The sequence below is a fragment of the Pituophis catenifer genome, unplaced genomic scaffold (genome assembly GCF_029215685.1).
Source record: "Pituophis catenifer annectens isolate HBS135680 unplaced genomic scaffold, rPitCat1.0.hap2 SCAF_2, whole genome shotgun sequence".
Taxonomy (NCBI): Eukaryota; Metazoa; Chordata; class Lepidosauria; order Squamata; family Colubridae; genus Pituophis; species Pituophis catenifer.
The window spans coordinates 78,260,169-78,316,194 of NW_027256882.1; the positions used below are offsets into that span (position 1 = coordinate 78,260,169).

The 56,026-nt window shown below is 37.3% G+C and overlaps 2 protein-coding genes across 2 annotated transcripts; one reads left to right on the top strand and one right to left on the bottom strand.

Moving 5' to 3' along the window:
- The first annotated feature begins 14,406 nt into the window (after positions 1-14,406).
- On the top strand, positions 14,407-21,389 carry RAB43 (RAB43, member RAS oncogene family). Its single transcript, XM_070933662.1, has 3 exons — positions 14,407-14,634; positions 20,227-20,410; positions 21,139-21,389. The coding sequence occupies exons 1-3, from the start codon at positions 14,425-14,427 to the stop codon at positions 21,387-21,389; spliced, it is 645 nt and encodes a 214-aa protein (XP_070789763.1). The 5' UTR covers positions 14,407-14,424.
- Positions 21,390-36,969: 15,580 nt separating this feature from the next.
- On the bottom strand, positions 36,970-53,269 carry LOC139309563 (haloacid dehalogenase-like hydrolase domain-containing 5). The gene is made up of 8 exons (XM_070933663.1): positions 53,056-53,269; positions 48,077-48,286; positions 47,592-47,704; positions 46,820-46,913; positions 43,787-43,820; positions 42,728-42,899; positions 40,976-41,164; positions 36,970-38,446 (listed from the first exon to the last, which is right to left on the bottom strand). The coding sequence occupies exons 1-8, from the start codon at positions 53,185-53,187 to the stop codon at positions 38,032-38,034; spliced, it is 1,359 nt and encodes a 452-aa protein (XP_070789764.1). The 5' UTR covers positions 53,188-53,269; the 3' UTR covers positions 36,970-38,031.
- Between the last annotated feature and the right edge of the window lie 2,757 nt (positions 53,270-56,026).

Sequence of the window (56,026 nt, forward strand, 5' to 3'; positions counted from 1 at the left end):
TGTGGCTAACTAAGTCTATTGCAATGCAATGCAATGCAATGCAATACAATACAATACACTCTTAACTAACAATTCAAATACTCATTAAGATTAATTTGAGGCACAGGTCATCATCTGACGGATTCTAAACACTGATGAACAGAACCTGACAACATTGTATGTTGTGGTATAATTACAAACAGAAGAGAAATATAAAATAGTTCTGTACAACCAGGATATTTATACAGTAATGATGAAATGAGGCTAGCACAAATGTTTCTGTAACACAAGCACTGAAAAAAACACATGCTCTGTTGTTTCTGTGTGTCCAGATTCACACTATCTCTCCAGGAAGGGAATTTTCCTGTATCGCCCTTAGGACAGCTGTGGAGAGAGCATGACATCATGCCAGTGTAAAGGTCCTCTGGTAGTTAGGTATTTGGAATTTGGTTAAGTATGTGATAGGAAAAGAAGAGTGCCTGTTGGATTCAGTGGCAATAAAGGTTGGGGACCTGGGGCTCAGTGTCTGCCATATGATGTTTAATAAAAGCTTTGGCTTCATCATATCCCATGCCGAATGTAAGACCCAGAGAGAGGCCAAGGATGAGAGAATATCACACTGTATTCCATGAAATTTGGTCGTCAGTAAATATGAATAGTTCTTCAGGGGTTTTTTTTTCATCCATTCAGTTGTGTTCAGTTCTCAGAGACTGCCTAGACAACTCCCTCCAGTTTTCTTGGCAAAGTTTTTCAGAAATGGTTTGCCCTTGCAAAGATAAACTGACTGGCCCACAGTGACCTAGCTGGATTTATGCTTACAGTTTCCCAGTTTCTAGCCCAATGCCATAACCACTATTTTTATTTATTTATTTATTTATTTTTAATTTGATTTATATGCCGCCCTTCTCCGGAGACTCAGGGCGGCTTACAATGCGTTAAGCAATAGCCTTCATACTTTTGTATATTTATACAAAGTCAGCTTATTGCCCCCACAAATTGGGTCCTCAATTTACCTACCTTAGAAAGGATGGAAGGTTGAGTCAACCTTGAGCCTGGTGAGATTCGAACTTACAGTAATTGCAGACAGCTGGTGTTAATCACAATGCTATCAGTCTGCTGAGCCACCAGGCTCTTGACTACACCAGACTGACTCTCCTATCATATTGATATTTAAGAAAAAAACATAATGTTTTTTTTCTTAAAAGTAGACTGTACAAAGTAGACTGAATATCATTCATGGACTTCTCCAGTCCATTGCTAGTTCCTGTTATGGTATCCATAGCTATAATCTACAACTGGTTCATATGTTATAAAATAAACAGGTTAGCAAGGCTTTACTGTAGCATTGAGTATACCACTAATGCTGTTCCCTAGACAGTTCTACTTTTTCATTCTAAGTGTGGGCTGTAGTTTTTAAAAAATATTAGGTAAAGTTAAGCTGTTTGTAAAACCAGCCGACTTTAATTGATCTCAGAAAAGCTAAATAAGGTTCATAAGACTCAGTTAGTATTTGATGGGAAACAACCAGTGGTGGGATTCAATTTTTTTAACAACAGGTTCTGTGGGCGTGGCTTAGTTGGGGGTGTGGCTTGGCAATCATGTGACTGGGTGGGCGTGGTTAGCTGGTCACGTGACTGTGTAGGCGTGGCTAGCTCATCATGTGACCGGGTGGGCGTGGCTATGTGCATAGGGACTACTCAGAGGGCTGAAAAAAGTCATTTCTGACTGGGCCTCGCACTTTTGACCGGTCCTCACACTTATGACCATCCTCACATTTATGCCCGTGCAGCTTTTTTAACAACCATGTCACTCATTTCACAACTGCTTCTCTTCACCATGGTGACAAGATAGGGCAAAAACATAAAATGTGAGGACAGTCGTAAGTTCGAGGACTGGTCAAAAGTGCGAGGACCAGTCAAAAATAACTTTTTCAGCTCTCTGAGCAGTCCATATGCACAAAAGGACTACCCAGAGGGCTGAAAAAAGTGATTTCTGACAGGTCCTCGCACTTTTGACCGGTCTTCGCACTTATGACTGGTCATCATTTATGCCCATTGTAGCATTCTTAACAACCATGTCACTCATTTTACAACTGCTTCTCTTCACCATGGTGACAAGATAGGGCAAAAACGTAAAATGTGAGGACAGTCGTAAGTTCGAGGACTGGTCAAAAGTGTGAGGACCAGTCAAAAATAACTTTTTCAGCCCTCTGAGTAGTCCTTATGCATAAAAAGATACAGCAATAGAGAGGGATGAAGGAAGGGAAGGGAAATTAGAGTAGGAGTGAGGGTAAGAGAGGGAGGAAGAGAGGAGGAGAAGGAGAAAGGAAGAGGAAGTAGGGAGGAGAAGAAGAGGGGGAGGAAGAGAAAGTAAGAAGGAAAGAAAAGAGAGAGGTGGTAGGTTTGAGGAGAAAGATTGCTGTACAATAAAAAAGATGAAAGGGAAGAAAGCCAACCCCAAACAAATATAAAGATATTAAGATAAAGAATGAATTGTTAAACTTTAAAGAATAAAAGAGAACAAATAGGAATAAATAGCAATAATTAGAAACACGCATACAAACATACAATGTATTTTCTTTGAACAGAGTATTTGGCTGGTTCACAAATTTAAACAGTGTTTAGTCATTTCAATTAAATTTACAATTTCTATATTTCCTTTTTGCCATATTTATTCCTCATCTATTTTTGTAAAAAACCAATATTACCCTTCATCCTCATCTCTAATCTTAATCAAATTCAATTTTTCCCTTCTATTCTATATTATACCCCTTCTCATTGTCATCTATTTTTATATCCATCCTCACATTGGTTAATTATGTAATATTAGTTGTTTAATTTAAATTCAACATTTTAATATAAATCAATTAGTTATATAACTACCTTTTTTGTATATTAATCAATATGAACATGAATATTCCAATTATTTCCATGCAATCCAATTTCTTACAAATCAATTAATTATATTTACCAATAATAATAAACCAAATAATTTCCCCCATATATTCCTCCAAACCACAACTTAACCATTTCTGCTTTCAGAAATATACAATTAATAGTATCTCAATTATTACAATTCCCTAGTTAAATAGAGCTTTTTTTCTTTTGTGTTTTAAAATCTTTCCCTAAATTTCCCATTGTTTGCATCTACCTTTTTTGGTGAGGAAAAAGAAAAGAATTCTGCCTGCCTAATTTTCCAACGTTGCAGCAACAGCAAAGCAGTTTCAGTTTCGTGTTTCAGCAGAGCTAAGGGAAAAAAAAAACTGCTCCAGGTCTCTTTGCAAGGAAGCAGCAGAGCCCTGAGCAAAACAGCTGAGACAAATCAGCTGAGAGCCGGGAGGCCGATAGAATCAAGGGGCTAATTAGCCTATGCTGAAGCTCCGTGGGCCAATAAAATTACAAAAAAAACCACCGAACCGTTTGTTAAATTGCTGGCTCGCCCGCCCCTCGCCCACCACTATTTATTGGCAATAAATAGTGGTGCGGAGGGGCGGGGCAAGCCAGCAATTTAACAAATGGTTTGGCTGCACCACTGGCTATAGGGCAGCCCTTTTAAGCCCCGCGGCAAGAATTTGAAGTTTTTTTTCCTCTAGCCATCAGCTGGGACTCCGGAGGCAGCAATAGATTGGGAGTGGGCGGGGTAAGCGAACGGCCGGCAATCCAACAGAGCAGAGAGTGAGGGTGAGTGAAGGCGTGGAAGCTGCTTTCTCCATCCTACTCTCTTGCGTCCGGAGCCGGTGGGGAACCACGTGGCAGCCCATGTGGATCCCAGGCAGCGGAACTCAGGCTAGGGAAGGGGTAGGCAATTGTGGCTTTTTTACAACCTGTGGCCTTCAACTCCCAGAATTCCTGAGACAGCCAAGCTGTCTCAGGAATTCTGGAAGTTGAAGTCCACAGGTTGTAAAAGAGCCACAATTGCCTACCCCTGGCTACGGTAGTCTGGTACCGCGCGGGTGGGAGGCGGGGCAGGGCGAGGGGTGGGCAAGCCAGCAATTTAACAAACGGTTCGGTGTGCTGCGGGGCCAATAAATTACAAAAAAACACCGAATCATTTGTTAAATTGCTGGCTCACTCGCCCCATTTATTGGGAATAAATAGTAGTGTGGAGGGGCGGGGCAAGGGGCGGGGCAAGCCAGCAATTTAACAAAGGGTTCAGCCGAAACCCCTAGAACCCCCAGAATCCCACCACTGGAAACAACCAAGTCTAGGCTAAACAAGGTAGTTGAAAAAACACCCCCAAAGAAGCCAGCATCAAACAACTGATCATGAAGTCAGCAGGAATCAAACTCAAGTTTCTACCTTTAATATCATTGTAGGCATACAAAGCAATTTTGGTGCATTTCCTCAAAATGGTAAGAAATAAATGTTCAGCTACAGGGTGTTTGGAAGGTACAATACAGCTTGGAGATCACATATATCTTTTGGGCTATGAGTTGGATTGATAGTAAGTAATATTTATCAATGGGGGGAAGGATCCACCAGTAATGTCTTTCATATTATCAAGAAATCTAAAAGCATTTTTTAAATAATAATAATAATAATAATAATAATAATAATAATAATAATAGTAGTAGTAGTAGTAGTAGTAGTAGTAGTAGTAGTAATGTAACAACTTTATTGTCATTGTACGTGTATACACAGTATACCCATACAACAAAATTCACTTAACACCCAAAGACCAGGTCCAACACACATAACAATCCCCAAATACACACATACCACAAATAAATAACTTAGAACTACCTAAAACATTTTATTTTATTTTATTTTATAAGGTAGATAATAGAGCATGTGTTACCAATGAAAAGTAGCTTTGAAGATGTTGCTTCCTTTATTGTTAATAGGATTCCAAGTGGCCAACAAATGAAATTAAGTATTTCATTTCATCTCTTTAGAAGATATATCTCCTGTGAATCACTAAAGAATTGATACTCATGAATAAAATCTGAATCAAAATTCCTATGATGGACTCAGAAAAAAGGTAACAGAAAATAACAGAATAACAGAGTTGGAAGGGACTTTGGAGGTCTTCTAGTCCAACCCTCTGCTCAGACAAGACAAATTTTGATTGATTGTTAGAAAAATATCTTCCTAACAGTAAGATCAGTTCAACAATGACAAAGACCATCCATTGTATTGGTAATAGGCTGTCTTTACACAGAGTAGGTTCAAGAGAAGCTAGTTGGAAGGGTGCTTTCATTCGCATTCCGGCAGTGAGCAGAATATTGGATTCAATGGCCACATTACCCCTTCTTAGTTTGTGATTCTATGTAATATGGCACAATAAAAAAAACCCCACTGAGTCCAACTTTCATTGTTTGGCTACTATTCATTGCTAGGGTATTTTTCTTCAAGCTGTTCTTGAAAAGGAAGCGCCTAGCAGGATCACATCAAGAATTCTTTCCGAAGGCGGGAAATAACAATAGCTGTTCAAGCTAAAGTCCTCCTTAAAAAGAGAAAAGGGAAGGCATTGTCATCTTTAACCCCTTGCCTTGCATTATCATCTCCATAGCAATTTCCTTTGCCATTTCCTATTGCTGTCCCTGCACTCCAAAAATTTGATATTTTGTCTGTGGTGGGAAAACTGTATAAAAAGAGTCTTTTGACTCCTTTCCAACTGCAACACTATCTTCCCTTGGGCGTTTTACCCTTCTGAAAACGTTTGTAACAAATTCTCTGCAATTGTAAATGTACAAAATGCTGATTAACAAGAGAGAAATAGCACTCTTTAAAAACAAACGGGAAAGGACAGCTGGAATTTCTCAAGAAAGACAAAATATTGATAATTAAATATGGAGACCTTAAACACATTTGCTTAACTTTTGCTCAAATTCTGTCAAGGAATAACGGTCCTTAAACTAGATCAACACTGTCATCTAGTGGCCATTTAAGTACTCTGATCAGGAGGAAAATGAGCAGAGTTGCTGCTTTTCCCCCTAAAATATAAATAGCAGAAGATCACAGGGATTTTTCCTTTTAACTGTGAACAGCTCATTTCAAAATTTTGATTAGTTATTTATTTAGCCAGCATCCATGTTACATAGCTGTGCCATGGATAAAAGATAAAGCTAGGCAGTTAACATTTAGACATGGGTTCACAAGACTGGGAGAAACTGGAAAGGTGATTAACAAGCATTTTTTTGATCTGATCAGGGGATGTCTTTTTACTTTCATCCAGCACTTGAAGGACAAAAGGAGGCAAACATCTCCTCTCCTTGGAATGTATATACGATAAAAAGAAATGTTTTACCCTTTTGGAGAGACAACAGTTTTAATTACATAAACAGGGGTGGAACAAAGAGGATTTTGAACAGCTACCTTTATCAGTTAAATGCCTCAAATCTTCCTTTTCCTTAATAATGATTTTATTAAGGGTTATAATTGAAAAAGATTAAAAACTAATACATACATAAAAAATACAAGAGTAAAAAAGAAAAATTAGAAAGTACAGAAAAAATAGAAAGAAAAATAGAAAAGAAAAAAAATTAAGAAATAACTTTTTTCTTCATCACAAATGTAAACAATTTTAGTTAACTTATCACCTTCTTACCTTCTCTTATAATGCAACAAATGCTGTCTTCTTCCCATATCTCATCTCTTAACTATAAAATATAAACAGAATCTTAAAACTGCTTATAGTCACTCAGGCCCTAGTCCCATGATGGCAAACTTATGGCACACGTGCCAGAAGTGGCACACAGAAACATCCCTCTGGGCACGTCAGCCGTCGCCCATTGCTCTTCTGTGTTTTGGCGTGCGCATGCGCGCTGGCCAGCTGTTCTTTACCTGCACGGGAGAACCAGAAACCAGAAGAGCAGCTCCCCGGGTGCCAAAAAGGTTCACCAACACTGCCCTAGTCACTTCTAGATTGAACTGCTTTTACATGGGGCTACCTTTCAAGACTATGCATGCACTGGGAAGCTGAACATCTAGTTTCTGTCACGCGCATGTGTACCAGCCAAGTGGTCTTCGTGCACACATGAAACCAGAAACCAGAAGACCAGGTGGCGCAGCGGAAACCCAGCTTCCCAGCTTCCCAGCTTTCCAGCGCGCGCATAGTCTTGACTGGTAGCCCCATGTAACAGCAGTCCAATCTGGAAGTGATAGGGCAGTGTTGGTGAACCCTTTCAGCATCGAATGCCTAAACGGGAGCACGCACATGCACAGGAGTGCCGGAAACTGGAAGAGCAGCTCCCTGGTGCATCTGTGCTCCCATTTCAGCACTCAGTGCCAAAAAGATTCACCAACACCGCCGTAGTCACTTCCAGTTTGGACTGCTGTTACATGGGGCTACCTTTTAAGACTATCAGGAAGTTTCAGCTTATACAGAATGCAACAGCTCAGACAATTATTTGTACTCATAAGCCGACTGCAAAACCCTTGGTTTCTACAATTTTTTCATGATGATCTTCTCTCTGGAGTACATGTAAACAATCTCACCATCTCTCCTTTCTCCAGAGAGATTTTGCCAGCCACAATCTAGCATCCAGCAGCCAATCTCCTGCTCCTTCATGAACATCCAGCTCACATATCCTCACCAAGAGTTGAATATCTCAAATTTTTCCATACAGCTTCCCATATATCTGGCCAGTTTAATTCTCATTCTCTGTCTCTGTGTCTGTCTCTCTCTTTGTCTCCCTCCCTCTCTTTCTCTCTCTTGATGATCTCAAGTAATTTAATTTTAATAGAGAAAAGATTATTTGACTTAAATTCCTGTCTGAAGTTTCTGACTCTATGGTGAGTGAGCTCAGTCTTGGGAAGTAAATAAAATCCAAATTGTGACAGTGATAATTTGAACCCCAACAAGCATGGCCAATTGTGAAGATGTATGCTACCATTCAGCAATTATTAGTACAGTAGTCCATAAGTTGGCAAAATATGCAAATGTTGAATTAGGCACTGGAAATGAGCCTGGTGGCGCAGCAGACTAAGCATTGTTATTAACAGTGCTGTTATTAACATCAGCTGCCTGCAATTACTGCAAGTTCAAATCTCACCAGGCTCAAGGTTGACTCAGCCTTCCATCCTTTCTAAGGCAGGTAAAATGAGGACCCAGATTGTGGGGGCAATAAGATGACTTTGTATAAAATATACAAAAGTATGAAGGCTATTGCTTAACGCATTGTAAGCCGCCCTGAGTCTCCGGAGAAGGGCAGCATATAAATCAAATTAAAAAAAAAAAGAGTCTTCCAAATTAATCTACATTAGTTTTGTATTTCTCCATGCAGAAAAAAGTGGTGCCACCCATTCACAAAGTCTGAGGTAGAATCTCATATATTTCTATTCTGTAGCTTCAAAATATCTGAAATATCGTACTTTAATGGATCTCTTTTTAAAATCCACCAATAGAAATTTTTCTCTATCTTCCAAATGTCTGTAGGGATTGCCCCAACTTGTAGCATCAACTATTCCAGTTATAGGCTTAAAAGTCTTAAAAGTTATTAACTTATATTTTCAGAATTAGCAAACATGCATGCTTTATTTCCTTGTCTTCTCATATACTCAGAACAAATGTCACAACATTACCGGTATGTTATGAGTGATTTTGCAAACTTCAATAACCCATGGTTTGTTTTAATGATTGTTTAATTGACTATTTGGCTTCCAACAGTGCATTAATCACAAATGGAAGATTTCACATTGCAATGTCTAGAATTCACAATATTCCATGCAATATGTTAACTGAATCATATTTTAGTATCTATCACTTGCTGGTATCCTGTATCTGTTAGTGCAAGCATATACCTTCTAGCTGGTAGGTTGTGGGTAACGATATGTTTCTTTCTTCACAGGAAATACTAAAAAAATGTGGCCTGATTGTGTTGTGATTGGACATTAAACCATGTTTAAATTATGTTCTTTTTATTAATTATTTTAAAAATCCACCAAAGTTAGTCTAAAAGAAACCTTTAAAATGCCACAATGGATACTGTTAACATATACAGTAACACAGGGCAACTACTAATGACTTAGAGAAGGCAGCATTTGGGTTATTTTTTTGTTTTTTTGTTTTTGCTTCAGCTCTATTTTATTATACATGCAAATTGTAGTATTGTGCTCAAATTATATAGCTTCTTATATAGTTACTCATGTAGCTTTTTGCACCTGCAAAGGAGAGAGAGATATTAACCCAGAGAACTATATATATGCAAAAACAGATAAACAAATCCACAGCAGTGCTTACTTGTCAAAAGTTTTGTTTCTGTCTCCCAGCTGGCAACATCACTTTACATAAAAATATGAAAACTTTTTAGTGCTCATACATTTTATAACAGCTGCTCACAAAATGTATATTATAGAAATACACTGTATACTTTTAGAACTAAAAGGATCTCATTACCTCATTTTGTGAAACAGAACAAATGGGAGAAAGCATAAAAAATAACTGAGAACATCATTTTCAGGAAATCTGTTATTAGTAGCTGACATTTATTTTATTGAAAAACTGTAGCAACAATGCAAAATGTTAGGGTAAGAACTTTGATGAACACTATATTCCAAAATAGGAGATACATGTTATTATTTATGGTATTCTTTCATAACAAATCAATGATGGATCACTTCTTTGTACTAAAACTCAACTTTTTCATTAGATGCTTCTACACAATTAGGTTGACAATCACTCAGTCCTGCAATAGAAAGTCAATTTTTTTGTTTTTGTTTTTGCTTCAGAATCTAACAGTCCTACTAATACCTTTGCCTACTCATTACAGTAAAATACAATGATATTAAATTAATTGCTTACTAGTTCAATGTTTTTCCTAAAATAGATTCCTTAGTTTACCAAATTATAGCACCAGGCCAAATGGAGAGTTTAATTTGTGCCAAGAATAAATTTTGGAATGTACTGTCAAAACCAGGACTTAATCCTGGAGTATGTGAAATACAACAAAGCTGGATTAACATATGCAAAACAGAACTCCCTAATCAAGTAACCAAAACAGCTCCAGGTCTTCTTTGATTATAATTATAAGTTAAATTTATTGGCTGCCCAATTCCTTCTTGACTCTGGGCAGCATACAATATAAAGCTCACAATATAATGCAAATTAAAACAATGCCATATGGCAATGCATCTGGAAAAATAATACATGCCAATCATATTTAGAAAATACAATTCAGAAAACAGTGACTTAAATCACTAAGACTGAAAAATATTTAAAGCTTTAAGTAAGTGCTGTTGCCCTTCTCACTTAACTACATCTTCAATGCTGTCAGACTTCAGCTGTGCTCTTGACAGAGGCTATGCAATATAAGGTAAAGGAGAAGGAATGTATTATTTCCTTTCACTGGGTGAAAATAACTGAAGTTGAGAAAGATGAAAAATGCCTCTTTCCCCTGACAGATGTCTTTATTAAAGGATATAACTCTATCAGAATATAGAATGTATATAGGGAAATTATTTACTATGTTTAACTGAAGCTACAGATAAAATATTTCATAAAAAGAAAAGCAGGGGGAAAATAAAAAATGTTTTAAATAGGAAACGATCCAGTGACTTTCAAAAATGTTGTGAAAGAAGAAGAAAGACGAAATTAATCATAAGGAAGTGGGCAACGATCAATTTAGACAGAGTTTAAATGGAATGGCATTTCTTCCAAAAGAAAGGAAGAAGAATTAAAACAATGGACTTTCCAGTTAAAGCAATGACTGCAAAACTTGGATACTGAGTAAGGGTGAGAGATAAAAGATAGATGCTTTCAAATTATAAATTTGGAGGTGGCCATTAGGAATGCTATAGATAGAAAGGAAAAAAATCTATCAGCCCTAAACTAAATAAAACTGAAGCTCTCTTGAGACAATAATCAGCAAACAGAAACTCACATCTTTGGGGGTATGAGATACAGGCAGATAATGGATGAGAAAAAATTAATATGCTTGGCAAGGCTTTGGGAAATAAAGTAGGGCAACAGACTGCACTGCTTGGGAGGAAGATCTTGTTAAATTATATAATACTTCACTTATTAGTACAATACAACCTCATCAAATGTAATGATGAGGTCACAAAAAAGCGTATAGGTTTGCTTTACTCAAAAAGATAAAACTAATGATATACTTGTTTTCAGTAGATTTTTCAATCCAACTAAAAACCATTTAAATGTGCTACATTTTCTTTTGTATTTTAAACTCTTTTTAAAGTATAGGCTCAAAGCACTTAATATTTGAAAATGAAATACTTAAGGAAATATGGGCATTTTTCTGCATATTCTCCAGAGAGTGACAAATTCTGTGTATATGAAATATAAAGTCTAAAAGGCAACATTTATCAGCACTGTGAACTGTAGCTACAGTACAAATGTCACATTATTTTGTCAGATACAGGTATGTCTTCAGTAATGAAATATTACCTTAAAATCCCAGTAAAAATATATGTACTGTACCCATTTCTATTTTCATTCAATACTTAATATTTTAGAATGTTAAATAGCCCACAATTCATATTTTAATTATTTTAATAATTAAAATTTATTTAATTTTAAATATGCAGAGCAGATCTAGCTTTTACACCCACCCACACACCCACCACCATTTCTGACTTTCCTTCGAAGATGTTCATCTATTAATATCACAATTCCTTGGAGGGTTTTCATTACATTCAGCTACAGTATATGATCACATTCTTATTACAAATCATGCTAACCAAACTCTCAAGGATTGAGAAGGCAGGCCAAAGGACATTTTCTTATGTCCATTTTACGAAGCTTGAAGAGAGTTTATATATTTGTAATCACTAACCTTATATAACATACAAGTCAACAGTTTATTGACACTATGCATAAATTGAACGCTGTGCATGGAACTGTCATAATTATATGACCAGATCAATTGTACGTATCCTGATATGTGAATGTATTTATTAATATCTACAGCTATACTTCATGCTTACTTTTAAAGTTAACTGCAAAACATTTGTCATAATCAATAGTGGCAAATGTTCACATCAGGGAAAACTGCAGATTTCTTTTGATTAATAATGATTAATTTGAAGAATACTTCTATAAAAACTGACTAGAAAGAATACATTTAACTTTCCACTCAAGAAAGATTGACAGCCATAGATATATTTCTTGCTGAGTTATCTATTGTGGCTTAGAGATTTGGATATCGTCATTTTATGAAGTAAAAAGTAAGATAATTTACAGCACAATTTACTGCATAGCAGAATCAGTATTTTTCCCTTTCATTGCCAAATTTGCTTTCTTGGTTAGGCACTGTTTCTGAAATTAGAGTTTTAATCAAATTTGAAGCTCATGGATACTGTATTTGAGCTCAAAATCCAAACATTTGCTAGAGCTATGCAAGAGATACAGAAAAGTCCTGGCTGCTTTCTAGTGGTGGTCCAGAGTTTTGTAGTCCAAATATAGCCACACACATATATGTAAACACAGATACACAGACACACATATCTGGTTTTCATACTGAAGAAGGATGCTCTCCAATAAACAATAGCAGCATACAAGTAAAGCACAGATCTTGTGAGCCTGGCAAAGGTCCTCTCCATGACAGAAAGAACAGCTAAGCAACCTGAAGCAACACAGGCATCTCCTGTGATATGCTGGATGGAAGAAAAAATAACCACTAGACCAAGGGTGTCCAACCTTAGCAACTTTAAGACTTGTGGACCAATTCCCAGAATGCTGATTGGGGAATTATGGGAGTTGAACTCCACAAGTCTTCAAGTTTAAAAGGTTAGACACCCCTGCACTACAGTAGACTTTTACAAAGGTAGATCCTAAACTCAGATCCTAAACTTACAGCCCTTCATAGTGTCAACAAGCATACAGAGGACAAGCTCTGAACTCCTTTTATTAAAGCTTTGGAAACAAACATACTTGTAAAATTATTTAACTATCAGCCTTACTGAGGGAGAGGCATATAGAGAAACACAAATATTATTACCATGTAACATTTTTCCATTGTGTGAAATTTATGGCTCTGGTACAAATTTTGGTTCAGGACTCAACTGACTCTGAGAAAATGTTCTACATTTTAACTCAACCACCTGTTCCTCTTTTCTGTCTTGTGGGATGCCTGGTATCCTTTGTATTGTTGGAAGAAATATCCTTCTGGGTTCAGCTCCAAGTGGGGAAAAAGACACAGGAAACATGGAGACTGCTTGGAAAGATGGTTTAATGGTGGACAGGATCACATGGCTTGAGTTCCTGAACAGAAAAAAGGGCGAGATACAGCGAGTCCCCAGGTTTTATGCTCTCTGGCTTTGAACTTCCTGGGGCCCCGAAAGAGTATCCTGATTGGTTGTCAGACTCCCAGGGTGTGGGGGTTTTAGCTAGCCTTGCTGGCTGATGTAATCTTCCCAGGTGCCATGTGGTGAGTTTCTGTCCTAGATGGGTCCTATTGTGTTACAGATTTGTCCATTGACAAAGATGGGAGGGAATTGAGTTTCTGCCTCTGGCCCATTAACAAAGGTGTGGTGGTGGGGAGACAGGAAGCTGCTTTGTCTTTAAAACATGTTTCTCCATTTCTCATCCAGGGAAATATAATATTCTGCCTTTTTAATATTTCCTAAAATATTTCATTCTTCCAGGAAAGGGGTGGGTGCTAACTTCCTACAGTATCAAAGAGCTTTGGTAAAAATTACTGGAAAACTAATAAGCAAATGCATTCAGTATCCCTGTATTTCCTGCAGAGTGATATTCAGGTTGCATAAAGCATGTGCTCGTTTATTCCAAAATTACAAATAAAGATCAATTATAAATGACTAAGTGAATCTAACAATTAATTGTAGGGTTGTGCGTTTCCTGCCAACGTTTCCTGCTGCAGGGAGCTCATCCAGAACTTATTTGAGCACTAATTTTTACACACGTTGGACTGGCCACCCTCACTGTGATTGATTCCATAGCTTTGCCGCACCCCAAAGACCAATACATTTTATGTTTGCCTCCAAGGAGCTCAGTTTTTGTTTATTTCGGGCATTCTTCTGGGAACCGTTCCCGTTCAAAGTGCAGTATGTCAACCGTTGCATGTAAAACAGAAATTGCGTCTAATTCTAGGGAATTTAGCCATCAAAGGTTCAAGGTGCAGAGTATACACGGGGGGAAGGGAGTTTCTCTAGGCGCGCTTCCTGCTCAGGGCAACCACAGAGATAACGTCACACGGAAATCCGGCCATCTTAATGGGCGACCTCGCCCTCCAAGCCAGGGAGGGGGGGAGGGGTTAAAGCCGCTAAGCGCGCCCACTAAGCACGAAGGGAATCCTGCCCTGCACTTTTGCCCCACCCTCGACGCCTGGCGCGTGGGAACGTGGTGGGGGGGGCGTGGAAGGAGGAAGAACGCAAGCTCCCGCCGCGCATGCCCACTGCTTCGGCTTGGCAGAGGAAGGAAGGCGGCCGGGCGGGCGGGGAAGGATGCTGAGGCCGGCGCTGCGGCTGCCAAACGGGAGCGAGGGGACCTGCGTCGGGCAGCCGCGGGGAGAGCAGCGCCGCGGTCATGCCCAGCTCCCCGTCGGCGCCTCCCGGGCCGGACCCGGAGGAGCACTACGACTTCCTCTTCAAGCTGGTGCTGATCGGCGATGCCAGCGTGGGCAAGACGTGCCTGGTGCAGCGCTTCAAGACCGGGGCCTTCTCTGAGCGCCAGGGAAACACCATCGGCGTGGACTTCACCATGAAGAGCCTGGAGATCCAGGGCAAGCGGGTCAAGGTGGGCAGCGGGACGGGGGACGAGGGAGGGAGGGAAAGAAAGAGGGAGGGAGGGAGGGAGGGAAGCGGCCCCGCGGCCATCCCCCCCCCGCGTCTTATCTCCCTTCGAGGCGCTGGCCGGGCAGGTAACAGGTGTGCGGACAGAACAACAGCTGCGGTCGGGGGAGAAGAAGCTGGCATGGCAACGTCCCTTTCCCGGGAGACCCAAAGGCGCCCACACGTCTTCACCAGCCGATCTGCTGACATCCCTGGCTGTCAACGCCAAGGCAGAATTTGCCTAAGAGTTTGTGCTGGCAGTTCGGATACCTTTTAAAACCAATAAAAAGAACTAGAATTTGACTCCCACTCTCCCTCCCCCACCCACCCACCCTTTGCTAAATTCAGATTTACAGAGGTCTCCAGTCTTGGCAACTTTAAGACTTGTGGACTTCAACTCCCAGAGTTCCTCAGCTGACAAAGCTAAAGAGTTAAAAGTCCACACGTATTAAAAGTTGCCAAGGTTGGAGATCCCTGGTTCAGAAAGTTAAAACAACAACAACAACATTTAGGTACTGCCCATCAGAGGTGGGTTTCAGCAGGTTCTGACCAGTTCTGGAGAACCGGTAGCTGAAATTTTGAGTAGTTCGGAGAACCGGTAGTAAAAATTCTGACTGAATAGATCAGAGATCTATTCTCTGCCTCCCAAGTCCCAGCTGATCGGGAGGAAATGGGCATTTTGCAGTAACTTTCCCCTGGATTGGGGACGGAATGGAGATTTTATAGTATCCTTCCCCTGGAGTGGGGTGGGAATGGAGATTTTACAGTATCCTTCCCATGCCATGCCCACCAAGCCATGCCACGCCCACCAAGCTACACCCACAGAACCGGCAGTAAAAAAATTTTGAAACCCACCACTGCTGCACATCCCCTGTAAAAATGCCTCAACGGATATTCTTTGCCTTTCTGGAGGTGCTTAAGAAACAAGCCTCTTAAGCTTCTGGGAGAACCTCAGTGGTGATAATTCCAGGCCTATTCAAATAAAACTCCCCATAGGAGCTTTTAGGTAATGTTTGAAAATAAGATAACATTAGGAGTTCTTTTGTAATTGAGTTGTAACCGTGTTGATAACACAGTTCCATGAACTTGAGTTTGGAGCCTGTTTGAGTATGAAAGAGTCCACTTTGCTTTTGATAAGAGTCCACTTTGCTTATCTGATGAGTAATATTAAGTGTAAAATCTTGGGACAAATTTTGAGACAAACTTCTTTACTTAACTTAGAAGATGGCTCCGCATCTCCTAACTTCTAAGATTCGGTTGGTATTGTTTAGAAATTAGGTTGTAATCCCCGTATAAGTAATTTTGTCATGACAGGGCCCGTAACTCATGCGAATATTCTGCTTGTGTGCTAAAGCATAGATGGGTAGTCTGGTTTAAGTATCATTCTAGAACAGAATAACAGAGTTGGAAGGGACTTTAGAGGTCTTCTAGTCAAACCCCCTGCTCAGGCAGGAAACACTATACCATTCCAGCTCTGTGGAACATTGTAAAATTAACTGGGAGGCTTTTTGTAATGCTTTAAATCAGGCTAATTTGAATTTTTAATTTCTCCCCTTTTTTCATATCTATATGTATGTATGTATTGTAGACATCTAGATCTGAATACATTAAATATACCCCCTTTGCTATTAAGGGTAGATTTTTTTAAAAATGCCCACATTTCAGGAAAGTATTAGTATTTGCCCTCAGTACAATAAACATATTTTATTATAGAGAACATGAATGCCTCTAATGTACACTTTAAAAAAAATAATTGTCATGCTTTGTAATCTGGATCAGCAAGATTTCATGTACGTAAATAAAAGGGGAGGGACTTCGATATCCCGGTAGGATTTAGTAATTTGACCTGGAAAAGTTATTGGCATTGTGTCAAAGAGTTTTAGGATTTTAATTGACTTTAACAGACATGTTGTGTAACTCCTTTATTATATGACACAGCACACCAAAGAGGGCTATAAACCTGTTCAGTTTGGGAAAGTAAATAGAATGCTTTTCCAGACCTTGTTTTGAAAGTAATCAAGAGATTTTCCAAAGACAATGTGTGCAATACTTTACAATGAGTTATTGCTAAAGTATAGGTTATTCTTGGTAGGTTAAAATTTCCAAATGGAAGTTGCTTAATTCTCTTTTATTCCAATCCTAATGTAATAAGATATATAGGTATTAGTATATATTTAAAAGAAAGCCTTTAAATATATTTTAATAATAATGAACTATTGAAAGAATCAGTGTTGAAAAGGTTCACTTAAACAATTGAATCCAATCCCTACTCTGCACAGGAATCCAAACTGAAATATCTATGACATCTGCTTGAATACATATTTTGAAGGAAAGTTCGTTTTGGAATTCTGCTTTTGAACTATTTCCAATAGGATTTTTTTCCGTACTATTCAACCAGTCTGATTTTGTGTAATTTAAAACCATAATTTTTCTACATGTGGGTGACTAGAATTCAGAAGATAACCCAAAAGTTATGCCCAGAAGGTACACCAAAAACATTCTAGCAGGTTCAGCTGTTGATTATTATGAATTGTCTAAAAACAGAGCTTTCTAAGCAAGAAGGGGTTACAAATAGACCTTATTTAGTGACCACAATTGCTTCTCCATTGACTCAACCTAAAGTCGGGTATGAGGCATTTCAACTGCAATCATAAAATGCCTACCAGTTGTCCCCAAGTGCCCAAATGTCAGTTACGTGACTAGAGGGGCATTTTGACAATCATAAATACAAGGACTGGTAGTAAAGTTACCTTTTAAGTATCTTTGGAGCCTAAAATGGTCATTAAATGCAAGATGTGCCTGAATACAGACTTGGAAATACTTTATTCCTCCACATCTAAAATAAGTATTCAATGTTATTTGATACAAACATCTTTATTTGGACCTCAATAGTAATCTTGGGTCTTTATCTGGAAGCTGCGGAAATGTGGCAAGGGCCCCTCCAGAATATTCAACAACTGCTCTAGAAACTTTTAGTTTAGGAACTTAATGCCATAGGGAGAGCTGTTTGTGTCTTCTATAGAGACAGCTTTTTAGAAGAAAATAAATCAGATTGCCCTGCTGTATGGAGCTTACATAAATAAATAAATAAATATTTAATTAATTAATTAATTAATTAATTAATTAATTATACTTATATGCTGCCCTTCTCCCAAAGGACTCGGGGCGGCTCACAAAATTAGATGATAAGAACAATAAAAATAAACTACTAAAAACAAATCAGTTTAAAATCTCCCAATTAAAATCACCCATCAGATCAGCAAATTTGTTGGAAAAGCCATGTCTTCAGGTCACGGCGGAAAGAGTGGAGGTCGGGGGCCGTCCGGAGCCCCGTGGGTAATCCATTCCAGAGGGTCGGTGCACCCACAGAGAATGCCCTCATCTTGGCGCCACCAGCCAACATTGGCCGATGGCACCCGGAGGAGGGCTGTCCTATGTGAGTGCACAGGGCGGTGGGAGGCCGGTAGAAGGTGGTCCTGCAAATACCTCGGGCCCATGCCATGTAGAGCTTTATAGGTAAGTACCAGCACCTTGAAGCAGATCCGAAGGACCACTGGTAACCAGTGCAGCTCGTGCAGGAGAGGTGTAGCACAGGAGTAATGGGAATACCTCTTGAACTACACCACTTTTAATGCTGATTTTGACAATTGGTTGGTTTCAAAGCAAAATATTCAGCCACAACACTTGCATGTCAACATTTGCACACAAAGTTGACAAAATTTCTTTTACTAATGTTATATATCAAAAGAGAAAATTCCATTTTCTAAACTCACATTGTTTCATCACATTGTGTGCTTGCTTTTAGCTAAGTTAATAGGCATTATAATATTAGGATAGTTAGCAAGGAGATGGAACTAATTAATATTTCCATATTTGCTATTGCAGCATAAAATAGAGCAGATTTAAAAAGTATTTTGCATAGCATATTAAGAAATAGTCTTAGAGCAACTCTATAATGTTTCAAAGATACATAATTTCAAATATGATATGTGCACCTGGTTTCATATGTAAGTAATACAGGTTTGCAGTGTGATTTTTGCAAAAACCATTAAATATTTTATATTTTACTGTTTTGAAGTCTATGAGTACAGAAAGAGCTGTTCACATGTTCGTTTGTAAGGCTTGGAACAAGCTGGAGTCTTACATTTTTCAAAAGCAGAGGGCAGAACTTTATTTTTGCCTCAATAATATATTATGATTTAAGTGGAAAAATGTGATTAAAATGTATTCCTTGAAAGAAGATATCAGGAATAAATATCTATATACGCTATCTATGTACAGGTAGTCCTCACTTACCAACTACTTCATTCAGAGACTGTTCAAAGTTACAACAATGCTAAAAGAGTAGCCTTAAGATTGGTTCTCAAACAGGAAGCTGCCACAGCATCCCACGGTCTCTTAATTGCCATTTGTGATCTTTACAGTTGGCTTCCAACAAACAGAGTCAATGGGGAAGTCAGCAGGAAGTTGCAAGTTACGGTCACATATGTCACGCTTAATAATCATAGTAGAACTGACATAAGCTTGGCATTGTCCCAGTTGCAGTCAGCAAGTGAAGACTACCTGTACTTTTTCATAATTACATGGATTGTTGTTAATAAGAAATGTTGTTAAGCAAGACTTTAAATGTAACTAGTTATCAATGGGTACAGTCACCATTTATTGTTTATAATTTTTATAAATCATTCCAGAGGTTCTAGATCACGTTGCTATCACATGATGTTTCGCGATATTTTCCCCCTTTGTGGAGCTGGGTTGGGCGTGGCCCGTGCGTGACACATTCGGCCTGCAGGTCGCCACCCCTGCTCCAGATTGATAAATCAATAATACAATACGAGTAGTAATAATCCAATAAAATACAAATAAACCTATAACAAATGCAGTATCTCTAGTGGCAAAGACATTACTGCTAATCTTGATTCCTATTCTACAGTATTTCAATACAATCTGCATTTTCAAAATATTTCACTCAGTTCATACAAACACAAGACAGTGTTTTTTAATGCCAGTCCTAAAGTAAACCATACAAAAATCTAAAGCAATACTTTTGTTTAAGTGATGCCCTTTTGTTGAACTTGAATTTAAGTTTATTTCAGAGGTGTGCGGTGCTTCAGAGCTTGTGGGGGTGCACACATAACATGGCCAACTTTGAAAACAAATGTGTTTTTATAATACTGTAGCAGTGAAGAGCAGCTTTGTGATATAAAAAGAAATAAAACTGCACTTGTGGTCAGAGGTCAGCTCTCTGTACATCACAGTTATAATTGCCTTAACCTTCCTGCCTTTGTGGGAACCAGTAATGTTGAAGAGTCATGGCTGCTTATCCACCATTGCTCTCTTAAACTTGCTGCTCCACTTTCCCTTGCCAAATAGATTGGGCATGTTGGCTGTGGCAACCCAGCGATAATATATTGTAATCCAACTGGATGTGAAATTATTTTGTGCTCTGTTTAGATATTTTTCAGTCAGTATGCATAAGAAAGGGTCATCTGATAAGTACAACCAACAACTTATGATTGAAGAACTTACAGGCTTACTTCTTTTTTACTTCCTTTAGTTACAGATCTGGGACACGGCTGGTCAAGAAAGGTTTCGGACTATAACCCAGAGTTATTATCGAAGCGCCAATGGAGCTATTTTAGCCTATGACATTAGTAAGAGAGGCTCTTTCCAGTCCATTCCTCGCTGGATCGAGGATGTGAGGAAATATGCAGGCTCCAATATAGTACAGTTGCTAATTGGTGAGTGTGGAATGATCTACTTGGTAAACCAGAAATAAAAAACAATTATGCCTATGCATTAGGAGACAATAGCAACTTGTACAAAGGCATTTCCTCCTTTCCAAAAATAAAAAATTTCTTCCTTATTTTGGATTGGATTGAATTACTGCATAATAATTGATGAAGCAGGAAAAAAAATTACTTTCAAGCTCTTCTACAGTTTACTTTGTTTACTTCAGCCTGTTATGGTTGTCTCAGTATTCCGTGCTTTAAGGATCTTTATTTGACAGTATATTTTGACCAAGTCAAGCCACTTTGTGAGTCTGTGCTTTCCTATCTGTTGGGACATGTTCCATGCTTATGCCATGATGGCCCACAGAGTATTAAGATTGAAGTATTATGTTGAAATGCAGGGTTTGTCAACATCAAAGTGGGATAGAATTATAAATCCAGGATCCAAAAAATTAATGCTATACTTTCCAGTGGCTCAGATTTATCTATTTATCTATTTTTTATATTTTTATCTCTTTATCTTGATATTTCATTAGCTGTTTTTTTCTCATCTCCGAGGTAACTGTAGTATCTGATTTCTAGGTTGGTTATTTGTATCACTTTTAAGGTCCTTCAGCACAATTTTATCTATCCCTGCCATTGTCTTTTTCCCTAGGCTTCCTCAACTGAACAGTTCCCCTAATCTTCAGAATCCACATTTAAAAATTAATCTTATCAACAATTCTGTTTTCTGCTAGGAAACAAGTCTGACCTAAGTGACCTTCGGGAGGTTCAACTAGCAGAGGCTCAGAGTCTGGCTGAACACTATGATATCATCTGTGCCATAGAGACTTCTGCAAAGGACTCCAGCAATGTAGAGGAAGCTTTTGTGAAGATGGCCACAGAGCTGATGATGAGACACGGAGGCCCTGTGTTCAGTGAGAAAAACACAGACAGCATCAAACTTGACAGCAAGGATGTGGTAGAAGGGTGGGGGTGTGGCTGCTGATCATACAATTTCTCTAATTGTTACTGGAATTTAGAGGATACATTCCCTTCTCTCTCCTTCGCTCTGGGTCTCTTCTATACATAAACACTTTGCACAAGCTTTGTGTTTTGTAAATTAAGGGATTAACATTTGCAGCATGTTTTTAATATGAAGGAACTTTCTTGTGTAGATCTGAAACTGTAGCAGTCATTCCGTAGCAATTTCTATTAGATTTTCTTTTTTAGAGGAATTAGTGCAATTTGGCAGTAAGTTGCATAGAATGAAGCTACTAAAATATCTTCATACAAAATGGTCTGAGTGCAAAACTGCTATTCACTGACATCTATGTAAGGGACTTAGCAACTTGGATGACATTTAATGTTTTTATGGCAGCGAGTTTTCAGGCTGCCTGTTTCAACTCTTCACATTCCAGGAAAAAAAAAGTATTTAAACTTACACATAGTGACGTAAATTTTGTAGGGATATTTCAAGTACGAACTACTCAATTTTCTGCATAGGATATAGTAGCTGAACCTCCTAAATTATGGAATTGTGCTTTCCTGGATACTAATACTGCTGATACAAGACGTGCAAAACGAGCATTTTTCTCTCTTGGTTTTTTTGTTTTTGTTTTTTTTCAAATAGAGAAAGCAGTAGCAGTTGTATATTACATAGAGCAGGGGTCTCCAATCTTGGCAACTTTAAGACTTGTGGACTTCAACTCCCAGAATTCCTCAGCCAGCTTTGCTTTGCTGGCTGAGGAATTCTGGAAATTCTGGAAATTGAAGTCCACAAGTCTTAAAGTTGCCAAGAATGGAGACCCCTGTTTTGTTTCATTTCATATTCACCTCAGAAGACTTGATCCTGAACACATTTCACTGGATAGTAGTTCCATGAGTTTCAGTGGAGCTTTCTTGGAAGTAAAATGCCTTTGAAACTGTACAGGGCTTTATTTTAAACAGGCTAAAAATTATAAGTTAAGATAGATGTAATAGTTTATTTTGCACAATTGATATAGATTCCTCAATACTATAGATTGGTGATTCTCGTCTTCATTAATTTCAATATGGTTAGCATACTTCAGAGAAGCAGTTTATTTGAATACCTTTCCCTTCAATCCTAACCTCTTCTTTCATTACTATTGAGCACATTATAAATTATTCCAGCTAGAGGATTTCCCCCCCATTTTTCGGTACTTTCAACAATTATTGAGTTGGCTCTTTTTGAACTTTTTCTGGTCAGTGGTATTAAGTTGTTAATAAGTATATGGTAAATGTTGAATTATGTGTAGGAGATAATTGGTAATTTTCCTAAACTGATGGCTCATAGTATAGAGCTCTAAAAATCATCAAATAGTTGCTTTGTTTTGTAAGACAATGGCTCAGGAATTACCATGATAAGGCATATTTGCTAATTTTATAAGATACTTCTTTTATATCATAGGGCCTGGGTTTCCTACTGTTTGCTCCTTACCCATTCCTTCTGCCCCTAATTTCTTCCATTATGCTACAACATAATCTTCAAATTAGCTGCACGCTATTTTTTTCATGACAAATCAATAGCATATACTGTAGAAAAAGTCTGCAAACTATTAGTCAAAAACTGCTGAACTATTTCTACTTTGTTAATTTAAGATAAATATCCTTGTTTACGTTGGCCAGTGGTTTAGAAGTACAGATATTAATAACAATTGCCTTTTTAGAGCACCTTAAACTGGGAAATGAAGAATAGTTATAATGACTGCAAATCTTCCAAGCAACTTTTCAGTGTCCAACATTATTTCTAACGGGTCCTATGCACCTCTCTGAGAATCAAAGATTTTGAATGAAATTCTTGCAGTCAGTTATATTAAAACGGGTTTGATACAATGGTACTATTATGGCCATGAATACCTCCCTGAGTACCCATAGGCTTTCTAACCCATCTGGTGTTTTTTTTTTAAAGATTTCTTACTTTTAAAAGATCAAATGTGAAACTAACATAATATGCTTTCAAACTTGTGAATATGCCCAATGCATTTGTCTAACCTATTTTAGGAAAATGCTTAGCGTTTTATGATTGGAAACAAAGTTTCAGTTCAGTTACCAGAGATTAGGATAACACTAGTTTGAGAGATTGCTTTTGTAGAAGATCAATATAGAAAGTTAAAACATTTGAACCTGTTTTAATTTTTGCAGTATAAAGTTGTCTGGCTGTGTTATTTACCTTACTACTCGAATTTTGATTCCAGTGATTATCCTGAGGAATGTTTTTATTGTAATTTCAGAATAGTAGCTTTAAAGTTGAATGTTTTGTAAGGTGTAGAAGAAAGGGGCCTTAATTTCAGTTAGATGTAGTTTTATAATTATGTTTCCATAGAAAAGAGATAACGCCTGAGAGATGCTGCTTCTAAATTCTATTTTATACCAGATTTCTTCAGGTATATTGTATTCAGCCTTTGATTCCTAAGCAGTAACTAACAATGACTACTAACAGAACATTGGCATTAAACAGAAATGGTTGATTTTGTACTTTGAATCCAATACTTAAGAATTAATATTATATAATTTCAGTTTCTTCAGCTGAGTCCATGAAAATGAAAGAAAAAAAAATGAAACTGAATAGTCTTAGTATGCATGATTGATTGAACCAAGCACAGATCCTAAATTCATCTCCTTATAAAGTAGCTTTTATATCAGGCATCTGTACACTTTTCAAGCCATAGGTAACCCCTTTCCAAAAGGCTGAGGTTTTGGCAAAATCCTGCACAAGGAATTTGATGGGTGCTACGTTTTAATCATTTCTGTATGATTTTTTTTTTTTTTTTTTTTTTTTAATTTGATTTATATGCAGCCCTTCTCCGGAGACTCAGGGCGGCTTACAATGTGCTCAGCAATAGCCTTCATACTTTTGTATATTTTATACAAAGTCAGCTTATTGCCCCCACAAACTGGGTCCTCATTTAACCTACCTTAGAAAGGATGGAAGGCTGAGTCAACCTTGAGCCTTGGAGAGATTCGAACCAGCAGTAAATTGCAGGCAGCTGTGTTAATAACAGGGTGCTTTAAACCACTGTAGTACCAAGGCTCTGATTAAATAGAACAGTTAGAGAATACTCCCTGCATCTTTTATGTATATGTAGAAGGACAAGTTTGATTTTCCAAGAGTTAAATGAGAGAGTATACCGAAGTCGGTAAATAAAAAAAAGATGAAAGAACTATATCAGCTCTATTTCCAGTGATTAAAACATCAAAACAAATTTAAATCAGTTTCTTTTAAAATAAAATGCAGCATAAAATTTGACATCATTCATCATTCTTAAGAATATTTATTTCCCGGAAGGGGGAGGCCTGTGGGGTTTCAGCATAGCAAGATCATCAGAAAGTATAAAAAAGAATCCACAAAACTAATATATATTTTGACAAAAACTGAGCGATTAACCAAAGAGGGAAATGCAAACTGACCAATATTTGTGATGATATAACCATATGTTCATTTGGTGAATCCTACACTTAGTAGTTTAGTATCAGTCTGACTCCAGGTGGGAAGGAATTCAGCCTTAGGTGGACAATTTAATGGAAATGTTGGTTTAGAAATGGCGAGTTTTTTCTTCACTGTGGAGAAAGGGAGAAAAGCTTTGCTTGCCAAGGGCTGCAAAGATCTCGGCCTAGCAGTGATCTAAGGAATTGATGCTACTGTATTTCAGGCCAATCTGATATAACGGTGTGCCAATAATGTTTTTTTTAAAAAAAGGATTCTGTGAATAGACATCTTTTTGGGGGGTTGTTACATTATTTATATAAAAATGTTCAAGTGTTATGTGAGCAGACACCTTTCATACTGGTTTTGTAGGGCTATAGTTCGGTATACATTCCCAAAAGTAATTGAGAGCACACAGTTGCTTCAGAATTAACTTGCTGCTTCATATTGCTAATACACATTTTAGCATCTAAGATTCTTTAGTGTTTTATAATGTGATGTAAACTGCTTATTTATTTATTCCCAGATTGGAAAGCAACAGCTTTGCTCAAATTGATTTTTATGAGCTGTTACGATGGGGTTGCATAGTATTGATATGGTTACCGGTTTCTTTCTCCATACATACTGCACTTCAGTAATTATTGTACAAAGACTAGCTCTTGCTTCAATTATTCATTGCAAGGACAAGAAAATTAAAGACCAGATTTTAGAGAACGTTACAAATCTCTCTTGTATTACTTCTGTTGAATTTCTGGTAAACTTACAAATTGAAAACAGAATAGTGCAAGATTGTCTGGGCCCCTGCAAACTTTTCTGTATTTTGCAGATTTTTGGGAGAAAGGTGGCAATGATATTGCTGTTGCAAATTCCAATTAAAAATTAATCTTCTGGGCCCTTCTTTGTATGAGGAGTTGAATAGGATGCCTTTCCAAGTAGTAAGGCAATACATATGGATTCATTACAATCTTCTCCTGGGAAAGGTAGAAGAAAAAAGACAACCATCCTTATGCAATGACAAATAAGAACTTAAGTAGTGTACTGTGCAACAGCTTTGTGGGTATGTTCAGTGGAAATACTGAAGAATGAACCTATCTGAGCTAGTGGTTTGAACCTAAATTTTAAAAGACGAAATTGTCAAAATATTTAGTGACCCCATTATCAGAGGAAGAATTCAGTCAACAGCATTGTTTTTCTTTAGTTTTTTGAATAGAATGGAAGTATTGCATGGAGAAACCTTTTTGGAAAAGAGTCATATTTCAAATGGATTTTTTCAGTAAAATATAAAAATAGCTGTATTTCATAAGGAATGGGAAACATTTATTTACTTGCAGCAAAAATATGAATTTAAACTCCATGCCTGTTTCTTTAAAGACTCAGGGCTCTTCACAGCACCTTTATGGGCTGTTGATCACTTTTTGACTGTTCCAGTAATGCTAAAATTATTGGCCTTTAGCCATAATGTAGATGATCTGTAGAATTAATTATGTTTATAAAAATTCATTATTTTGTCTAAATCTGTTTTTAATGTAATACTATAAAACAATAGCAAATTAAGAGTAACACTGTTACTTTTGTCTGTTCTGATATAAATACTACCTATTTACATTCCAAATACACAGGCACACACAAACACATAGGGGCGCGTATGCGCACACACATAGTCACATTCCATGGATTTATATTTATCTGGCATTCTCTAGCATAAAATAATATGGAGGTTTCAGGTACATAAAATGAAGCACGTGAAACGTGCCAGAGTCAGTTTGAGATATTAAATGCCTAACTGTTTTACTGAAAACCATTTTCAGATTTTTAAACATTTCAGATGAACTACTTTTCTTAAACAAATAGCAAATTTTATGGTCTTTTTTTTTTTTTGCATAAAATGCAGGGGCATATGCTACAGAAATACGATTGTAATTGATAGTATTACATATGTATCATGCAGTTTAGAACAGACTGTTTTTTGTGACAGTTTGAAAAATAAAATACACTAAATTATGTCTAAAATTGATTCCAGCTTTTCCAAAGTAATACTGTTGAAGTCTTATGATAGAAATGTGCAGTCACAATTTATGGCTTTAAAATTTGTAAAAAGTTTCTAACAATCTGAATACTAGGGAAATTCTTTAACACAACTGCTGAGAGAATTGGAAATTATATAGTTTATACTCAGGTTGGTCCAGATTTTAAATGTTATTTATAATTAATGCTTTCATTTTCAATATTCTATGATTGATTGGCAGATTACATGCCCCATTCAATTGGTGTTGACTCTTTGTGACCAAATGGATAGATCTTCTCTAGGTCTCCAATCTGGCCTTTCAGGACTTCCAACTCTGCAACTCTTGCTGAGTCAATTCATCTTGCCATCATCTGTCTTTTTGTTCCTTTCACCTTTACCACCATTATGGATTTTCAAGAGATCTCAGTCTTTTCGTCATGTAAATAAACATGTTTATTTTGTTTTGGTATTTGTTGGATTTCTCAACTTCCAGCTTCGGTATCTTTACCAATATCTTTGTAAAACTACTCTTCATCTCTTTGAATGGTTCTCTGAAATTCTTTGTTAAGTTGTCCCAAAGGTGCTTTTTCAAAAGATAACTTGGCTTCCTTTGTTTTTCCTTGAAGACGTTTCTTTTCTCATCCAAAAAGCTGCTTCAGTTCACTGAATGAGAAGTGAAACATCTTCAAGGACAAACAAAGAAAGCCCAGTTGCAAAAACACCTCTGGGACAACCATGAACCTGGATGACAGAATCTCCATAGACATCTTTGTTGTGTTCCTGAAAATTTGGATTTATTGGCTTTGACTTCTCTTCCCTTTTTGGCAATTTCCAGCGTGCATTCTCACAGTAGCTTTCCTCCGTTGGTGTTTTGAAGAGCATGTAAGCAATAAATAAATCATTGGGTTGACTGATAAGTCATTCTTTTGCTTCATTCAGTTTTCTAGGTCGTATAGAACAACTACATTTTCTGCTTTACTATTTCCAGCTTTGGCATCTTAGTTTCCAGCCACAATTGACACATTTTGCTTGCATATTCTATTGATTGAACAGTTGGACTTGACTATAACATCCATCCACCCCCCTCCTGTTTTGCATTAGTGATTGGAGTATAATTTGGAGGTCATTTTAAAAGGGTTGTCTATAAATCTGACCGATACTATTTGGTCATTAACTACATTGTACCTAAGTAACTGACTGAAAAACTGTCCAGTTGCAGTCCATCTATATATATATATATATATCTTTTTTCTTTTTTGTAGGCTTTTATGTGCATATTCTTTCTAGCCAGGTTTTACCTACGTAAACTTAGTTGTTCTACAGCCCTAGGTTCTGTGAAATTCTGTGAAATGAATGAGATTTCACAGAACCTAGGGCTGTAGAACAACTAAGTTTACGTAGGTAAAACCTGGCTAGAAAGAATATGCATATATATATATATATATATATATATATATATATATATATATATATATATAATTGATTGATTTCATTTTCCGCTATGTTGAGTTTTCCTGTGTTCCTGCTTCTTATTTCCATTATTCCTACTGTTATTCCATTATTCCTATTCTCTTTCTGCACAGAAGCACCTACAAATAGATGCCCCAAAGACTTTAATTTTTTCATAAATACCATTAAACATTAGTACTGCTAAAGAAGCTCTTTCTCAGTAATATGTTGAATGCCATCCAATCTAAGGGGTCCACCATCACTCAGCACTTTACATTGTCTATCCATATGGTTTCCTTGGTAAAGTACAAGATTTGTTTACCATTGCTTTCTCTTGTGCACTGTGAAACTGGTTTTGCTCTTGGCACTAAAGTGATCATCCACCTCCAGTGGATGATATATCTTCCTATATCACTGTTGCTTGATATAGGTGCCTTCTCTAACTAGTTGGACAGTTGGGTGGCCTTCATGCCTTGAATTAGTCTGCTGGGAGTATCTGGTCTTGGCATGCACCCCCAATGTTCTTCGCTCACCCTCTTTGGAATACACCCTTGCTACCACCATCATGAGGTTGGAAGAAAATGTATATTACAGAAAATATGCACTTATCTCTTAATTGAATTGTTTATAGGATGACATTTAGACTTGGCAATGCAGAAAAAAAATACAATTAACTAGTATTGGGTTTTTTGTTTTATGGAAGATAACTCATTTATAAAAATATTAAAATTTCAATTAATTTTTAAAAAACTGCATTTTAAAAAAGATGTCTGCTTTATGTATTTATTTTCAATACTGTACAACGTTTATTTTAATTCATAGTCTATGCAAAAATGTTGAAATTTGAAAAATGTATTTCATTTAGCCCCTTCCCTTTGGGCTTTAGAAAATGTCTGGAATTAGGAAATGTCAGAAGTACATAAGCACATATGTCTAGTTATATCTGCAATATCACTACCGCAACAGATTAAAAGAGAGTATCAGATGGCATAGCATATTATCTAATCTACAAACAACCAATTATACAATCTCAGTTTTTATATTACATATAAGCATGTAGAACAGAAGAGACTTTGCACATCTCTCTTTGCACATCTGTAAAACGTTGAAATTGTATGCTTCTCATGGAGCAAGGAAAAAGAAAGAACTTTGTCCTATTTCCCCTTTCTAATATATAATGTCTTTTCACATCTTTGATAAATATTTAAAAATGTAAATATAGTCAGATTATGCACCTCTTTCTCTGAAGTCTTTTCCTTTTAAAACTAAGCAACAGCAGAATTTATGGCTGCCTCCCGTCAATTTCCCTACTCCACCCTTGGATTCTCTGACCCAGTTATGATAATGGCATTGGTTCTGTGGATTGATTTCTAGCTTACATAATCAGGGAAGTGACATCATCCTTTTTTCTGAGTTTCAGACTTGAAGATCAGTTCCTTTGTAAATCATTTGACTTTTTTGTGAATATAACAAAGTATAAGAATATATCTGCCTGCCTCATGGTACTTGAAAACCTAAATTCCAATTTATCTGTATAGCTAGTATAGACATTTTCAGGGTATCATAAATAGTGAGGCAATCTGAAATATTTATGGTTACATAAAATGCTTATTAGATCGTAACTTACCTCCTTTTCATTCCATTTTGGGAAATAAAGTGCATGTATAATTCACAGGCATGCTTTTGTTATATCAATTATAGCAAATGGCTGCACTAAAAATTTAACATGGGATTTTCAGGTATTTGAATTGTGCTGAATAAAGTATAGAGAAGCTCGTCCTATTTCTTCTCCCCAAAATAATGTTTGAGTCATCTTGGGTTTTTAAGATCTGCCTATTTTCTCAAGTTCTCAAATTATTAGGTTTCTTGTTTCAGTTAATAAACAGTCATCACCTATCCTAAATTCCATCAATTAGATGCATGGGCTAGATCAAACCTCCTTTCACAGATTTATTTGTTGAATCAGGAGCTACATGGAGAATTCCATGATCAAATGTGCATCTTCATAGAGATGAATGTTCAAAGCTGATACTGATGTTGCAGTGCAGATAAAATACATACCTCCATCCACTCTCAGACACGAGAGGACACATCTTTCTCTCAATTAGGGATAGGATATATAGACTGTTGACATTTTTTAAATCTGGCCAACATAGTGTATATAATTCAAAAATGCAAAATTGTGATCAGTGGAGAAATTGAGTGAGCTTTATTTTAAATAGGGAGTTTGTGCCTTAGAAATGGTTCTGCCTAAAAGTGAAAAGCCAGATGTAAAATATACATTTTTTTTTGTATAGCTACACACATTGCCCGAGTTTAACAAAGATTGGACACATTATTTGCAATTGACTGATTTCTGCCATGATCAATAAGGTACAAGTTCCTTAAGATTGGTATTATACATGTTTAAAATAAAAGTACTGGCATGACAGAGGCAATCCTAGTAGCATCCCTAGTTTACATATCCTGGCTAAAATGACTTCTAATGCTATCAGAACCTATGAGTGACAAAGGAGAGGAAGAAAGTAATTGGTTTGCTCTTATCTTGCCGTATCTCTGCTCTGAAATACTCTGCCTTTCTAAATTGCTTTCCTAGTTTTGAAAATATGATTTGGAAACATGTTGATGTTGGTTGTTTTACTAAGAATAAGATTTCAGCATTTATGTGTGTATTATCACCTCATTGCTTTTAAGTTTAGCTATAACCCGATGGCAGAATCTGTGGAAGGTATAATAGGACAGGTGCAAGTATTTCTAGGCTGGGTTGTAATGGTAGAGATTTGTGTCGGTAAATAAAGCATTGTCTGAAATCTGATAGAGCACCTGCACAATTTTTGAAGTGAGGGCTGTTTTTTAGACAAATCTTTTGGTGGTATGGGCTAACAAAGGTTCGTCATATGCTCTGTGCAGTAATTGTGCCTAACTAACTGGTATAGCCTGACTTTTAAAATCTCTTGTCCTAAGGACAGGCAGCTTTTCTACTAGCTGGTTCATACACTTAGTAAGATAAAGCACCAATTCATATTGAATTCACTACTTCATTTCCAAAGGGTTTGAAGAATTCTGATGTTATTGTTCTCCATTTTTTGAAAACAGTTTTATTGCTTGTAATAAGGCTTCTGGGAACAGACATAGAGGCCCGTCTGTCTTGTTTTCCCTTACATAGAGTTTACTAGAAGAGGTGAAAACAAGATAACAAGGGAACAGAGTATCAATGTTGACATTTTATTGGCACCTATTTATGGATTTATTAAAAAAAGTTTATTTTTAAAAACTATGAAATTACTTTTTTTGGTAAAATATAGCAAAATCTGTAGCAAATACATTGTACTGTCTATAATTAAAATGAGCATTTGGCTATTACACTGTGTGTTTCTTAATTAACTGCCATCTCACGTTATTCAGTTCAGTCAGCAAAGCAAATAAATACTGAAATCAAAAGAATTATGTGAATTCCATCCCCAAACCCTCCCCCCCCCAAAAAAAAACTCCTCTGTCCATTGGGAAAGAGGATGGATCAAGCAATGGCCACAGTGATAAATACCTTCATCATTTTCCAGCTGATTGCAGCAATAATTACTGTCTTCACACATTATACTCCGCCAAGGATCACAGCTGAGATCTGCACTTAATATTTAATAATTTGGAGGCAGACAGAAGCCATATTTTGTACAACACTTTTATGCTTTGTTTTAACAGTAGTAATGCGATTTTCAGCAGTAAAGGAACCAGCAGTCAAGAAATACGCCATGGACTAGCACTTCGTTGAGTATCAATGAAGGCCTTGGAAAAGCTGTTCATGAGGTGTCTATATTATAAAGTTCAGAATGAAACAGGCAGTGGTTTTCCTTGTGACATTCTATGGATGCAAAGATAGGACTTTGAAGAAAGAGGGTAGAATGAATATTGACATTTTTGAACTTTGGTATTGGAAAAGACTCCTGACAACCCCATGCATAGCTAAAAAAATAAATGACTCATCAAGCAGATCAACCCAGAGAATGTATTTGAGGCACAAATGACACAAATCACACTTTGGACATATTGTGCAAAAATGTAGCTTTCTGCAGGAGTCTATAACAGAGAAGAGAAAAAGGATGGCAGCAACAAGGTGGCTGGACTCAATTATAAGAGCAATCAGTGCACAGTTGAAAGACTGGAAGAATCAAATTGGAGTGAGATCCTCCCCCCCGGGAGAAAATCTATTTAATATGGTCACTAAGAATCAATACCAACTGGATGGCATATAATCAAAACTATTCTACAATTTATGATATACAGTCTTTGTACAGGTCCTTTCTTATCATATTGGAAAATTGCTGCCAGTTTTCAACAGTCACAACTTTAAATTCAGTAATGCAATCAGGAGAGTCTCAAAGGTGCTTTTTCAGGAGGCAACTGGACTTTCTTATTTTTCCTTTTGAAGACGGTTCACTTCTCAACCAAGAAGCCTCTTCAGCTCTGACAGGATAGTGGGGAATGAAGGATCTATCTATCCCACTATCCTGTCAGAGTTGAAGAGGTTTCTTGGATGAAAAGCGAACCGTCTTCAAAAGAAAAAACAAAGTCTAGTTGCCTCCTGAAAAAGCACCTTTGGGACAACCATGACCTGGATGACTGAGAATCTCTACAGACTTTTAGCAACCAGGATAGCTTTCAGGAGCTCAGAATGTCTCCAAACATATATGTTTGTACTTAATGAATATGACATTGTGGGTCAATTTCTTTTTATAGCAGTAGTTGAATCTCAAACCTTAGAAAACGAGCTGACGAAGAATAGAATAGAATAAGAATAGAATAGAATAGAATAAGAATAGAATAGAATAGAATAGAATAGAATAGAATAGAATAGAATAGAATAGAATAGAATAGAATAGAATAGAATAGAATAGAATAGAATTTTTTATTGGCCAAGTGTGATTGGAAACACAAGGAATTTGTCTTGGTGTATATACTCTCAGTGTACAATGTGTGCTGTTCTTGACAACTATTTACAGCTGGGTTCAGTTACACTATGTGGAAACCCAGTTCCTTGAGAAATCTATAATGCTTGGAAGAATGGAATGAAGAGGACTAGAGCAAGAAGGATGGATTCAATTATGAGAGCAATGAGTACCCCACAGAGAAGCCAAAAGGCTGAGGGAAGACAGATCATCCTATAAAGAATCTACCACTTCTAATGATCAACACCATCCTCATGGCCCTTAATCAATCAATGTAATACACTCAGGCACACTAAAAGCAAGATTCTAATATAAAAGCATTGTTTTTAAAAAGTCCAAGCATTCAATCAATGCTTCTGATTATAATGATAAATCTGATCTCTCACTTGCTACTTGCTAAAGTAGCTTACTGGCAGTCGGTCTCTTCACCACTGAGCCCTTAATATTTAGTGACAATTGTGTGGATTCCATATTGCTACCATGACTATAAGACACTATGTTCTTCAACAACCTGTATAAAGTTTTGCTATGCTTGTCACCATTTTCCTGGAAAGGATGCAAGTAATGATGGAATCATGCTTGCAAGTTTAGAATTATAGAATAGAACTGGATGGGATCTTGGAGGTCTTCTACTCCAGCCCCCTGCCCAAGCAAGAGAACCTATACTGTTTCAGATAAGTGGTTGTCTAGTTTCTTCTTAAAAATCTCCAGTGATGGAGCATCCACGATTTCTGAAGGCAAGCTGTTCTACTGGTTAATTGTCCTCACTGTTAGGAAGTTTCTCCTTAATTCCAGGTTGCTTCTCTCTTTGATAAGTTTCCAATCATTGTTTTACAATTTTGTGTATTTTTCTTTTTGAATTTGGTTAATTTCTAAAAAGTTTAAAAATATGCTTGCAAGACTAGAAAAAAGCTACTGGAAGTAGCCCGTTTATTCCTGTTTACTTGTGATAAACCCTAAGGACTATAAAATATGCTTAATTCTGTTAAAATCCCTTTTTTTTAAAAAAAAATAGAACATTGTGTCATTTCCCAACTTCTATAGTCATTGTCTACTCAAAAGGTAAATGTAAACACCTCCCCTTCAAAAAATTTCTCATTTTATACATAGTCACTGTGCGTCTATGTAAGCCGCATTAAATATATTAAATTCTAAATCACTATATAACCATTATTATAATTGGGCATCAGTTATCCCTTGAAGTTTGGGGTTTTGGTTCATTTTTGGCTTTTAGTTCAGATCACAGACTGATTCAGGAATTGCTGTAGTCTGTAAGAACATGCAGTAGACATCAGGATATCTACTGTTCTTCAATGCTTTTCCAAGGAATAGTTACTCATTTTCTTAAATTATCTTGTTGGTTCAAGAGAAAAAATCCATTTACCTTGTTCATTCAAAAAGAAGGGTAAACACCTTGAAAAGTGTTTGTTGAATAAAAATCCTGGTCCTATATATGGTAGGAGGTAGGCTTCTTTCTCTCACTTTTAATGTTTCACACCAAATTTAATCATAAATATGAGGCTCACAGAGCTGGATTTGTGACCAATGACTTGTTCAGCACTGTTGATAGAGGAATCAATGCAACAACAAACAGTAGTAGCGATAGTCTTAAGAGATTCCTCTCTTGATGTTAACCTCTTCCAGACTATCGACCAGCAAGTGTGTCTTCCATTCTTCCACTGATCTTTGTGTCAACTCGCAAAGCATCCCTGGCCTGCTCTCGAGTTACCATAAGAAAGGGGGATGGAAAAATGAACTCTGCAGCTGCGGCAAGGCAGCACGTCAGTCAAAACAAAAGCACACTCCAGCCATCTCTCTGTCAAGGCCATCTCCACGATTACCCACAGTGGCTGGAAGGGAATGATTTTTACAACCCGCAAAATTGCTTTGTTGGGGACTGTGACTGATGACACACCTTGGGGGGGTGGGGAAACGGGGTCAGAATTGGAACATAGATTACGTTGGGTCAGAGTTGGCTTAACTTGGATTGTGCCAACATGAAGCTCCTAATAAATAACTGGATTTACTTTTGAAGCTTGGCTCGAGGCTCATGATTTATTTAGGGCATCGGTTGAAACCCTGACACTTTGTACAAAGCCTCTGATGTGCCTGCTGCTTCCAGTTATTTCTAGGCACTTGATTATCCAAGTATGTGGTAGAGTCAAGTGCCAACTAACAAATACAGGAGGGTAGCAAACTCAGCTACATTCAGGTTGGACTTCCTTCTCTTCCTTTTTTTGTTCGTCATCATCTTCATCATCCCTCATCAATCTTATTTGGTCTTAGAAGTTCTGAAGGTCCAGTGCTTTTCTATTCCCTCTAGATGTACTGTTATGTATATAGCCTGTGATTGCTCACTGTTTTTATTTCTTAACTCTGTATCCATCAAGGTTTGCACCCATCCAGTTTTTTTAAAGTATGATTGTTTAAACCACCAGTCTTACTTCTTTGACATCTGATACCATCAGGTTCTCCACTCAACTAGTTCTATACTCCTGGACACAAGATGCTATCTCTGTCTCTTCTGTATACCACTATTTCCAAATCCCAGATCTTCCAAATCAGCATGCCAATTTCTGAAAATTCTGGGAGTTTAGAGTTAGGTAAAACAGATTGCATTTAAGAGGTGAGTGTTGAACTGGAACGAAGTTTATTCAGATCAATTTTTGTCCAATAGCTTTACTTAGTCTAGGACTCCATAGACTCAGAGTTTTGTAAAGATTAATCATCAGAACAGTAATGATTGACCAGTGATTAAATAATCTCTTCCTTGCAGTCATGTGAACATGCTACTGCTTAATGCAATAGTTTGTGGCAGTAGTCTGCAGCAGACCTGGTTGCTTTTTTGGAGAACATAATACCTTTCATAAGGTTGCTAATATGGAGGCTGTCCAGCAGTAATAATTTCGACTGCCAATTAAAACACTGAATTTTCTTTTTTTTTAATATTTTGAAAAAATTAGCCATATATAAGCATTTCTCCGTTTTAAAAAAAAATGAAAAAAGGGTCAAGAAAAGTTAAAACAAAAATTGAAAGTTCAGTTTCTCCAGAATGCCTGAGCATTTTCCATACTGCAGTTTGAAATTCAGATAGTATATACACTGCAGGTCAGGAAAACTATCACCAAGTCTTACCCAAGTGAAACAAAAAGGACCTGAAACTGAAAAAGGACCTGAAACTAATCTAAAAAGCATACAGAGAGAGCTCCATGTATGCCTTAAAATCCCCAGAAAATTAGGGTGGTGGTGTCTGAAATAGATTAGATGAATGTGTGAAGGAGGAGAGAAACATGAAGTCCAAATGACATTCTTTGCATCTGTGTTCTTAGCAAAACACAAATCTTCAGTAGGGAATTTCCGAAAAAGTTATATTCCTTGCTATGCAAACCAATGTATAAATTGATTAAATACTGATGATATTCAAAACCTCCTGGGCAAATAAAGATTTGCATGAAAGAGTAAATGACTGCTGTAACAAAAATATTGAATTAGTTGTGTGTTTGTCCTTCATATTTAATAAGTAGACAAAGGCCATTTTAACAATAAACAAGATTTGAAGTGTGGAAGCAAAGGAATTATAGGGATGGAGGCCACGCTCTAAATAAACTGATGGAAAATGTGCAGAAGGAAAAAAAAGGCAGAAAAGGAATTAGCAGGATTTCCTATTAGAATTTATTAAGAGTGACACACCTAAAAACGTTTGGGTGAAAAGAGAATACGTGCTTGCACTATCAAAGCTTTGATAAAATTCCTTGCCACAGATTCATAACAAAAACTAAACAGGATAAGAAAATACGTACAGGAACTTTAATTGTCCCAAGAGCAAAATGAAGAAATTAGAGATAACGGATAGCTGCCAACTGAAACGACTTTAAAGAGGGATTAGAACGCTGAACAAAAATTTGTGCTTTCTAAAATAGAAAATATTTTACTGGACAGACTGCTGCAGTTAACAGTTTCAAAGAATAAGACATAAAATGTAGTGTTTACATTTATGAGATATATAGTTCTTAAAAATTAAGTATGTAACATTTAGTAGCAAAAGGAAGAGAAAACATTATCTTATCAGTACCTGGTCGCCCTTGTGGAGTTTCAAGTTAAAACTAAAAACTCAAGGAACTGTTTAATCCTGCTGTTCAGTACAGCAAAAACACCAGAGCGATTAATAATAAAACCCAAAGGGCAAAGTCTGACAGAAGCAACTTTAGGCAGCTTATTCAAAGTGGGATTTGAGCAAAATTGTATTTGCTATCCTACAAACCCCATTCATTTTAATGAATTCTGCATATACCTACCTCGGGAAAGCCCTTCTGTTCACGTATGAATTCTGTCATTCAATCTCAAATTGAATACAAAAGAAAAGCATCAGCATTCAGCTTTTGTGGTTCACACAGAGCATTGATCCAAGGGCAGGTAATGAAATAAAGAAAAAGTTGGATACTACAGACAGGCACATTTTAATTCCTTGGGAATTAAGTGCAATGTATGGAGTTTAATAGTGTACTTGTTTTAGAATTTTGACTGCCAAACACACCTGTTTGACATTAATAATCAAATCTGGAAACTGGGATCTCTGAACCAGGAGTCAATATTTAGAAGAAAATTCATTAAAAAGTACAATTCATAACAGTTTTGGTCATTAAAATAAATTGACGCAGAAAAGAAATATATGGCGTTCTGGGTTTTTTTAAAGAAATGTACTAAAAATGTTACTTATAAAAACATTAGTATGTTAGAGACTGTTTGATATTAAGTACCCCTCTTAGTTTTTCAGAAGGAAAAGGAATATAACAGCATCACAAAGTTGTTAGAAAGTCCTGCAGTTTTCATGTGGTGCAAAATTTTCCAGTTGGAAGATGAGATCAACAGCAGCTTCAACATCTGACACTACATGGTTTGGTTCTACTAAAGCAGGATCAAATCTGAAATCTCTGTGTCCATGAAAGACAGTCTCAGTGATGTTCTCCCTTGTATCAGAAGGCACCTCTGTGTGAGGGTTATAAACTCCGGTACAAACAAGAACAGACGTACATCTTGTGGCAGTAGCTGATGCAAGTTCATTTTCCCAAGAATTCTCAAGCTCCTCTTCCTGAGAAACGGTGGCAGATCTTGTGCCCCCGAGGGCTTTGGCCTGGACATGAGCCTTAGAACTTCTTGAGATCTTCTCTTCAAGGTAGCGGTTGTAAAGATTAGCACCATAAATATCTGTCATCAGGTTGTCCCTAGAAACACAGGAAAATTCCATCAGAACAAAAATATAGATGGTATATGTATAATTATTAGGGTAAGAGAGTTCATTTTATCAAAATTGAACATGTCCAGAAATATTTCACAAGAAGAGTCCTCCACTCCTTTGCTCGCAAAAAAATATTTTATGCCACCAGACTTGAAATTTTGGGCTTAGAAAATTTAGAACTACGCCGCCTTCGGTATGACCTAAGCATAGCTTATAAAATCATCTGCTACAATGTCCTACCTGTCAATGACTACTTCAGTTTCAACCACAACAATACATAAGCACACAATAGATACAAACTTAAAAGTGAGCCGCTCCAAACTCAATTGCAGAAAATATGACTTCAGCAACAGAGTGCTCAATGCCTGGAATGCACTTCCTGACTCTGGTTTCATCCCAAACCCACCATAATTTTAACCTTACTGGCTACTGTTGACCTCACCCCATTCCTAAGAGGTCTATAAGGGGCGTGCATAAGAGCACCAGCGTGCCTACCATCCCTATCCTAATGTTCCCTTTAATTGTATACATTTTATGTATTCAATTCATGCTTATACTTATATATATTATCTAATATGTACTCAACAAATAAATAAAATAAAAAATAAATAAAATTCAATTTCAGTCATTTGTCTACACCCAGTTAGAATTTGGAGAGGTGCTTGGAATGAGACATAGACTACTCTTTGCATAATGTAGTAACCCCTTTTCATGGGAAACTATATGTATCAAAGCTCCCTTTGTGGGAATTTTACTCCTGATCCAGCAATTTTGTAAACTCAAATCCTGCATGGTATTGCACTGAGCTTCTTATTCTTTTGGACAAATAAAGTTTAATGGAATATTTAAAGAGTATAGATAGTCCTTGGATAATGATAGTAATTGGGACTGTAATTGGGAATGTGGGCAGAGGAAGTAATTGGGAATGTAGGTAGGGGGATGTTGTCAGTCTATTGCCCCCAGCAATCTGGGTCCTCATTTTACCAACCTTGGAAGGATGGAAGGCTGAGTCAACCTTGAGCAGGTGAGATTCGAACTGCCAAATTGCAGGCAGTCAGCAGAAGTAGCCTGCAGTACTGCATTCTAACCACTGTGTCACCACAGCTCTTGGCGTAGCAGGTTCCTCGGGAGAAAAAGTGGCAGAATTGATTTAAAGGAGCAATTTGTGCTTTTCCGTGTCAGCTTCTCATTGACTTTGCTTGTGGGAAGCTAATAGGGAAGGTTGCAGATGGTGATCAGATGACTGCAGTCACATGAGTGTGATGCTGCAAGTGTCATAAGTGTGAGCTGGTTGCCAAGCATTATAATAGCAATCATGTGGCTGTGGGTGCTGTGATGGCTGGAACACTGAGGACTGGTTATAAGCCTCTGTCACAACTTTGACTGGTTGCTGAACGAGGGGTAGTTAACTGAGAATTGCCTGTATTATTTTAAGTATTTAAAATAATACATTTTTAAAACTTGTGCATTTTTTAAGGTTGCAAGTGTGAACCTAATCTTTTCTAATATGTTGCCAGTGGAATGTCTATGAGGTCATCTTCCAATTTCCTCAGTGTGGGATGACAAATTATAGTTCAATGCAAGCAAAAAACATTATTTTGAAGGTGAGCATGTTACAGCCTCACAAGTGTTCTCACAGTGCAACCATTTCATGCATATCCCAATATCAAATTGATACACTCAAGACTGCCAAAAGTTACAGATGACAACTAGATTAAAAAATCTGACATATCAGAATTTTAACTTTCAATTGAAAAGCGTTTTTAAAAAACTGTTTCCCACAAGCATGAATACAATCTGAAATGCACAAGCAGGGTAAGGCACAGGGCAAGCTTCTTTAATTTATCCTGCCGGGATTCAGAAATAGAAGATAAAGGAAGCTGCTGGATCATTTTAGCACTCCTAGGCTGCCTTTTTATTGGCAGCCATGCAATGGCATTTCATGCTAAACAGTCTCATTTTACAATAGGCAGGATTATCTTGCAATGGAATTACTTTCAAAATCAATTTGAAGCTTAGCTGCTACTGTACAATTACACAAGTAACCAATTATTCAAAAGTTCTCTCATATAGCTCTTCCAAAGTGAAATCTGTAGTGTTTGAACTGAAATCTCAAGCATGACATCCATGAACTACAAGACAATCTTAGCTGATGCTGAGGACCAATCAATTCCATTAAGAAAACATGACTGTAACACTTAAGCACACATGAGCAAGATCTTTGCTAGAGGCAGCAAGATCTTAAAAGAGGGTTTCAAATTAATTGGCAGATTGGGTAGTGATATGTAGAAGTACAGGACAGATTTTGTTATTGATTTTCTGTCTAACCTGCCTCAGCAAGAGTGGCACCCTGCAAAACAATTACATTAGAGATCAACATATTTTCAGAGGGCAATCTATATACTCTTTTCAATTGTCTACCTCCATTTAACTTGGAACAATAGCTAGCCAGAAATTTAACTTTTTTGGGGGGAGGGGGGATAGCAAATGAGAGGGAAGAAAAGAAATCTCCTACCCAATGGCATACAACGTTTGAATAGGGCTCTTCCACCGCTTTGCAGATGCCTGAGTCCTAATGAGGTACTCTGCATAGTGATAAGTCACTTCACTAGGCTTTCCCATCAATGCTTCATATTTCAATTCTTTGCCAGTGATCTTCTTATAAATATTTTCCAAACAAACCATAAACGTTCCATGCCCAAACCTGAAACACAGAAATAAAATTTGGTCAATAGTTCTATCACTGGCTAGGATAAAAGCAATGTATTACATTAAAAGGAAGAATTTTATATATACTATTTATCCAAATCCTTAGCTTCTCTGCTGTGAATTATAAGGCAAGATTGCTTTGACTCACTTTTTCTTCTGCCTACATAATTCTTGGCAGTTACTTAAAAGTTGAAGAAACATGCCAAAACATTTTAATGGTGTAGAAAAAAAAAACAATCTGGGCAAGATAAGCTTCACAAAACATTTACACAGCTGAATTAATTAAGTTTACTGTGAGAATACTATCCTGATGCTTTTGGCAGAACCACCAAAAAAAAAAAAAATGCTATGGTTAGAATCAGAGCAAAATAACAGTTTAATTTCAAGAGAGAAAGACATTAACTCAGAAGCAAAAGTTACATATAGTATATGTAGTAGCAGTCAACTACTACAACAGTAGTCTGGCAATTCAATTAGGTTTGACAAACTGAGCTATTCATTTACGATAAATAAAAAATAAAGTTTATTTTATATATAGTAAAGGTAAAGATTCCCCTCGCACATATGTGCTAGTCGTTCCCGACTCTAGGGGGTGGTGCTCATCTCAGTTTCATAGCCGAAGAGCTGGCGCTGTCCGAAGACGTCTCCGTGGTCATGTGGCTGGCATAACTAAACACCAAAGGTGCACAGAACACTGTTATCTTCCCACCAAAGGTGGTACATATTTTTCTACTTGTATTTTTTACATGCTTTCAAACTGCTAGGTTGGCAGAAGCTAGGACAAGTAACGGGATCTCATCCCATTATGCGGGACTAGGGATTCAAACCGCTGAACTGCTGACCTTCTGATCAACAAGCTCAGCATCTTAGCCACTGAGCCACCACATCCCCATTTTATATACACAAACACACACATAGAATGAAATATATATTCTATGTATATCTGCATACAAAAACTAAAATTCATGTGTTTCCAATGATACTTCTAATGCATCTGGAAGTAGTATTTCCAGCCAAGCCCCTTCCCATAGAATTGCTGTTCTTATGAGAGGCCTCCTTTTGCCTCTTCTTTCAGGATTTACCAGGATAGTATCCCAAGCATCAGTTATTATTGGACATGCCAAAATGGCATTATACACATAAAATGGATTTCTACATTGTTCCAAGTGGCTGACAAAGCAATAAGTGCATTTTAAATGGGAGGGAAGCAATGGTGGGTTGCCCCCGGTTCGCATCAGTTCTATAGAACCGGTAGTAAAACCAGCGGGAGGCTCCGCCCACCGACCCTGACGTCATCAAAACACTTCTGCGCATGCGCAGAAGAGCGTGCGGCCCCACTGCAAACCAGTAGTAAAGGTAAGTAGAACCCACTCCTGGAGGGAAGATGTTGTCACTACCCAAATATTAATTCAAGCTTTGGATATATTCATTGAACAATCAATTCTGTCTCAAATCAAACAATTATGACACCACACATCTTTGACTAAGGTAGTGGCTGAGAATCTATGTTAGAACCTAAAGAAAAATACCTCCAGAACAACTAGCATCTTTGCCTTACCTTGGGGATTGAGCTTCAGCTGCCCACATCAAATCCATATTACAAGCCAATACAGGAATATGTGGATACGTACGTTGATAAGGATTTCCAGGATAGCCACTTGTCAAAAGAACATCTATTATCAATTGTAAGTTGGTTTCCCACCTCACTGGCTCACCAAACAAAATAACTGCTGTAAGATAAGCACAATATCAATGTGTTACATGGACGTGATTGTAAGCTATTTCTTAATGCAAAATAACAAACACACCCCATTCCGTTTTTCATGCACACTATAACAAGAATAGGCAAACCATGGGCCTGGGCTGCATCTAATCATTGAATCTATTCTTAATCAGCCCGTAAAGGCTGCTGTGATCATGCCATCAAAATTTAGCAGCAAATAAATTAAAAAAAAAAAATAGCACATCTTAAAATGCAGAAATCTTTTTTTTTAAGTATCACAAAACCATTTGGGGCAGCATTACATTGGTATGTCCACTGATATTTAAAAGAAAATAATTACTTTGTATTTAAAGTACTTCAGTCCTTTTTCTTTTTAGAAATAGAGAAAAACAAAACAAAAAAAATCAACTTTACAAAAACCAATTTTTAATGTAAACTGCCAGTGGAATATAATTACAAACCTTAATACAACTTCTGTAACATGAATTAGCATAGAATATTAATGAAGGGGGAGAAGGGCGGTATATAAATTCAAAAACAAATAAAAAAATAAAAAAACGAATGTTACTAGTTTTTTCATTAGTTTTTAAACCTCATATGAAATTGAAACTGTAATAATGTGGTTTGGTAAAGAACTAGAAACTTAACAGCTTAACATTAATGGTAGATTTATAATAGATAGTAGAAAAATCAAAGAAACAAATAAAAATGAACAACCTGTCAGTATCATTGTAAAATGACGTATATATTGTATATGATGACTGTCACATTCTTATTCGGATATATCACAGCAGCTAGCAAAAATTAGCACAATGCTTTCAGAGCTATCACAAAGCAGTCCATTTTACTTGGAGTAAATTTCAGAATTAAACATAAACATCTAGACATACTGACCTTCAATCTTGGGGAATTCCATTGTGGGTAAGTGCTACAAATTAAAAAAAAAAGTTACATTTACTAAGAAAAGTATCCTTTATTAGCACAAAGAAGAAACAAAGTAAACAAACCTCTGAACATTATGGGCACAGCCCATGTTCTGATTAAATTCCCAGCACCTCTAAAAAATTAAAATCTGTCATCACAAACTTAAGGAGATGAGCTACTTCCCATTTATATAATTTGCACACCACTGTTTTAGATCTTGAATGTTTTGTCCCTTAATCTTGCTGTAAAAGAAGTCCATATAATTGCCAATGTGTCTTAGAAATTGTCTCCTGTGTTTATAACACAGAATACCCTCTAATATATCACTTATCTTTTTAGGCCTAATTCAACATGCCACCAGAGCTGCTTCTTCCTCCACTCTTCTGACTTTGATCATCTGAAAGTCCTTACTATTAACTTCATGTCATTTCCACATATTCAATTGCAGCTCATTTGGTCTGTAGAAGTTGCATTATGTTCAACAGCACAATATCACAGATGTAATGATGAAAACCATATCCGTGCATTCTTCTGTATTCTATTTTTAATGTTTTTGTAACATACACATTCGTTGACTTGTGTGTGCTGAATTTCAGCTTCACAGTTAAAATTTTCAGCCCAAAAGTATGAGGAGGCTGAGTGGGGATTATGGAACATCATATGAAAGTAACTTCAGTTGTTTTACCTGGCAAGCAAACTTAACCAACCTCCCTCAAGACAATGCTTTCAAGTTGGATTTAAATAATCATGGGAAAAGACGGGGACACCTGAACTAAACTATATTGGCTAACCAGATCAATTACTTTCAACACTCTACTGAATTAAATTATTTTTCTGATTTCTCTTTTCTGTAGCTGCAGGTGTGTTTGCTGCAAAATGGTGTACCAGCAACATCTATGTCATAGTGTGCTTACCAGGGAAAGAACAAAACAATTGCATCACAAAATAACAAACCATAACCACTCTTTTCTGTAAAACAACCAAGCCTGTAGAGCTAATTAGAGAGCTAACTATACATTGACCTGAACTCCAGATGTCAGGAGAGACTCAATTGAACAAAGCTGAATCAGTCCAATGCTGCTGCCTTCTTTACCCTCTTCCCTACTACAATACTCGAGCGTTTGTGTTATTAGTCACCAATAGCGTTTCCTCAGTTGCTCTCTCGGCTGCTATCAAATCTGTTCTAGGATCAGTCAATATTGAGAAACTCTAAGAAGAAAGAGTGCAATCTTTTATATGCTACGAATGATGCAAAGAAAGATACTTTAAATGCATCCTTTGTGTACACAGTGCATAATTTTTGACAATCAAATTAGCAGTACATGTTGCATCAAGGAAACAATAAGACTTGAGCAATTGGACTTTCACCACATTACTGTTTTTTATTTGTGCATATGAGGAAATATTTATCCACGCTCTGCTATAATCTGAACTAAAACCCACCTTCACTATGTTGCTACTGGCACAAAAGAGAATTGGTAACAAGAAGTCAAAGAGTTAACTTATTTATAACATAGAACATCAACACCCTTCTGTTCTTGGTATGAATGTTGGAAATATATCTCTCAGCACATTTTAATGCATGTTTTGTTTTTATTGAATATAGTTGTATATTAACTTATACTTATTTTATTGTATAACTTTCATACCACTGTATGAAAGATCATCTGACTAGGTAAAGTGAAGTCTTTTAGTCAAGCTTGACTATTGACAATTGATGTATCCATGTAGTTTTCTTAACAACAGGGAAAGGATGTTGTTGCTAAATCTTCCTGATGTTTTTCAACTTCCCGGTCTGGACTACATTACTGGTAATTCTCTGTCATTTCTTACCCAATCAGTAATCTAAACTGACACTATTTACTTTCCGAGACAAGAAAAGGTAAGTGATACTGCCACTTTCTAAAACATATTCAGGAAGGTATTTAGCACTTGAAAGATCACTGTTTTTTCTGTCACACTCAAGCCCCATCTTCAAAACTGGTTAAGAGTTTAAAGCATTTCTGGTTTGGTTGGGAACAGATAAAGGAGTCTGAATCACAGCAATGTGGCATTGTCCATTTTATGTTCCTGCTTCTCCTATCATCCAGCCCACCTATTGCTCTGCTTACTATGCTTTACTCTGCTTTGCTCTGCTTACTATGCTATACTCTGCTTTGCTACTATGTGTCCATAAGAGGAACTGGCACCATCTAGGTGAGAGTGGAAACAGCAGACATTTAGCCTTGAAATAGAGTGCTGAGTCAGAGGGCCAAAGGAGTTTATGAGAAGAGATGGGCTGAGACAGCTTTGTCAGACAGTATATTACTTCTTTTGATTTGTAGAATGGTGAGGCTCAAAGTTAGAGGAAGTGATACTCCCAGTATTTCATGCCTGGTTATCACAATTGCCCAGGTGACACTCATTATAAGTGTACTTCCAGTTCCAAAATTTTGGAATCCTCTCATTTTGAATCTGTTTGATTTTATTTTTTAGAAATAACTGAAGGTGGTAAACATATCCAACACAGCTCGCTCCTCCTATTTTCCCACAACCACCTCTCTGTGAGGTGAGTTGGGCTGTGACTGGCCCAAAGTACCCAGCTGGGTATCATGCTAAGGAGGAACGTGCAACTCATGATCTCCTGCTGTCTAACCTTGTGCCTTAACCACTAGACCAAAAAGAATCAATGTAAGCCTTATTCATCCTTGGAAAGAACATCATTTATATCAGCGGTCTCCAACCTTTCTGGCACCAGGGCTGGTTTTGTGGAAGACATTTTTTTCACGGACCAGTCTGGATAGTTTTGTGCACATCTTAGACTGTGAACATGTGCAGATGAAGCTTTGCTTGTTTGCCCGCCAGCACAGTCCAATTCCTAACAAGCCGTGGACTGGTCCATGGCCCAGGGGTTGGGAACCCGATTTACATGACAAGCAGCCCAATAGGCAACTGCAATTACAATGTAAAAAAATATGAAAGGAATTATTAAAGAGAAAAAGCAATAAAGTACAGTACACTTACCAAAACTTTAGGTCTTCTGTCATGATCCACCATGTCCAATAAGGGATAGGTTTCTCGCAACCTGTCAATTGTAATAGGCCGACAAAATCCAAGACTAATGACATATTGGTTATGGATAGCAATGCATCTATGTTTTAATGAAAGACATATTTGTTTTGCATTCCCCAAATAATACATTTGAAATGGCAGTGACAGACATATTCTAAGTACAGGAAATGTTTCCATATCCTCTGGGAGAATACTGTACATACAATACAAGGAGAGAGATAAACACAATCTTCGTTCATTGGTTCACTCAGAACTTTACATTTAGGACTCTTACAAAAGCTAATTTTTATTCAGAAGTACAACAATGTTCAATAATAAGTTTCTTATTAACTCATTATAATTTACAGTACATTCCAATCTGAAACATTTATGAGCGTTCCTAATAAATGGATTCAAATTGATATCTAGGAACCTTGCTTTGAAAATCTTTAACTTTGCTCAAAGAAAGAGGAATTTTGAATTAGTGGAATTGATTCAAGGAATCAAGAGGCAAAGGAGATCTACTCCCTCTACTTAGTTTGTCTTATCCGTTTACATTCTGTATCATCCCATTTGAGATTTCCTAAATTCATGGAGTTGATAGGAGACATTTTCTGCTTTCTCTACAAAATATATCTTTGAATCTTGAGAAAAAACAATACACACCACATGCTTAACTCTAGCACATCCCCCTATCAGGCATCTTCGGCCCAATGCAGAATAAACCCAGTATTTCCAAGGATACTGCTTAGCGATGTCAAGGAGCGGGCCTTGTCCTGATACAAGAACACATTTGTCATGGTAACGCCTGAACATTCGCAAAGGACTGTGGGACATCATAACTTGGTCTTTGGAAATCTAGGAGAGATAAAAAGTGGATAATCCGTTTTCATTCTTGTAGAGATAGCCCTTGAATTATGACCATTTATTCAGTGACTGAAATTACAATGATTTGGGGAGTAAGGCTTCCGAAGGTTCGAGAGAATGGAGGCCACTCTTGTGGTGCTTTGGAAGCCTCATTCCCCAAATTGCTTCCAAAAGAAATGGAAAATGTAGAACAATTTTAATTTTTAAAAAATGGAAAGATTTGTAATGAAGCTTAAGAAGCTGCCTCTATCAGCTGAAGACAAAATTCTAAGCTATAGATAAATATATGACAATTCCAATTCATGTACAGTAGAGAAGAAAGAAAATGACAAGCATTCCAATAGATGGAATAAAATTACTCACTGGAACTTCAAGAAGATGAGACAGCTGGTCTGCTTTCTTCTGACACAGACAGTTTCCTGCGTTAGTAACAAATACTACAGGCACCACAAGTTGTCCCTGAGAATTAAATAGTTTTTGAAAGGCTTTTCGGGCAGCAGGAATTGGGGTCCTTCCTCGTACCAATACTCCATCAATATCAAACAGAATGCCAAAGGTAGGTTGTACACCTAGCTGAAATGGAAGAGAGAAACAAGAGAAAGAAAAATCTTATTATCAACTAGACATCATGTAGCTTAAATTCATAAAATGCTTGTACAGTGTTACTCTTCTCTGCTTCAAGCAACTTCATATAAATTCATGGTTCCTCCTCTCCTTCACTATATATTTACAACAATCAAAGTGAAATTGCTAGAAGTGGCTAGTATTATCTTAACTCTGTGAGGGTTTACCCCAAGGAGTATGCTCAGCTCAAAGCTATATAGTGAGCTTTACAACAGAATTGGTATTTTACTTCTAACTATTCCAGGAAACTCATTTTGGCACTTGTACATTCTATAGTGACGCCAAGATCATCAACACATTGCCATATTACAAATTATTATTAATATTACAAATTAAGCGTGGCACTGAAACTTAAAAAGAAATAAAACTTGGTTCATGAGCAGCATGTCAAGATGGATATTTGGAAAAAAAATTCATAAGAATATTATGCTGTAATTCCCATATTCCTTTGTTGGGTATCTAGTAATAATACAATGTCAATGAACTCAAGGCTATAAAATGTAAGGTGCCAAGTTCCTTAAATTGTTGTGAGCCTCAGATAGCAGACTTGTAGAAGCAATAAGGCATAGGCATGTCAGATTTGGAAAACACAATTTTACCTGTATTAATCTATGTAATATAACTTGACAAGAAAAGTAAATATTTTTTTATATTGAGAAAGATAATGTTATTGCCAACTTTCTATCCAAGACTATTTCTCCATCATGAGACATAAGATATTAACTAAGTAACTAGATTAGAAAAAGGGATCATGTAGAGAGGAATGTAGCTACTGGAAAAACCAAACTAACTTCTTACGTTTTTGACTCAGATATATTTGTTAAACCGTTATTTCTATACAGTAAGTCTTATTAGGGATTGAATTATATTAATGTTTTGGTTTGTTTTAATTTACAAAACTCTTACTTTACTAAAAAGAAATATACTCTCAGAGAAAAATAAAAACATTTAAAATGTCTGAAAATACATGTTCCAGAGAACATGAATGTATAACTCAAATGTTCCAACTGGAAGATTTATGGCATAGTTAAGACAAGAATTATATTAGATTTTTCAGTGTATAATAGTTCGCATACTGCTGGCTGGAGAATAGTTCAACTCTGCTGGCTGAAGAATTCTGGGAGTTGAAGTCCATAAATCTTAAAGCTGCCTAGTTTGAAGACTTCTGTACTAAGTTTTAATATAGTTAAAACTAAGTCTTAAGGAAGGAAATAAGCATATAAAACAATTAAAAGTACACAATGCTTTTATGGTTTTCACAATGTCTGAATTAGTTGAAACAAAAAATAAAAGAATTCCAATATCTCTCTGTAAATGCCTTCTTTTCTGGTTCAGAAACTGGATCCAACAATGCACATATTTCACATTTTTATTGAGGATTCTATTAGCAGCCTTTCTTATATTGCTTTTTAATTTGTTTAGGTGTTAGCTATCTCCACAAATACTAGATGCTAGGAAAGTATAAGTGGGAATTAAGTCATGACAGTAGAATATGCATTGGTATGAAATATATCATGAATCTATTCAAAGGAATATAGTTTTCCTATTATAAGTAGGAAAGACAGCACTTGTTTATTTTGCCATTTTTACTAGATGATGTTACTGCACTTGTTTGATAATATACTTGTACAATTACCAAAATTGATCAAGTGTAAACAATTAGAAATTTCTACTGGGCAAACCTCTCCATGCATACAGGCACAAGAGGATCATTAAAATCATAATTTCCAGTGTACAATATTTGTATTTAGATATAAAGTCTGAGTCTCCCCACTGTATTCACAACTATATTTTTTATGATTAGATGTTTAAGTAGTTAGTTTAGAGAATTAAACATTTATGCCAAGTTAGATACTGGCACTTATATGCCCAATTACTGCATAATTTCACTACACATTTGCCCACAAGGTATATGGAGATCGTAATAACATATTATTAGTCATTTTAGTTTGGCTTTGCCCAGAAACCAGAAAGAAACTGTTGGCATAATGTCTACATTCCATTTGCCACAGCACAGATGGAAAAACAACAACATCATCAGTTTGAAAGGTAGAATTGATTATGTATCAAGATGGTATCAATTTTTAAAAAACCATGTACTGTAGATAGATTATCTCCAGGAGAATATGTCCCCAACCTGGTTCTTCAGGCTTTTAATGACACATTTATTACTGCTATCCATGAATTCATCATCTTCTGCTCTTTCTTTTCCCCTTTCCCAGCATTACTGACTTCTCCAGATAAGCATGTGTCCACAGTATGACCATTTCAGTCTGTTCATTTGTGCCATTAGTGAGATCTCTGATTTGATTTGTTTGATGACCTATTGGTTTGTTTTCCTGGTATTCTCAGGTTTTCTCCAACACCAAATTTGAAAAGTGTCAGTACACTTCCTATCCTGCTTCTTCAAAGTCCAACTTCTGTACAGTGCAACAAAAAAAAAACCCCACCATTGCCTGCACGATTTTGATCTTTTGAAAGGTAGAAACATATTGCTAAAATAAGTAAAACCAAAAAGGAAAATATAACAAGTCCAGCAATCTAATTTTTAAATAGTCAGCTTGAATGTGCTAGTAATGATGGCTGCAAGTATAAACACAATCCCACATTTTATCTTTGGGATTACTCTTTGTACATGAAAACAAACTGAATGAACAAATGGCTATTGCAAAATAAACCCATTGCAAAAGCAAACCATATAGCTACCTCATATACTTTATAATGACTTATAATTCAAACAATGAAATGTTTCTGAAAAAAACTCCGAAAGTTCATGCCTTTTACAATATTGCAACCCGTCATCATTAATATCAAAGTTGCAGCCCAAGTTGATTTGCTCTTATTTGTGCCTGCCTTTCAACAGGAGAGTAGTGTCTAATTTCAAACATTACTGTATTTTTCATGTACGCTTTCTCTAAAGAAACAAACATCCCTGGCATCAAAATAATCTAGGAAAAGATAGGTAAAAGGACCAGGATCCTCTCTAATCATCAGCAGGATAACTCCATAAAGACAGAATGATACCAAATGTGGTGTGATAGTGAAATCGGCAAAACAAAAAGAAAATTAAAAATGGGGAGGATCAGGGCTGCAGAAAAAAATAGTGTTTCCCTATAGAAGCAGTAGGGCAGTAGTTTCTAATGTTGCCAACTGTTCCATTCTAATCCCCCCCCATCATGTGACTCAAAGAAGCAGCATTTGCAGCCTGCATTGTTCCTATACATGGAAAACAGAAACAGAGGTGCAGCATGTTATTTTGGTACTTGGAGGTTAAAACAGATGCTTCCAATGACCACTGCCTCCAAAAGGGTTTAAATGATTTCACATTCTGCATGTTCTTCTGAGTTTGTCTTTATCCTAGTTTTTGCAGCAAATAGTTATCAACTGAGTGTTCCCATCTAACCCCTTCTCATATATGGCTATTGATAATGAATGCAAAGATTAATGCTAGTTTGTGAATCTTAATATTTAGCACATTGTTAACTCTGAATCTGATCCTCCTATAAACTTAAAGGTAATACTAATTTATGCACTCTTTCCTCCACCTATGTGGCACCCAATATACAGTTCCTCGCTTAAGGAACTACAGCAGTAGTGATGATTACAAAAGGAGTGCTACTAGTTCAGACAGGTTACTTGAGCCCAAATAATTATGCTTAAACTTGAAATATTAAGAAGCTTTATATACAACTCCTAGCCTAAAGGCTTTCTCCAGCTAGCAACACAGAATTCCTATGTTTGGTTAACTCAGGGATGACTTTAAAAAAAGCACATGCTTGAAAACCAGAGTGATTAAGAAAGAAAACATTAGCGATCTTTATCATTTAAGACAAACTCTTCTCTGTATGAATTGTTTCAAACAAGATAACCAGGCTTAAAATGCACTGAGAACGTTGCAGCAAATATTTTAGAATCCAAATTCTTGATCACTCAAATCCGAGGATGCACGTTAACAGTTCGGTGTAACTTCTCAAGAACTCATTAAATATAAGTTTCACACTACCCAGGAGGGCAAACTCATGGATTTGGTCAGGAATCCAGACTTTTCCTGCATCAAAAGTCCAGCCAGCCGATGCTGAAAGGACAAGAGTTTTAAGAAAACTGACAGCAGCAGAAGCAATCATCATCCTTAACGGAATTGACAGGAATCGAATGATTTACACATGAGCAAAAAGAGTAAAAAAAAAAGCAACCGGGTCCCCAAAACCCATTGCTGGCTGCTTAAAAAGGGGGTGAAGCCCCGGCTTAGCTTTTCTCTGAGAAAGCCAGAGGTGGAAAATAACAAATTCTGCTTTCTCTCGTTGACCCATTTCCTCCAAAGTGGGTTAAAGTGGCATTAAGCGTGAAATGAAAACGAGAAGAAAAGTGCTCTTAACCGGGAAGATCTTCGGTGTTTACTCCCCCCTCCCACCTCAATCCCGGCATTCAGACCCACGAAAGCGCGAAGCCCCCCCCCGCTACCCCCCAGCAAAGCGGCGCTTCCCCGCGTACGGCAGGGTCTTCTGAAAGCAGATGGCGCCAGGCTTTTCTTCCCCTCCTTCTGCTCCCGTTTGAAAGAAACGCCACCCCAGCACGGAGAGAAAGAGGTCCCGCTACATCTTACGCTCTCTGGGCTTGCTTGGGTCGGGGACGTCAAGGGAGCGACAGGGGGGGGAGGGTCTTCCCAAAGCGTTCCCCCCGCATCCCGGGGCGAGAAAAAGCGGGCAAGCCCCACTTACCTGAGCTCTGCCTTTGCTCCCTTCGGAAGCCGCGGGAGCCGGAGCCTCGTGGCAAAGCCTGACCCTCCCCGGAGCTCCCGCAGCCAGAGCTCTCTGTAGACGCCGGCAGAGGAGGGGCAGCGGGCCCCGCATAGCGCCCGTCCCTTGCGCGGACTCGCCCAAGACCCCGGCAGCCCTCCTGCCCTCAGAAGAGCAGCGACCGCCTCAGCGCCATCGCGCCTACGGCCAGAAAGCCGACGCCGGCTTCTCCCTAATGCTTTTCTACGGGCCCGCCCCTTTTTTTGCCTCTTACGTCAGCCAAGGGGTGGAGCCTGCCAAGCACCGACATGGCTCTTTCGCGTAGGTCGCAGCCTCCGGCGTTTCTACGGGGACCTTGAAGAGAGAAATCTCCGGGGCGGCCGTGGAGGCGCCCGGTCCGCTTCCCTTTGTTGATGGTTACGCAACTTTTGGGGAGTGGGGGTGGGGGGAGGAGGATGGACAGTTTGCATAGGGGCTTCTCATTTTCTCCTGTTTTGCCCCGTTGGTCGGAAAAGCAAAGGAGTTCTGGATTTTGGTTTAAAAAAGGTAGAGAGCCTGCATAGCTTATATGCAAGACTATTTTACCTAAATTAGATTAAAGATTATTAATAAGTATTATAGAAATAAGTAAAGAAAGATGCTCCTAACTTAATTTCCATTTGGCTAAACGATTTTTATAGCAGCAGCAATCTGATTTTCACAAAAGTGAATTTGTATTGAATCCATTTTCAGAATCTGAATCAAATTAATAAACAGCAATTTATTTATTTATTTTTATATCACCACTGGCATTTGAGGAAAATTGGTCCATAATTTTGAACGCCTGGTGTTTTTATACACACATTACATTCTTATTGGGACACTCCTTTTGGTAAACTACAGAAAATGGAAGAAATACTAAGCCAAAGAAAGTAAATAAGTATGAAATAGAAATTCAGCTAAATCTAGATTGTACAAATGCCATTTACTCTACCTCCATAACATTCGGTCATTGCAATGCATTCTGAGTTCCACCACTTTTTGTACTTTTTTCTGAGGTTCTGATAACCTTCATCCAATCCCAACTTTCAGTCTTTTCTTCCTCTCAATTCACCCATTCTTCCTTCATACATTTGTTTTGTGACTCAGTCTTCATTCATTCTATGCATCTAACAAACTCATCATACTTTAGTGCAGGTGGCTCACTTTTGTATTCAATCCACATTCCTTCAGCACTAGCTTATCCTTGTCCATATCTCTTCCTGCTTTTTCACACAGTTCTAAATGATCTTAATCTTACAGAATTCAATTTAGTTTTGTTTTTCCTAGTAATACAGATTATCCTCAGTTTACAACTAGTTGTTTAGTAATCCTTTAAAGTTCAAGGTGGAACCTACCTGCGCTCCCTGCAGTCATGTGACCATATTTAGGACACTTGGCAACTGAGTCATATTAATGGCTGGTTGCATACTGTCTACCACTTTTTTATGTTTTTGCTGAAAACCAGCATTGGTTGCTTAAGAACAGCTGCAACAAATGTCATAAAATTGGGTCAGTCATGTGACCACTTTACAACTATCTCAAGTTATGATTGTGATGGGCAATCTCCATTAGTTGTAACTTGAAGACTACTTGTATTCATCTCTAACTTCCATATAATACTGACAGAAGCACTAAATATAACTCTTTTTGCTTCTTTCAGTAAATATCAAGTGTTCACAATAGACCAGGGGTCAGCAACCCGCGGCTCTGGAGCCACATGCGGCTCCGGAGCCGCATGTGGCTCTTTCATCCCTCTGCTGTGGCTCCGTCGCTGGTCGGCGCCACAATTTTGAGGAGCTTCTGGTTGGGGGGGGAGGGGAAGCATGATGTGCCAGGAGGAGACTCTATGGCAAGGGACGGGTTTTCTGGTCGGCTCCACAATTGATAGGGCTTTTGGTTAGGACAGGTAGATGAAAAAGGATACCGCACTAGGAGGAGACTCTATGGTGGGGGAACCAGACTTCCGGTCAGCTCCAGAACTGAACAGGGGCTTCTGGTTAGGACTTTTGTGGCTCTTTGAGGGTTTAAGATTGCCAACCCCTGCAATAGACCATGCACTGGCATTCTATCAGCATTTGCATGTTTAAAAGTATGTTTCCCAAGGTATACAATTTAATTTACTATGATTTTTATCATTTATATAAAACTGGTAATCATGGTTTTCTGTTTTGCTCTAATTTCTCTTTCTCTGTATTGTATTAATTTTGAAATTTATGCTTCTCATTGTATTGTACAATACTAATATACTGTAATATATTAGTATACAATAATATACAAATATATTCACTTTCTCAGTCAACAAGGCACTATCTGCATACAAAGTACACTTATGGACCCAATCAATGCATATCTACTGTCACCATAAGCATCTCTGGTGCATTTATCTATAAATACATTCAGCAAATAATGAACATCACACATCCTGGTCTTATTCCCTGCCCAGTGTTGAACCATTTCATTTATTTACATATGCGCTGTAGGACAAGGACTGGCAGACCAGGGGAAGGGTAAAGAGGGATCAGTTTAGAGTGGTTCTGTAGCCATAAGTAAACTAAGCCCTACCCTTTAATTGCTGTTGAACCTTATCTAGTTCTAACCGGGTGCTGACTGTTAATTGAGAAGACTTTTGTGCATATGCCTTTAGGAATAAATCAGTTAAATTGAACCTTCCTATGTACCTGTTTCTACCCCGGCTCCTGACATACTTCCATCATGTACTGCTATTATATTTAGCAAACACAAACTCTGCTCATTTCATTATACCTCTGTGCAAAATCAACTACATTTTCTTTTATTCTTCAGTCACCAAATAACCCATTTCTTTTGTACTTGTTTCATCCACCACCTACCCATTCATTTCAACTAGCAGTATAATGTTTCTCTGAATTGCATTTATTTAGAATACTGCAGTTTCCCCCAAAACTCATATCTG

Bases quoted from the DNA above. Each gene is read 5' to 3' on its own strand.
- RAB43 (XM_070933662.1), top strand. From the start codon at position 14,425: ATGCCCAGCTCCCCGTCGGCGCCTCCCGGGCCGGACCCGGAGGAGCAC. The intron at 14,635-20,226 runs GTGGGCAGCGGG...TACTTCCTTTAG, and splicing joins TCCAGGGCAAGCGGGTCAAG to TTACAGATCTGGGACACGGC. The intron at 20,411-21,138 runs GTGAGTGTGGAA...GTTTTCTGCTAG, and splicing joins TATAGTACAGTTGCTAATTG to GAAACAAGTCTGACCTAAGT.
- LOC139309563 (XM_070933663.1), bottom strand. From the start codon at position 53,187: ATGCGGGGCCCGCTGCCCCTCCTCTGCCGGCGTCTACAGAGAGCTCTG. The intron at 47,705-48,076 runs GTGAGTAATTTT...TATCTCTCCTAG, and splicing joins CTCATCTTCTTGAAGTTCCA to ATTTCCAAAGACCAAGTTAT. The intron at 46,914-47,591 runs GTATCCTTGGAA...ATATGTCATTAG, and splicing joins CTCCTTGACATCGCTAAGCA to TCTTGGATTTTGTCGGCCTA.